The sequence below is a fragment of the Schistocerca americana genome, chromosome 2 (genome assembly GCF_021461395.2).
Source record: "Schistocerca americana isolate TAMUIC-IGC-003095 chromosome 2, iqSchAmer2.1, whole genome shotgun sequence".
NCBI lineage: Eukaryota > Metazoa > Arthropoda > Insecta > Orthoptera > Acrididae > Schistocerca > Schistocerca americana.
The window spans coordinates 991,525,869-991,597,957 of NC_060120.1; the positions used below are offsets into that span (position 1 = coordinate 991,525,869).

Below are 72,089 nucleotides of genomic sequence, written 5' to 3' on the forward strand. Positions count from 1 at the left end.
GAGGGCTACAATCTCACCTCTACTTGCACCGCTTCATCACTGTCAAAGTGAGGTCCTCGAAGGTCTTTTTTAGTTCTGGAAACAGATGAAAATCGGATAGGGCCAAGTCGGGACTGTGTGAAGAATGATCGTTGACAGTGAATCCAAACCGTCGGATTGTTGCACACGTCGCAGCGCTCATGTGTGGTAGGGCGTTGCCACGCTGAAGGAAAGGGTACTCCTTGTGTGGATGAAGTATTCGAATTCGAAACTCGATTACAACAAGCTGTTTGTCACGCACCGTTGTAGTTATGTTACGCACCCCCAGGTTATGCGCTACAATTAATAGCCCTCTAGCGGTAGAGGGGTGCAAAAATGTAGACATGTAGAATGAAGATGCAGAAAGTTAATAACGTTTGTTTTATTAAAAGTATCTTAATAGTTTTCACATTAAAAAATCGGAGGCGTTACTTTTCAGTACGCCATCGCACACTCGCGAAACGACAGACGAAACATGCGAAAGGTATTGTTTAAAAAGGAGACACAAATTTTTCATTCTACAGGTCTCTTAAGGACCACAGTAGATATAAAACAATACATTACAGGACTGTTCACTTATGACTTTCTTATAATTTACAGACGTTTACTAAAGAATAATGTTTCCACTGAAGAACAAGAAAGAGATAGTAAACAGCAGAAGACATGCTGAACTGCGTTTATCTACATTTTAACGTGAAGTGTTTTTTACTGCGCTAGGAAACAAGTAAATTAATGCGTAAAATAGGAAACGTATGGAATGAAATACCCACATTATTTAGCGTACCAGATAAGCCAACATAACTGTAACCGAAGAGCAAATTTCCAGACAGATGCGATAATAATACAACAAGTATATTAAACAACAAGTATAAACAACAAGTACATTAAACAAATATTCGTGAAATATAAAGCTGAGTAAAGTTTAACAATGCCAAATCTTTAGAATTCGTGTAAAATTGTTGCACGTCAAAGAAAGCGAGAATGATATTAATAGTTAGCAAAAGAAATATTTGATTTTTATGACTCAAAAACTAAGTATATACTCTCTTTTCTTAAGTCAGATAAGTTGCAGTTATATTCAATTTCTGGAGCATTTCTTCATGAACTTCATTTAATAGTATTAGTTCTTTTTACATTTATTTCACTATTCTTCAGGTCTCTTGATATTTTGTTAATATTTGAAGCGAAAAAGTATAACTGCTTCGTAAAGTAAGTAGAGAAATGGAAACGGAAATGCCGTGTGGCTAGGGCCTCCCGACGGGTAAACCGGTCGCCTGGTGCGAGTCTTTCGACTTGGCGCCACTTCGGCGACTTGCGTGTCGATGGGGATGATATGATGATGATAAGAACAACACAACGCCCAGCCCTGAGCGGAGAAAATCCCCGACCCAGCCAGGAATCTAAAACAGGCCGTTAGGTATGACAGTCCGTCGCGCTGATCACTCGGTTACCAGGGCCGGACAGTAGAGAAACAATAACGTTAATCCTATGGCATAGATGACGCTAACTGATGAGTGGCCCTCTTGCCACTAGTGGCGCTAGTGTGCTTCCAACTGTCAGACGGTAACAACTTTCACAGCAATGAGCGTCGCGGCTGCAGATGTTAGACTGTCGTTCAGACCTTATTTTGTAAAATTTCACTCTCAGCTCTCTTGTAGAAATGTGGTCTGAGAGATTACAGCTGAAGTAAATAATGTACTTATTCAGCAAAAGGGAACATAACAATACCGTGCAAAGTTCGATAGCCGTACTTCTTACAGTGGGAGCTACAAGGGTTCTGAAATTCTTATACTGATTTCTAAGTACATTTACGCCTTAACTGTACTTGACAAATACACTAAAAATTACTTTCACACTAATTACGATTCTGATTATTACGTACACTAATAGTAGCCGAGGACTTGGTGTGAGATTTTGTGTTCTGGTGCTTGCAGAGATAAAAACAAATAATTTGCTAATAAAAGTAAATATAAAAGAAAAGTGAAATATCTTTTTAATCATTATTTTGCAAATTATGTGATAATCAAGACAGAATGATTGAAAATTCTATTAGTAGCGCAAAGGCGATCAATGGTAACTGCGAACAGGCTTGCTAATTTATAGGATGTATCTAACTCATCGGTAAGTCTTTCTGTACTAGCTTCTCTGTTAATTTATTATGTTTATGTAATATATGTAGCCCTCATATGTCTGTACCAATTTAACAATACTTTCAACATCAGAGCTACTAATAAATTTTAATATGATTACGCAATACAAGTAGCGATGGATAATATTTTTTTAAAAAACTAACGGTGCAGATAGCAATAAATTTTAAACTGTACTTCTAGTTATCCGTATCGGTCTTTCAGACCTTCCTCAGACCACGGCTTCAGAAGACGTGTGGAGCCATTACATGGGGCCGCTGCTAGTACCGACTATTACATATCATGAAATGCGCAATGTAATAATGAAAAAGAAAGCCAAGATAACTACAAAACTACAGCCTTTCCAGTAATTTTCATGTAGCAACTCTCTATTTGTGTCGTTGAATTCATCCTTGCAGAGGAAATTTGTGCAAAGCAAATGGAGCTGCACACGGTAACCTACAATATCCAGTAACTGGAAACGAGCATCGACGTCTTCGTCACCACAGACAAGTGCCTTGAATTTCCACTACGGCAAACATTTATCTTATGAGCTGAAAATTACCTTGTAAAATTAAATAATAGTTCTGCTAGAGGCAGATCATTCACTTTCTTCGTTATATACAGTATAACTGAATCTAGTTCTCTCGTTAATGAGGATCTTAAGGGAACACATGTGATGATTTAAACAAAAATCAGAGCATTGGAAAATAACTTCGTCGCAAATTATGTGAAACTGCGTAAGCATTTATATAATACGGAGAAAGAGAATACAAAGCCTCATGTCTTAGAAGTAAGTGCCTTTCAACATACAACTTTATTTTACGTTACTATATATTTACAAAAACCATAAAAACAACCATTTATTCATATCAAAATACATAGTATTATTTAATAAATGGAAATGCAATGGTATAAACTACTAGCACACCCAGAAGAATGAATCGAAAACTGATATCGTATACCAACAAAGTCGTGAAACCGAACAAGAAAGCTAACATAGCTCACTCGAAGTGAATTCAAAAGTTCAATTCAGAAATATCTCGCCGGAATAATTCTGGAAACAAGACGTAACGGCTAGTTACGAAACGTTAGCTAACATTAGAAAACGTCCATCTCACCATAGTACTGGACGATATCGCTTCAATATGCACATTTCAGTTTCACAAAGGTCTACACAAAATACTTCGGCACGTGCAATAAACGGGAAGCAGACCATGTTCACGGCAACATCCGAAAATTAATTGCGTCCCTTTGTCCCACATACCATGTGTGGCCTCAGCAGGGTATTTCTGTGCCAGGCCCGTCCACAGTTCTTGGATTCGGCTTCTCAGGTGAACGGCCCCCATCAAGCAGCAGAAGATCAAATAAAACATGAACACTTGAAAGTACAGTGTGTTTCAGGAGGATTCATCCTGTTTCACAAGACTATCTTCTACGACAATGAAGACAGAAACTTGGGGTGAATTGTAACTTACTCATAGAAGCCCATTTTTTTTATTTTTAAGAGAAGCATCTGATAGTGTATTTCCAATGAACGTACATAGACGAATGGATTACGTTTTACAATAAGGAAATTTTACTTTACCTTTCAGAAATGTTCAATGGGATCCTTGCCGGATGTACGACAACAATCCAGACGATAGTCAAACTCGTCCCAGACTTTTTCTAACGTGTCTCGAGTTACTGCGCTCGCAACGTCGCTTTAAGGCGTCGCAACTCATCAAAAACTCTTGGCAGGGAAGAGACAGAGACGGAGTCTTCCACAAACCCACGCAAAGATTTCACACACCGTGAAATCCGGCGACCTTGGGATCGATAGTGCAACGAAATGGTTCAAATGGGTCTGAGCACTATGGGACTTAACATCTGAGGTCGTCAGTCCCCTAGAACTTAGAACTACTTAAACCTAACTAACCTAAGGACATCACACACATCCATACCCGAGGCAGGATTCGAACCTGCGACAGTAGCGGTTGCGCGATTCCAGACTGAAGCGCCTAGAACCGCTCGGCCACTCCGGCCGGCTCGTGCAACGAGATACCTCTTGCTCCTAATCTGTCGATGAAGCAGCATTGTTAAGAAATTCACTTATATACAGGTGCCAGCTAGGTGGTGCTACATTCTTTTGAAAAATCAAATATTCGCAGTTGTGAAATGAACAAGCGAACGAATGTCGGAGTGAGAAAATTGATGGCGTATGTGGCTACCTTATCGGTAATATGGGCTTGTAAAATCTAATCAGTCTTTTAGTAATTGTGTTATTCAGGGTGAACCATAATTTCAGCGACAGAATTTCTGAGGACGATCAGGAATATTTTCAGAGTATTTTGGAACGAGATATTCGTCTCCTTACTGAGCTATTGCACCTCCTTTTTCTTCCTATCCTCATTTATCTCTCCATCTGCATTTTCACTGAAAAAATCTGCACAATCGAAAAATTGTCGGTAGTATGCGCTGTATATTGTTCTATTCCCTCACAGTAGCTGCTGTTGACAACAATTAACGTTCACTTTACTCATTGTCCTCCAGCTTGGATTTAGTGTAGGGCGGTTATGATTAATCTATCGCTACTTGAGAGGGCCTTCGTGAAAAACGTATGATCGTAGGACAATGAAACATTTTTTAAATACACTGCTGGCCACAGTAAATGCAACACCAAGAAAGACAAGAGGTAGCACAACAAAATTTATTTTGTAGATAACATGTTGACCAAGTATCAAATGATTATGTTTACAGACGTCTGTGACATGTGGTTCCTGCCAGAATCAGTAGCCAGAGTAGCCGCCATTGTTGGAGATCACCGCTGCCACACGTCTCGGCATTGAGTCAAAGAGACGTTGGATGTGTTCCTGGGGTACAGCAGCCCAAGCAGCTTCCACACGTTGCCAAAGATCATCTGGTGTGGCAGCTGGGGATGTAATCTGGGTCACTCGTTGAGCAATCATGGACCACATGTTTTCTATCGGCGAAAGATCCGGAGAGCGAGCCGGCCAGGGAAGCAATTCAATCTAGTTATTGACGAAGAACCTTTGGACAATGCGTGCCACGTGTGGTCGCGCATTATCCTGTTGAACTATGGCTGTGGCCGAGCCCTGAAGGTAAGGAAGGACAACTGGCTCCAGCACCTCGGATATGTAGCGCCGGCTATTTAAAGTACCGGCAATGCGTACTAGAGGCGTGCGAGAGTAATATCCAATACCGCCTCATACCATAATACCCGGTGCAAGACCAGTGTGGCGGTGCATAATGCAGCTGTCCAGCATCCTCTCTCCACGGTGTCTCCACACTCGAGTCCGACCATCGTGGTGCTGCAGACAGAAGCGTGCCTCGTCAGTAAAGACAACGTCATTCCATTCTGCCGTCCACATCCGTCTGTCATCACACCATTGGCGACAGAGACGTCTGTGGTTCTGCGTCAATGGTAGACGAAGCAATGGACGCCTTGCGGACAGACCACTCTGCTGTAAACGGCGTCGAATGGTACGCGCGGACACTGGATGATGCGTTACAGACGCAATGTGCTGTGCTATGTTTCGGGATGTCACTGAGCGATCAGTCACTGCCATGCGCACAATTTGCCTATCATCACTTGCAGTGGTGCACCGAGGTGAATGCGATCGACCACGTCGGTCCGTCGTACCCTCATGCATCCAACGGTCACATATCCGCATTACAGTTGTTTGGTTTCGTCCAACACGACTAGCGATTTCTCTGTATGATAATCCACAATCTCGGTAAGCCACAATCCTTCCTCTGTCGAACTCGGATACTTGATCAAAAGATGTTCGCTGTTGTCTACGAGGCATAACTGATCGTCTTGTGAAACAACCACAAGGTAAACACACGTGCCGAACGTACACTCGTCGAAATCGCCAAGCCTTAAATGGCGCTATGAGGTGGCGCCACAGGCGCGCGTGATGTGCGTCTGCGCTGAAATTCTAATCAGCTGCATATCTCATCGCTGCAAACTCATGGTGTAAATTTCACTTGATTCGGATGCTTCCTTCAGGGTGTTGCATTTACGGTGGCCAGCAGTGTATATGTAAAGGCATGCGGAAGAGTGATGACGAATAAACCACTGAAAAAAAACGCATTTTAATTTCCACATGAAGGAGTAACACCTGCTAATTGCGCCCCATGTTTACTTTCGAGGTTAAAAACGTTGGTCAGTGTGGCGACCATCAACATTCACAACAGCCTGGCCCCTCACTAGTGATTCTGTGCTGCTGCCCGACACAACGGTGGACTATGGAATGTTCAGTTGTCGTGGCACAGTTGATGCACTGCTTGCGGTCGCACATCGCATCCAGCATTTCCAACCATGACAACAGTAGCTCCTTCAACTATTCGTGGCACAATCGGCTGCGGCCTCTCTGAGGAGCAATTCCCAAATCACCAGTTAATAAACCAAATAATGTTCTTCAAACCTGGTGCGGTATGAAATGAAACGAGCGTTTGGCGTCAGTGGCTGGGAGGCCCCTTGCGGGGCAGTCCGGCTGCCTTGGTGCAGGTCTTATTACATTCGATGCCACAGTGGGCGACCTGCGCGCCGGATGGGGATGAAATGATGATGAAGACAGCACAACACCCAGTCCATGAGCGGAGAAAATCCCCGACACAGCCGGGAATCTAACCCGGGCCTGTAGGACGGCAATCCGTCACGCTGACCACTCACTTATCGGGACGGATACCTGGTGCGGTAAGAGGACGGCTTCGTACTGCTTCAACGCGTCGATACTCGGGAAGAGCAGCAGCAATATTGCTGTTGATATGATAGAACAGCTTCACGAGTAAAACCGTGCTCGCCTTGTCGAGACCCATGTTGACTGCCTGCAAATGTGATGCACACTGCTTTTGATTCAAACCTACGGCGACGCACCAATACTGGCACCTAACGGCAGTCATGACATCAACGCTACTAACTACATGAATATTGCAGCGCACAATCTGAACATCATTCCTACAAAGTTGCTTGAATTTTCTCATTATGAGAGTGTTGCAGGGCAATCTGTTTTAATTTTTAAAAACCATTCAAAAGCCAAGATCGCAAAAAATATTTTTTATTCAAGGCAAGCGGTTCCAACAATCTTCGGTGTCATCTTCAGATCTTAAACATCTTTTTGCAGTAAAATATCTTCATTTTTCGCTGAACCTCATGTACGAGATGTCAAGTGGATAAAACTCAGCACATTATAAACTTTTGTCATCGCTAAAATATTTAAAAGCACACAGCATCTTGTCCAAAAGGCCATGTCCATATACATATTGCTCACAGATGCTTGTTACATGATACAAATACGGTACACAACAGCACATATGTTTACACATGCTGGACACATACTAAGCAGTGCGAATCCACTTTAAGTGCCATATGATGTCTTCGGTTTTATCCACTTCATCTTGTGCATGAGGTTCAGATTAAAATAAGCATGTTTTACTGCTAAAATATATTTCAGACCTGACCATGACAGCAAAGACTGTTGAAGCCGGTTGTCTCGAATAAGAGATATTTTGTGCGATCTTGGCTTTTAAATGATTTTTAACCTATAAAGTTTGGTCTCATATGGTAAATAGTTTTCCATCTACAGTGACTCAAGTAGTGAAAGGTTAGTTACAACCATCCACTACTTCTCGGTTCTGCCTAGATAATTTATCTTTTTTACCCCCCCCCCCCCCCCCCTCCCCCATGAACCATGGACCTTGCCGTTGGTGGCGACGCTTGCATGCCTCAACGATACAGATAGCCGTACCGTAGGTGCAACCGCAACGGAGGGGTATCCGTTGAGAGGCCAGACAAACGTGTGGTTCCTGAAGAGGGGCAGCAGCCTTTTCAGTAGTTGCAGGGGCAACAGTCTGGATGATCGACTGATCTGGCCTTGTAACACTAACCAAAACGGCCTTGCTGTGCTGGTACTGCGAACGGTTGAAAGCAAGGGGAAACTACAGCCGTAATTTTTCCAGAGTGCATGCAGCTTTACGGTATGATTAAATGATGATGGCGTCCTCTTGGGTAAAATATTCAGGAGGTAAATTAGTCCCCCATTCGGATCTCCGGGCGGGGACTACTCAAGAGGACATCGTTATCAGGAGAAAGAAAACAGGCATTCTACGGATCGGAGCGTGGAATGTCAGATCCCTTAATCGGACAGGTAGGTTAGACAATTTAAAAAGGGAAATGGATAGGTTAATGTCAGATATAGTGAGAATTAGTGAAGTTCGGTGGCAGGAGTAACAAGACTTTTAGTCAGGTGCATACAGGGTTATAAATAGGGGTAATGCTGGAGTTGGAATAATAATGAATAAAAAAATAGGAGTGCGGGTAAGTTACTACAAACACATAGTGAACGCATTATTGTGGCCAAGATAGACACGAAGTCCACACCTACTACAGTAGTACAAGTTTATATGCCAACTAGCTCTGCAGACGATGAGGAAGTTGATGAAATGTATGATGAGATAAAAGAAATTATACAGGTAGTGAAGGGATATGAAAATTTAATAGTCATGGGTGACTGGAATTCGACAGTAGGAAAAGGAAGAGAAGGAAAGTTAGGAGGTGAATATGGATTGGGGCTAAGGAATGAAAGAGGAAGCCGCCTGGTAGAATTTTGCTCAGAGCATAACTTAATCATAGCTAACACTTGGTTCAAGAATCATAAAAGAAGGTTGCATACATGGAAGAAGCCTCGAGATACTGACAGGTTTCAGATAGATTATATAATGGTAAGACAGAGATTTAGGAACCAGGTTTTAAATTGTAAGACATTTCCAGGGGCAGGTGCGGACTCTGACCACAATCTATTGGTTATGAACTGTAGATTAAAACTGAAGAAACTGCAAAAAGGTGGGAATTTAAGGAGATGAGATCTCGATAAACTGACTAAACCAGAGGTTGTACAGAGTTTCAGGGAGAGCATAAGTGAACAATGACAGGAATGGGGGAAAGAAATACAGTAGAAGAAGAATAGGTAGCTTTGGGGAATGAAGTAGTGAAGTCAGCAGAAGACCATGTAGTTAAAAAGACTAGGGCTAGTAGAAATTCTTGGGTAACAGAAGAGATACTGAATTTAATGGATGAAAGGAGAAAATACAAAAATGCAGCAAGTGAAGCAGGCAAAAAGGAATACAAACGTCTCAAAAATGAGATCGACAGGAAGTGCAAAATGGCTAAGCAGGGATAGCTGGAGGACAAATGTAAGGATGTAGAGGCTTATCTCATGAGGGACAAGATAGATACTGCCTACAGGAAAATGAAAGAGACCTTTGGAGAAAAGAGAAGCACTTGTATGAGTATGAGCTCAGATGGAAACCCAGTTCTAAGCAAAGAAGGGAAAGCAGAAAGGTGGAAGGAGTATATAGAGTGTCTATACAGGGGCCATATTCTTGAGGACTATATTATGGAAATGGAATAGGAGATAGATGAAGATGAAATGGGAGATATGATACTGCGTGAAGTGTTTGACAGAGCACTGACAGACCTAAGTCGATACAAGGCACCGGGAGTAGACAACATTCCATTAGAACTACTGACAGCCTTGGGAGAGCCAGTCCTGACAAACCTCTACCATCTGGTGAGCAAGATGTATGAGACAGAGGAAATACCCTCAGACTTCAAGGAGAATATAATAATTCCTATCCTAAAGAAAGCTGGTGTTGACAGATGTGAAAATTACCGAACTATCAGTTTAATAAGTCACAGCTGCAAGATACTAACGCGAATTCTTTACAGACGAATGGAAAACCTGGTAGAAGCCGACCTCGGGGAAGATCACTTTGGATTCCGTAGAAATGTTGGAACACGTGAGGCAATACTGACCCTACGACTTATCTTAGAAGAAAGATTAAGGAAAGGCAAATCTACGTTTCTAGCATTTGTGTACTTAGAGAAAGGTTTTGACAATGTTGACTGGAATACTCTCTTTCAAATTCTGAAGGTCGCAGGGGTAAAATACAGGGACCGAAAGACTATTTACAATCTATACAGAAACCAGATGGCAGTTATAAGAGTCGTGGGACATGAAAGAGAAGCAGTGGTTGGGAAGGGAGTGAGACAGGGTGTAGCCTCTCCCCGATGCTATTCAATCTGTATATAGAGCAAGCAGTAAAGGAAACGAAAGAAAAGATCGGAGTAGGTATTAAAATCCATGAGGTTCGCCGATGACATTGTAATTCTGTCAGAGACAGCGAAGGACTTGGAAGAGCAGTTGAACGGAATGGACAGTGTCCTGAAAGGAGGACATAAGATGAACATCAACAAAAGCAAAAGGAGGATAATGGAATGTAGTCGATTTAAGTCGGGTGATGCTGAGGGAATTAGATTAGGAACTGAGACACTTTAAGTAGTAAAGGAGTTTTGCTATTTGGGGAGCAAAATAACTGATGATGTTCGAAGTAGAGGGGATATAAAATGTAGACTGGCAATGGCAAGGAAAGCGTTTCTGAAGAAGAGAAATTTGTTAACATCGAGTATTGATTTAAGTGTCAGGAAGTCGTTTCTGGAAGTGTTTGTATGGAGTGTAGCCATGTATGGAAGTGAAACATGGACGATAAATAGTTTAGACAAGAAGAGAATAGAAGCTTTCGAAATGTGGTGCTACAGAAGAATGCTGAAGATTAGATGGGTAGATCACATAACTAATGAGGAGGTATTGAATAGAATTGGGGAGAAGAGGAGGTTGTGGCACAACTTAACTAGAAGAAGGGATCGGTTGGCAGGACATGTTTTGAGGCATCAAGGGATCACCAATTTAGTACTGGACGGCAGCGTGGAGGGTAAAAATCGTAGAGGGATACCAAGAGATGAATACACTAAGCAGATTCAGAAGGATGTAGGTTGCAGTAGGTACTGGGAGATGAAGAGGCTTGCACACGATAGAGTAGCATGGAGAGCTGCATCAAACCAGTCTCAGGACTGAAGACCACAGCAACAACATCTTTTTTAAAAAAAAGATCTGTTAGTTGTACTCTGTGATATACGCTGGTGTGTAGAAGTTTACTGAGGAAGAGTTGCCCGATATGCACCTCGTGTAAGGGTCTTCAAATGGTTCAAATGGTTCTGAGCACTATGTGACTTAACATCTGAGGTCATCAGTCCCCTAGACTTAGAACCACTTAAACCTAACTAACCTAAGGACATCACACACATCCATGCCCGAGGCAGGATTCGAACCTGCGACCGTAGCAGCAGCGCGGTTGCAGACTGAAGCGCCTGGAACCGCACGGCCTATTGGAGTAACAGTGAAAAAAAATCGAAATTACATTGTTACTCTGTAACGAGCCATCGGAGTCCACTGGTATCTTATACCAATATGCTCAATTTTGACGATGGCGCTCAGATTCACCTCGTATAAATGTATACGAACTTCCAGCGTGCTGGAGTAGCTTGGGCAGCAACTTCTGTTAATCAGAAGAACGAAAGAACAGAGCAAGTCGCAAATTTTTACTTTTTATTCATTCGATGACTAGTTTCGGGCCGAGAATGGATAACTCAGTTATCTGTATGTACTGTAAATGTTCACTGAACATTTTTGACACCTTCGGAAATGCCATTTTCGACATTGTTATGACGACTTGAAAATGGTTGTCGGCCCGAAACTAGTCATAGAATGAATAAACATTAGAAATTTACAACTTGGACTGGTCCTACGTATAAATGTATTTCACTGTATCATTATTACTTTCACATGAGAGTAAAAGGCTTTTGTAACAGCGCGAGTCTAGGCGTTCTTCGCTTTGCGGAAGTTCGTTGACCACGTAATTAATGCAAAGGATGCTGCTTTCACACGGCTTGCCTGTCACGGAACTGAATCCAGTAGCGAAGATGCACCCGCTAATTGCACTGTGGCAACGTTGAGGTAGGGAAGGAAGGAGAATTTAGAAGGGGGGGGGGGGGAGAGGGAGGGGAAAGGCGAACCACCTCACAGCGTATAAAAAGACTCCCCGCCGCACACTAGAGCATCAGTCATTGCTCGCTCACAGCAGACCATCGCAGCAGCAGCAATGAGGATCCTGGTAAGTCGAGCAGCACCACTTCTAAGTCGCTAAGGGGCAAGCTATGCAATGTGGAGCATTGTTGTATTTTGCTGGAATGCTCTGGGGTTTACAGACAGGTGGCAGTGCTGAGATAACGCGCTGTTTCGGCGAGTATCATACTGATTATAATCAGTTCGCCAGAAGGCAATGTAGCACGATACTGTTTGAAACGTCGCAGAATCTCATTTCCGCTATCTGGCTGAAAATGCAAGAGCCTTCCATCAGCAGTGCACACCGGGAAAGTTGATATTCACACATGTCGTACTTCACAGACTCACAGCGTATGTTAATTGGCGCAAATTCGAAATTCTTTTTCGCTATATTGCTCCTCGAACAGTATCCAGCACTTTACTAAATTTACTGGTTATTAAATCTTTCGTAGCACATAGCATTTCTTGAGCTAAGGCTGACCAGCAAAAGAATGTTATCTTCGTTTCTTACCTCACATACACTCACTAAGCGTTTTATCAATACAAGGTTGACTGTTGTTTTTCAAATTTCATTTGTGAAGTTCCTCAGTGGTGTTGTTTCACCAGACAGCGATGTAACGAGTAAATTCCGTTCGCAATGAGCTACTGGTCTAATGCTAAGGTTAAACAATTACTGAAGACAGCAATTTTTTTTTTGCATGTACATGTTATGTGTACTAATTCCACAGTTATACAGGACGCGAACTGTACGATGCTCTAGCGATACTCTAACATTTTGCTACGGTTACATGACAACACAAAAGCCTGTCTCCTCACAAGAGGGCATCGCCTACGAACAATTTTGCTGTCTTTCGGTGTTATAGGTCTATCACACGAAACATTAAATCTTCCACAACTACAGTACGAAGAGACGTGGTGTAGATCTTAAGACACTGGATCCGCATTAAGAAATTCGTACTGTAGGTTCCTTGTTATTTCCCTTGATTCTCTTCCTTCAGTTGCTAATATACAAGAGAGAAATATGACACCAAAAGAGCTAACCTGTATTACAGCTACCGTAATGAGAATGGTCTATCGTCTGTAATTAAGGATAGCTCTGCTACAGTGAATGTTGTACCACATTTAACGTGTCTTTACTGTACCTATGTCCCATGAAAAATGATTCAAAATGGTTCAAATGGCTCTGAGCACTATGGGACTTAACATCTGAGGTCATCAGTCCCCTAGAACTTAGAACTACTTGAACCTAACTAACCTAAGGAGATCACACACATCCATGCCCGAGGCAGGATTCGAACCTGCGACCGTAGCAGTCGCGCAGTTCCGGACTGAAGCGCCTAGAACCGCTCGGCCACCACGGCCGGCAAAAATGATTCAATTCGTCAACATAAATTACTGTTGCTCTTATAATTTAAATAGAGTCTCTGCTGTCTATATTTCCCACGGGTAAGTTAATGACACTGGCCTTTCTTCAGAGGCTGATCAGTGATTAAGATTGGAGAGAATCACTGGTGTATTTGAGTGAGGATTGTTGTTTTTAGTATCTGCTGAACGGCAATCACTCTGTAGACAAGGTGCAAACCAGCTTATAATCTAAATACCAGTGACGACCTTCATTTGACCATAACTAATATCATAAGGAATGTATCTCAGTCTCTATACCATCAAAACTGTGACTCGCAGACAACAAGAACCATACATATTCACTTGCAGGTGGCAGTAGGTAGTAGGCTGCCTAGAAATTTAAAATGAAGAATTCTTCTCGGGTTATTAGCCGATTGGTGGCGCCGTCTCGTCGCAACTTTTCATTGAGTTTTGCACCCATTATCTTCTGCGAAACGTTGCGACAAGCCGACACCACCACTCGCCTGATAACCCGAGAAGAATTCATCTGTGGAATACGTCAAGAAAGACTGCAGTCGCATAAATTTAAAAGTAATTTGCCATATTAGAACAGATCATGATGAAAATTCCTAGTATCCTGTATGCAATGTATGACGACGCTATACCAGAATTTAAACTTCGTACTCTGACATATTTATTACCTATGACGGCAGCATATTATATATTCATATTTGCTCTCACTACCTCCTCAACAGGTGTGTGTGTACCTGTGCGGTCTAGCCCTCGCTGTCCTCGCTGAGGAGGAGCAGAAGGTGAAGACAGAGAAGAGAGGACTCTCTGGCTCCCTTGGTGGATACGGTGGAGGCTTCGGTGGAGGCTACGGAGGCGGCTACGGTGGAGGCTACGGAGGCGGCTACGGTGGTGGCTATGGAGGTGGCTACGGAGGCGGATATGGAGGCGGCTTCGCTGGTGGACTAGGAGGCGGTCTTGGCGGCGGCATTGGAGCTGGCATCGGTGGTGGGGCCCCTCAGGTCACTGTCAACAGCGTGCCCGTCCCTGTCCCAGTACCTGTGGAGAGGACCATCCCAGTGCCCGTGAGGGTCCCAGTCACAGTCCCTGTGGAGCGTCCTGTTCCCGTCCAGGTGCCACAGCCGTACCCTGTCCCTGTAGACAACCCTGTGCCCGTCCCTGTCAAGGTCCCCACCCCTGTGTCCGTCCCAGTACCTCAGCCCTACGTCGTTAAGCGTCCAGTGCCCTACGTCGTCAGCGCTGGCCACGGTGGTCTCGGCGGAGGACTCGGCGGTGGTCTCGGAGGAGGCCTCGCAGGAAAATTCGGTGGAGGCTACGGCGGCGGCTTCGGCGGAGGATACGGCGGAGCTGTCGGTGGCTTTGGAGGACTTGGGGGGTACGGAAAATACGGCCACTGAAATCTGATGCTGAACCCAAGAACTTGACCAGTATGCACCACCAGAATCCGTACCATCTGGATGTAAAATCTTTTAAAAATAAAATACTTGGAATAAAACTTTTCTGTCTTATCATACTTGGTGGCCCACACCTACAAAATCACACATTTTTCATAAATATGGTTATTCTACAGCCTGATAATTATTATGTCTGCAACTGCGAGACCGCTATGGTCGCAGGTTCGAATCCTGCCTCAGGGATGGATGTGTGAGATATTCTTAGATTAGTTAGGTTTAAGTAGTTCTAAGTTATAGGGGAATGATGACCTCAGAAGTTAAGTCCCATAGTGCTCAGAGCCATTTCAACCATTTGATAACTATTGTCAACCCTTCTAGGTGAGTAAAATAGAATTTATTTTCCTGTAAGTATTATTTATTTTGTCTCTGACTGTATTATAAAGACGTCTCCTCTAAGAATATTGAAGTTATTCCAAAGTGTTGATAATTCTTCAACAAGCGGAGATGAATATTAAATTTTCTACATAAGCCAGGCACCACAAGGCAACTGGAATATCTGGAGAAATTACTACATGTTAAATGTTTGATACTACAAGCTGGGCTGTATTCTTCTTCAAAGAAACTTTATTTTTACTCTTTACGACTCTTTTCATCTTTTGCGTGGCTGATTCAAGCATCTAGTTAACAACATTAATCTCTGTAATATTTTCTATTTTGTTTAAATGTCACATGTAATTACATGGTTATTATTAATCTGTCACTACTTATTCTTCAAACATTTATTAATGAACTCACTGCTAATCTTTTTAATTCCTAAACATCAGTCTTTTCTTTTATATGCTAGACTCTTTAGCGAAAATAATGTTCAACATCCTAATATACTTTCTGGCTGTGGTACTGTGATACATTAATCTATTATGTTCTCATTTCCACTGTGACGACAAATACAAGATCTTCTCCATGACCTATCGTAGCATATCGTAGCATATTTAATCGGAATCAGTATATGTGAACCACACAAAAAGCTTGTAATCTGAGGATTTAGAAGTCAGCGTCTTTGATGCATGATCATTTTTCGTACATCCAAGTAAGTTCTAGCGATATACAATTACAGTAACAATGCAAAGCAGGCATACAGTACTAACACATCGATAGACTTTCCTGCTGTTTCATTCATTTCTGTGTATCACATAACGCAAATAAGTGGACCCAATCTCCTCCTGTATGAAATAGAAAGCGACTGCAAAGGAGAAATTCTACAATTTGAGTTTAATAACATGTATCTTGTTACTAGCATCCTTCCCCAATTGTTGAAGCCTATTGAAACTGTCTTTTGTACTGTGCTACACAGTGGTATGCACAGTTACTAAAGATCTGCTACAGTATAAACACCGTTGCTCTAATTTTAAACAGAATTTGTTCTGTGATAATCTTCTTGTGGTTGCTGAAAAATCTTCAAGTCTACTTGACACAAGATTTCGCTGGTTTTCTTGGTCATCATCTTTAGGTTAAAGGTTGCTGTTCAATGAGATTCAGCAACAGCAGCGTTTCACCTAAATATAACATTTGGGAATATCATCGAAATATTGTCAAATAGACTTGAACATAAGGCTGAAAGACTTGAGAACAGAATCACAATTTATTCTACAAAGTTTACGAAGCGAAGCTCACATTCTTCCAATGAAACAAAGAAATACTTATTTTACAGGTGGCAAGGGCCTTATCGCCCATATGCCTGTTGTACGAGCCTCTTTCATTTCTGTTCATCGAGCGTACTTTTTGTCTCTTCGGTGTTTATGTCACCCTAGTTGTGTCCTTCGGATGTTTTCTCATTACATAATCCTGGGTTTCCCCTTCCTCTCGTTCTATCTATTATCCTGCCGAATGCTATTTTAGGCAGTCGATTTTCTGTCATTCTTGCTATATGGCCTGCCCAGTTTAACCTTCTCTTCTGTAGAACTTCGGCAATGTTACGGTGTTTGTGCAGCTTTCTTATTTCTTATCCTCTATTCCACGTTGTTCCCGCTGTATACCGATTCAGAAAACTTTTTTCTTATTTTTGTTTCGAATATTAACTGTTTCCTTCGTCTTTCTTCCTAAACACTTTCTTTCTAAATACTTCACATCTATGTAATGTTAACAGTATAGTAGTCGACTGATAAAAGTTGGTTTTGAAGATAGTGCAAAGTAATCTTTACTTTAAGATTTTGATAAAACGAAAAAGTGTTTTGTTCGATGTTGTTAGAAGGGCATCTGCTTCTATGTCACTCTATTATTATCACTAAAAATATTCCCTATATACTTGAAGTAGTCGACTGTCTGGAAAGTGAATACCTTTACAGCCAAAGACACATCACTGCGGATTTTCTTCCTTTTGGCCAGATATTCTGTCTTTTCTTCATTACCAAGTAATTTTGTTTTCTCGGTGACTTTGTAATAATTTGGCATTATTCTGATTAATTCTGTTTTGCAAATACTTATTAACGCTCACCATCCACGTTTGAGTCCCTTGTGGAACAGTTTTCCTAAATTCTCTGTCGATCTTCACTAAGACGAGCCTAAATGAAATTGTTGACACTACGTCCTCTTGTTGCAATCTAGTGACCACCTTGAAATTTTCAGTTTCCCGGACTTGTGTCTTTATACGACATAAAGTTTCGGTTATAGACATTTTAACTAATCTGATTAGCTTTGATGGTATTTCAGATTACCTCGTAATATTTAGGAGAGTCTGTCGGTGTATGCTAGCATAGGCCTTTGTAAATGTATAAAAAATATGTGGACACATGCACTGAATCCACACACCTTCTCAGTTACCTGTCTTAGAGTGAATAAATGACCTATTGCGGATCTATTTCTGCGGCAGTCACTAATTAGTTCTTCACTTATGGGGATAGTCTGTTTAACAGGCACATAGATAGGATTTTGTAACAGACATCTAGTAAAGCAATTCCTCTGAAGTTATCGCAGGTAAGGGGAACAATTCTTTTTAAATATGTGTGTATAACTGCGATTTTCTAGTTCGCCGGTATGGCTCTTCTCTTACGATTTGTTTCCATTCTTCAATTCATTAGTGTATATCTAGTCTTCACTACAAGCCCTGTTATTGTTTAATTTCTTTATTGCTTGCAGTACTTCATTTACTGATGGGGCGATGACTTGTTAATTAACTGCACCAAGTTATTCAAATTTAAGGGAAGACTGTGCATCGGTGCAGTTGACTAGTCGTTAAAAGTAAGTCTTCCACCTTTCTGTGTATGTCATTCTTGTTGGTCATTATTTTCCCATGCTGATCGTTTATAAAATAGCCTTTTTTAGTAAATCTATCAAAAGATTTCTTTCTATATTTTGCAACATCTGCCTTGCCTAGTGAAGCTTGAAATCATCCTCTACTTCGGTTATAATTCTGTTGTGGTACTTCCTTTTCTCTTGTATTTGAGTCCATTGTATTTCCTGGTGGATTTCATAGTATCTTTCCTTCAGTGCCATAATGTTTCTTTCTTGAATCAAGGTTTCCTCGCACTTCTTTTCTGCAGCACGTGTACTTGGCACTTTATATTAAACCAGATTTTGTTAGATTCTATTCTTCTTCCTATAACTGTGGAAATTACTTCTTTAATACTGTTCTTCAGATGTCTCCATCTGCTTTCGACATCTTGTTGTTCCCTTTTGGCAAAGTTCACCTTATGTAAGGTTACTTTCCTTACTTTTGCCAAGTTTTCTTTTGCATTTTCTTCAGTCATATTTCTTATTTTGTATCTAGTATTTTGCATTCTTTAGTTCCCTTTTGGGTTTTATTTTCATTTCTGGTATGATTATCGTATAGTCTGTATCACAGTCTGCAGCCCTAAAGGTTCTAACATTTTAAACTGTTTCGGAATCTTTTTTGGATAGCTACATGGTCAATACGATATGGCGGCGTCCATGTCCCTAAATCAACGTGTTTTTGTTGAAATTTTGTGAGATCATTACACAACAATAAAATACAATTAACAGTAATTACTGTTAAAAGAAAAACTAAGAACAGAACCTACGCAGCGTAGTGGGGTTCGTGCTTTCAACATCTTTTGCCTGCATGGCAGGCGCAACAGCGATTGGCCTACGATACGCAGCGGACAAACTCCAGTCGGCAGCGACGCTTTGCATACATAGAAAACCACCTAGAATTAAATCCTTTTCAAACTAAAATTTAAAATATTAAATAACAGTGCAGAAAAACACAGTATCTATCTAATTTTAAACACTTTTGTAACTATAAGCTAGTGCAGAAAGTCGTTAACATGTACCTTAGCCTAGAGTCTACCTCGTATCACTGCACCCAAACATTTGGAGTCTATCTCTTCACCAATCATCAGAAAGATTGTCATCGCGAACTGAATTGCATGTAACAAGCTGGATGTTCTGTGTTTGATTGCTTCTAAGAACACTCTTTTAAATGTGAATCAAAAGTTGTTTCTCGGAAAATCGTGGTTTGATGCATTATTCAGTTCCCGATTTGAATAATTATTGCCATGTTTGTGTATGCACCAGACTGTCCTATGATGCATTGTTTCATGAATACTATTCTTTTTACATTTTTTCAGTAGTATGAAGGTACGGAAAACGCGCAAAGGACCAAGGGATTCCCTAGATTAAAGGTTTTTCCCTATACTAAGCACTTCTCACGGTGCGCTCTGTACGAATGTTATTTTAGTAACGTAGCTTAGATTTCTGCTGCTCTGTTGCCTCTATACAGCATAGCAGTCCTACAGAAATGTATTTTGTAGCTTGGCGACATAAACTTTTTTTCTGAATGCGCAGTACTGTCACAACTTGAACACTGGTTTCAAAGAAAGCATTCGATAGCTGATATGATTATAAAATAATTCAAAATAGATCATTGAAATATTCTGAAAGAGAAATTCAAACGTATAAAGACAGATGTACGTATGTATGCGTGCGTGCGTGCGTGCGCGCGCGCGCCCGTGTATGTGTGTGTGTGTGTGTGTGTGTGTGTGTGTGTGTGTGTGCGCAGCACTTACGTATGTTCCACATCTCCTCCTAATTCACTGGATCATTTTGCACCAAACTTGGTATACATATCCCTTAGTGTCAGGCAATAATCACTGGGTAAGAACCACCTACCTATCACAGTTCAGGGGATATGACGTCATAAGGAATGAGATGCCCGAAAAACTGCTGCATCGTGCATGATGTTTAAATTTATTACTTCCGTGCTACTAACTCTACCCACAAAAAATTTCGCACACAGAATCCACAAACTCCGCTAAATGCACTTGAAAAATTATATCGTAGTACCAAACATAGCTCACGAGATACAAGACTGAAATGCATGAATAAATGCCGAAACACGCATTGTTTTAATCATGGAGGTAAAAAAAAGAAGGGAGTTGCCGTTACACCACATAATTAAAGCCCAACTCTGGCATATTACGTAGCCCAAAACATTAGGTTCACCACCGTGATCTTTCTCCGTGATGTCATTCAGACGCGCCCGTGCCCAGTTTCGACCGTGCTGCGTGCTTTGAATGTATGGAGACGCAGTTGTTTCATCAAAAATGCCGGGTTGTGTTATTTACGAGTATACTAAACGATCCGCTCGTAAATTAAAGTTTATAGGAATCACATTTCATTCGTAACTGGAGCCGTTCAAGCAATATCTTCTTTCGTACACATGGCTGCACTCTTTACCTTTATTCCTGTAATTGGACTTCAGATTTACTTTACTGTACTCAGTGTCCTTTCCCTCTCTTCTTCCCTGTGTTTCTCATTGCCTACCATATCGCAAAAGCTCTGACATCCGAGCCACCCTGTATCAACGGTTTCGTACCCGCACGCACACGACTGCGTAACCGCTCTGGTTGCTGGGACAGCATCTCATGCCCTAAATTCCTCCCGCCGATCATTATTCATTGTTCACATTGCCTCCCGCTCTAAAAAATATTCTGGCTAGAACAGCCGGAGACAGCGATCGTGTGTGTGTAAGTTTTATGTACACGACTCTGTGAAAGTGCATATGCGCTTTACTTCCTTCTGAAGAAGGCTTTGGCTGAAAACTTATGTGAACACTCTTTTCGTCGTGCCTGCCTGCTGCTCGGCGTGTGAGTAACAGTCTATCCGTTTCACAGTATAGTTATTTGCTCATGAAGTTTGTTGCAAACAATCGACTACATTTCAACAGGTACATTGATGTACATAATTACAATGTCAGAAGAAAATATGACATTCATTAGGCCACATTAAGATTTTCTGTAGCGCAAACAAGATTTCACAACGGTGATATCAAAAGTTTTAATCACTTACCCATTGATATACAATGCGTAACAGACAGGAAAGTTAAATTTGAAGCTAAACTGAAAACGTTTCTGTTTGTCAACTCCTTTTATTCCGCTGAAGGTTATTTGTTACTGTAATTTGTAAATGGTGATGGGTAGGAATTATTAAAGTCCATCTGTCTTTAATTAGAAAACGAGAAAGCTAATAAATGATCAGCATGGAGGCATGCATAGAAAAAAAAAGAAATTGATGTCAGTATACAATGAGCAGTTCCAACTCATTACGATTTATCTTGTAAATGACGTTCGCCTCCGTAGCGTAGCGGTAGCGTTACTACCTACCATGCAGGAGGCCCGGTTTCGATTACCGACAGGGAACTGGGTGTTGTGTGTCCATCATCATTGACTCGCAAGTCGGCGAAGTGGCGTCAACTAAAAAGGACTCCCAATACGGCGGCCGATCTCTCCCGAATTGGGCCTCCCGGCCAACAATACCATACGATCATTTCCATTTTTGTGTAAATGATACATGGAACATGAAACTAACTACTCGTGTATCATAAAACATGGTACCCGCTTATATACTTCGAAACCACAAAATGAAATTCAGAATTAAAATCAATCAGATGATCAAAGTAGATACACAATAAATTTTTCCGAAAACCTGACAGAGTTACTAACGATAAATATTATGGGGAAAAAAGCAAATAGCCTACTGTTGGAAAGGTAACTCTACACCTTACACAGGTTAGGCTATCATTACTAGAAAAATTACTTACATAGATATTAAAGCAAAATATCCATTTTACGGGGTCTTAAGCTTTAGAGACCATTCCCCTCGTCATGTCCGTAGCATTCCACAATGCTGGAAGATATTTAGAAATTATATCTTTTTTTTTCCTTGTAAATTGCTGTTAGTGGCCACACGCTGAACTACTCGTTACGGTAACGTTTCAAGTTGAGAAGATATGCAAACTATAGTGAGACTAATGCACTGATAATATAATAAAACAAGAATATTCAGCATGGAGATATAACTCTATACAGTTCTGTTTCTTTGACATTTCAATAATCGACACTCTCCCGTCATGCGCAAGATACGGTGGCATCCCTTGCTTCTTTCCTTATTGTACACATTAATAGGCTAACAAAGCACAAGTTGGAAAATTTCTAGCAAACGCGAACATAAAAATGTTGTGCATACGAGTTGAAAAGCTGAAAATGTAACGAACAAGGAGCAGTCTCAGTAAGCACACAGGCATTGGTTTCAGACTTCCAGCTTCATTTGCTATTGACACAAACAGAGTAAAAGTGGAATTAAATGGATTACGAATGCGTGTTTTTCGAAATATATGAACAAAATACAAGTTAACGAGGCCAAGTGCGTCGTATTACTAGAGCAAACACGCTTTCAAGATCAGAAAAACGATCGAAATATTCTCCCTGACGCTGTGTTATTCATGTAAGCACAGAAACAATGAGCAAAAAGCAACCGTAGTGTGGTGATGTTTTGGGCCACTTAGAATGGCGACAGGCTCCGCCCACTGCGTCTTCAAAACAAGGTACAGCATAAGTCTATACTGCCATCTCCGTTTGTTTTTTTTTTTACACCCTTGATTTTAATACATTTATTTTCACTACTAAGACTCTCCTACAGTCGAGTCAACTTTGGGAAATCTCTGACTCCTGGCGGCGCTTTTGACAGTTTTCAACTGCGGAATGCAAACGGCTATAGGCGAAAACAATAGCCTTCTATAAAGCTATGAAAAGGCGTTTCCGTAAGGACGCTCACAAACTCCCATTATAGACACGTGAAGCAGTTGCTACCAGCTGCTGGACATGGAACTAGAAATACTGCTTCTAATAAATTTCTGAGTTAAATAAACATTACATAGAATTTTATTTTGCATACTATGTTTCTGTATTTCAATATTTGTGCGTTATGTATATTTCATGTATGACTGTTTCATAATTTCAAAGGTCTTATCTCGAATACAGGGAAACGAACTTTTTTCGCTATTACACTAACAAACACAGTTCTTTTCATTTTTCGTTTCTAATAGTAAATTGGTAAAATGAACACCCAGGCAACGCCGGATTTGTAAGCTAATGGAAAATAAAACTGCGCTTTATGTGTAGTTTTTTCGATACGGTGTACCATAGTAAATGTGTTATCCGATGTTTCGTAAATGTTTGTAAATGTATGCTAATGGGTATTCCTGGGAGTTACTGCCAGCCCTCATCAGCCTTGTTCTCTGAGAACTATTGATCCGAGACTCGCCCTTAAATACTGGTGTAGATGTCGATCTGCACCTCCATTGTCGAGCTAATGTCCAGTGAAAGTTTTATTGGATCTAAAATGTGGATTTTGGTTAATACATTATCGAGGTAAACCAACGACAGTCCGAGTGGATATACAGCACCTAAGCTGTTACACAAGTGGCGAAACCATCCTAGATAATTGTGTAAACAGCAAATACTTTGAAACTTCCTGGCAGATTAAAACTGTGTGCCCGACGGAGACTCGAACTCGGGACCTTTGCCTTTCGCGGGCAAGTGCTCTACCAACTGAGCTACCGAAGCACGACTCACGCCCAGTACTCACAGCTTCACTTCTGCCAGTACCTCGTCTCCTATCTTCCAAACTTTACAGAAGCCCTCCCGCGAACCTCGCAGAACTAGCACTCCTGAAAGAAAGGATATTGAGGAGACATGGCTCAGCCACAGCCTGGGGGATGTTTCCAGAATGAGATTTTCACTCTGCAGCGGAGTGTGCGCTGATATGAAACTTCCTGGCAGATTAAAACTGTGTGCCCGACCGAGACTCGAACTCGGGACCTTTGCCTTTCGCGGGCTAGTGCTCTACCAACTTAGCTACCGAAGCACGACTCACGCCCGGTACTCACAGCTTTACTTCTGCCAGTACCTCGTCTCCTACCTTCCAAACTTTACAGAAGCTCTCCTGCTCAGTGGGTAGAGCACTTGCCCGCGAAAGGCAAAGGTCCCGAGTTCGAGTTTCGGTCGGGCACACAGTTTTAAGCTGCCAGAAGTTTCATATCAGCGCACACTCCGCTGCAGAGTGGAAATCTCATTCAGCAAATACTTTAATGTACAATCGGGTTACTTTCTGGTGCATATGCTTCCTGAAGCACGAAATGGGAGAGTACAGCTTGCTAAGTATAACTGGAGGAGGTCAGGAAACCGCCAGGGCAGCTTTGAGCGAGGAATTAAAAGGGGGGGGGGGGGAGAACTGCAAAAATGCAGCTGCTAACACAGAAGGGTAGAAACATAACGCGATCAAACGGCTTCTTGAAGCAGACAAAACCCAGATTTCACCAGGTGACAGAGTAGAGGCCCAAGTAGTTGAAATGCAGCGAAAAAGCTGCTGTCTTAGCATACGGGGAGAATACCTGGGATAGGAGAATACGAGGGGCAGTAAATTCTGCTCCTAGGCGGAACACATTGGTGTGCTTATCAGCTGCATTTAGCGCCAGAACGGTTTAATATTAAGACTTAGAGCACGACTCTTCAAGTGGTAGTGGACATCCAGCCACTGAGTAGCGACTTTTGGAAAGGCAATTGTGTGGGGATAGTTGATAGGATGCGGATATTGTCACAAAACTGCTGCACCGAGAACGCGTAAAGGAATACAATGATTCTGGGCAGGGGGTTTGAGAATACTACACGTATGAAAAGAAAACGGATTTATACCAGTATTTTCAATGAGCAACATTTATGGCAATACATTACCAAACTAGGGACTTCTTAGCACGTCAGTTCAACTTCAGATAAAATTTATATCGCCATTTATATTTCATATATCGATATGTGACGGATGTTGTAACACAACAGGAAGTTCCCAGTTTTAATAGCAGAAAATGATTCAACCTCTGTTATCAACTGTTATTATCAAAACATTTAACATGAATATATGTCCTCAAGAAACGTTCAATAAACTAAGTCTTATGAATAATCTAAAAACGGAAATCAGACTAACGTAGTGTTGACTTGTCGAAAGTTCAGGAAACTACGAGTTCTTATCACGTATTGTTGTCCACAGCCGCTAACTGCATCAGATTGTTTTTTTAAGTGGATTAAGTTAACTCATGAAAAGCGTTGCAGTGTTTGCAGCAGAGGGACATTGAAAAGAGTCCTATGTTTTACGTGTTGGGATTTTCATGTGAAAATGTGAAACTACATGTGAAATTTTTTGTGGAATGTAAATAAACCATACTTTATGAGAAAATATCTGTGAACTCCATGCTGAGTCATTTAGCACCCTGGAACTCAAATATGACATTACCCACAGTTCCAACGTCTTTGGATATTGTCGCCATCTTAGAAAACTAATTGAAATTTCTGCAGTTGGTGATGTTACCTTCCTTGCACGTGAATATACATTGCCTACTAAACTGTGAACGTTTTATGCACTGTCAACGTGAACTACAAACATTAATTTTCTAATTGCTAAATGCTAAAAGGAGGGAAAGGCGTCACAATTGGGCAGTGCGATGTTTGTATGGAGCCTGTAACCTCAACGCCGACGGGGTGGCCGAACGGTTCTAGGCGCTACAGTTCGAATCCTGCCTCGGTCATGGGTGTGTGTGATGTCCTTAGGTTAGTTAGGTTTAAGTACTTCTAGGGGACTGATGACCTCAGAAGTTAAGTCCCATAGTGCTCAGAGCCATTTGAACCATTCGTAACCTCAACGAGCGAGACGGGTTGTGAGGCTGGGAGAAGCTATTGAAGCCTAGATCCAGAGAAGAACTGTAGCTGGTAGGGTAGAAGACAGGGCGAACATTGGGGTCAGGAAGAGAGAGATCACGTTAAAATGGTCTTTGCAAGGGATATCAGGCCAGAGTAGGTGGAGGTGGCAGCTGGACAATGTTTGAAAGAGTTGTGGGGACAAATGAGCTATAACCTACGCATTTATGGTCTGTTATAAGCATCTTAATAGGCAACTGGAATTGATGCGTAAAGTAGGGTCGCTGCCGGCGGTCTTCAAGCCGACACATTGGTTCAAATGTCTCTGAGCACTATGGGACCTAACATCTGAGGTCATCAGTGCCCTAGAACTTAGAACTACTTAGACCTAACTAACCTAAGGACATCACACACATCCATGCCCGAGGCAGGATTCGAACCTGCGGCCGTAGCAGTCACGCGGTTCCAGACTGAAGCCCCTAGAACCGCTCGGCCACCGCGGCCGGCTCGCCAAATTGTGACGCACAGTAACTACACCTTTGGAGCTCAGGTGCTATGGGGAGAAGTGGCTACATTGTTTTGAGGTGCTCGGAAACACCCTATCGATTGTTGAGGGACAAAGGACAAATCTTCCTTCGACTGAGGTCGATAGATTGAAGCTGTCTAAAAGGTGATGTAGTACCCGGATGGTAGCACTTTGCAGATACATGTACCTACTTCATAAGTCAATCTGACAGGCGGCCGCACCTTCAGCCTCGGAGTTGAGCTGTATTCTGGTGTTGGCGCAGGTGTCGACTGAAGCTGCAACAGTAGTCAAAATTGCTTACAGTCGTGCATACACGTTTGATGATTCAAAAGACAATCCTGGCGGCGTCACTGAGTTGCCAGCATCTTTACTGGCAATCATCCAGTATGTGTGTGTGGCAAATCCAGACCATCGTGACCAGCGTGTGTAGGACGACGGTGCTGGTAGGGTGGGGATGAGGCAGATACGAGAAGGGGCAGTAGTGTGCGGAAGTAGCGTCCATGCAACATTTCCATTGTAGTCTATCTAGTTCCACCAACGTGCACCTCTGTAAGAAATGAGGAACGTGCTGAACACTCCGTTGGCGGAAGTTGTGTCATAGCGCCCAGGTTCACCATTGGACCCGCGACGAACATGTGCCTCGAGAGATGGCCGAAGTGGCCGAGCGGTTCTAGGCGCTACAGTCTGGAACCGCGCAACCGCTACGGTCGCAGGTTCGAATCCTGCCTCGGGCATGGATGTGTGGGATGTCCTTAGGTTAGTTAGGTTTAGGTAGTTCTAAGTTCTAGTGGACTGATGACCTCGGTAGTTAAGTCCCATAGTGCTCAGAGCCATTTGAACTATTTGTGCCTCGAGAAGGTGTTTAATCCCTTCCTGTTTGCAAATGGTTATTGAAATGTGGGCATTGTCTTTCACAAAACATTTGCGAAGGTCTGCGAGAATGAACACTTGGGGAAAAACTACACTACTGGCCATTGAAATTGCTACACCAAGAAGAAATGCAGATGATAAACGAGTATTCATTGGACATATATATTATACTAGAACTGATATGTGATTGGATTTTTCACGCAATTTCGGTGCATAGATCCTGAGAAATCAGTACCCAGATCAACCACCTCTGGCCGTAATAATGGCCTTGATACGCATGGGCATTGAGTCAAACAGAGCTTGGATGGCGTGAACAGGTACAGCTGCCCATGCAGCTTCAACACAATACCACAGTTCATCAAGAGTAGTGACTGTGGTATTGTGACGAGCCAGTTGCTCGGACACCATTGACCAGACGTTTTCAGTTGGTGAGAGATTTGGAGACTGTGCTGGCCAGGGCAGCAGTCGAACATTTTCTGTATCCGGAAAGGCCCGGACAGGAACTGCAACATGCGGTCGTGCATTATCCTGCTGAAATGTATGGTTTCGCAGGGATCGAATGAAGGGTAGAGTCACGGGTCGTAACACATCTGAAATGTAACGTCCACTGTTCAAAGTGCCGTCAATGCGAACAAGAGGTGACCGATACGTGTAACCAATGGCACCCCATACCACCACGCCGAGTGATACGCCAGTATGGCGATGACGAATACACGCTTCCAATGTGCGTTCACCGCGATGTCGCCAAACACGGATGCGACCATCATGATGCTGTAAACAGAACCTGGATTCATCCGAAAAAAATGACGTTTTGCCATTCGTGCACCCAGGTTCGTCGTTGAGTACATCATCGCAAGCTCTCCTGTCTGTGATGCAGCGCCAAGGGTAACCGCAACCATGGTCTCCGAGCTGATAGACCATGCTGCTGCAAACGTCGTCGAACTGTTCGTGCAGATGGTTGTTGTCTTGCAAACGTCCCAATCTGTTGACTCAGGGATCGAGACGTGGCTGCACGACCGTTACAGCCATGCGGATATGATGCCTGTCATCTCGACTGCTAGTGATACGTGGCCCTTGGGATCCAGCATGGCGTTCCGTATTACCCTCCTGAACCCACCGATTACATATTCTGCTAACACTCATTGGATTTCGATCAACTCGAGCAGCAATGTCGCGATACGATAAACCGCAATCGCGATAGGCTACAATCCGACCTTTATCGAGGTCTGATACGCGATGGTACGCATTTCTCCTCCTTACACGAGGCATCACAACAACGTTTCACCGAGCAACGCCTATCAACTACTATTTGTGTATGAGAAATCGGTTGGCAACTTTCCTCATGTCAGCACGTTGTAAGTGTCGCCACCGGAGCCCGCTTGTGTGAATGCTCTGAAAAGCTAATCATTTGCATGTTACAGCATCTTCTTAGTTTCTTGGTGTAGCAATTTTAATGGGCAGTAGTGTATGATCGTTGCATCGGAGGCAGGAGATCTGGTCCTACGAGGGCTATTCACAAAGTACATTACGTTTTCGTTTGTGTCCGTTAGGGGCGGGGCTAGCGCGGCCCTCTTGGCGTCATGGCATTGCGCCGCTCAGTCGGCATCCTGCCGTGCTAGTGAGAGGTTCGTGCTGTACTCTGTTGAGTTACTGTGACAGTTTGAAATATCAGCGTTAATTGAAAATGCCGCGAAGTGTGAAGTGCGTGCTATAATAAGGTTTCTGACTGCAAAAAACTGTACACCGATAGAAATCTATCGGCAGCTTTGTGAAGTGCATGGGGACGACATAACCACTGAAGGTAGAGTGCGTCAATGGGTTATAAAATTTAAAAATGGCCGAACTAACGTTCACGACGAAGAGAGAAGTGGAAGACCCAGCATAGTGACTGCCGAACTTGTCGAAAAAGTCGATGCCGCGGTCCGTGAAAACCGTAATTTCACAATAACGGAACTCTCTATGAGTTTTCCACAAATTTCACGAAGTTTGTTGCACGAAATCATTACCGAAAAGCTTTGTTACCATAAGTTTTGTGCAAGATGGATACCAAAAATCTTGACAGAGATTCACAAAAACCAGCGAATGGCTGCAGCGTTAACATTTTTGGACGCTTACGAGAAAGATGGCGACTCATTACTCGATCGCATCGTTACTGGTGGCGAAACATGGGTTAAGCATGTGAATTGCGAGACAAAATTGCAGTCAATGCAGTGGGACACACAAATTCACCCCAAAAACCCAAGAAATGCATGCAGACAATGTCGGCAAGGAAGGTGATGGCGACTGTCTTTTGAGACAGAAAAAGTGTAATTTTTGTGGATTTCCTGGAAAGAGGCACTACAATAAACTCTCAAAGGTATTGCCAAACTCTGCACAACCTCAGAAGTGCAATAAAAAACAAGCTCAGGGGAAAGTTGGGCTCAAAGATCTTGCTGATTCACGACAACGCCCGGGCCCACACGGTAAATGCCACTCATGAAGTTCTCGAATCTTTTAAGTGGGAGTTGTTTCCTCATCCGCCGTAAAGTCCCGACCTGGCACCGAGCGACTTCCACTTATTCCCAGCAATGAAGAAGTGGTTGGCTATGCAGCGTTTTGATGACGACGCACAGCTTCAAGAAGAGGTAACCACGTGGTTGAAGGCGCAGGCGGCCGAATTTTACGACGAAGGAATTTCCAAGCTCGTCCATCGCTATGATAAGTGCCTTAATTTAAATGGCAACTACGTAGAAAAGTAGTATTTAAGTGTATCTAATAAAAAATTCCAAATACTTTATTTATTTTTAATTCGAAAACGTAATGTACTTTGTGGATAGCCCTCGTATATCCATCAAGAAAACGTGTTGGTTTGTACTTACGGTGATTTTTCCGTTGATTTCTCGCTTACATCGTGCTTTCAGACGGCATTCTATGATGTAAGCGAGAAATCAGCAGAAAAATCACCGTAAGTACAAACCAACCTATTCTTAAACAATTGTTTTTCGATCTAAAAAGCATATCAAAATGTAAATAAACTTAATTACAGACGACTGATGATGCATTACCCAATAAAGCGAAACGCGTCTGGTGAAAAAATCACACACTTTTTTAGTTGCAACGACATATCAAAAATACCCTCCTGAATTATAAAGCAACTACGGACACTATGACCACACAAATGAAGAATTTAATGTCGCCTTGTCAAGCATCTCGTTCTGACCCCGTCTGTGACCAGGAATAACCAATCCGTCTCTAGTTATAAGACAATATTTATTACGCTTCTCAGTACTTCTAGCTACATTCGCTACTGAAACTGGGACGGATTTGGTATTGAACCTAATAGCTAGTCGAGTGAGAAAAACCTTGTTCGAACGAACGTTTCACGTAAACCCACTATTCAAGTTTTATGTACCATTTACTTGTGTACACAGTCTTGTAATACTTCACAAAGGGCAACATTTTCATCCTGGACTGCCGTTAAGTGTTTTTATTCAGCACGATCGCGATTTTGGCCTATTGTGGCACTTTCAAATGATAGCGTGCTATGAAGTGCATCAATGTGCAGCTTCTTTTAAGAGGTCACTGTTCTCATGTCAAGCATGTTTAAATGTGTCACGTATATTTGGATACAAATAGCAAATTTAAACATGCCATATATATAGAAATGACGATGAGACCTATCTTATTATACAAATGGCATATGTAAACACGGTTGACACGAAGACGGTGTCTTCCCTAAAATATTAATGCATTAACGCACTTCATAGTGAGTCTCACTTGAAAATGACGCTAGACTGAATCGTGATCGTGTTGAATAAACACATTTAATAACTGTTCACGATGAAAATATTGTCCTACCTTTCGTTCACTCACCATTTCACAAACAAGTAACTCTACAGGATGGTTATAATTAAAGTGCTGCTACTCAGAGAGGACCAGTGTGGGCTGTACTTATTGTGTGACAGCCAAACTTAGTAGATATTATAATGCGTTAATTCGGAACCGATTTACGCTGGAAAAAATTGGTCTATTTTTAACCAGCACGTGCAAATCTAGCACTGTGAATGCAGGAAAGCAATGTATAAATGTTTACTTATGTAACAGATTAGAAATGGGACGTAGGCAGGAAATGTCAGACAAGTGAGAAAGGCATAATTCTGATTTTATTATTAAGTGCGTCTTGCACATTTCGTTCCGTATGAGCACCGGAGACGCTGACGACATCCTTAGAGCGCCAATTTTCCCCTGTTTGCCAAAATTTGAACTAATTTTTTCCAGCGGAAATTGGTTCCTGATTAACACATTAGCATATCTAACATGTTTCGTTGCCGTACGATAGTTACAGCCCGCCCTGGACCTCCGTGAGTAACTGCATGCCATGCTAGTGTAGTTCCTCCTACCCTGCAGCGCTGAATCATATCTCTCTTGCAGCCCGACCACTGCACACTCAGTTGCAAGAAAATGTTTACTCGCCACAGGGCCTAACGGCCACCTATTAACTTACATCTCGATCAAATATTCTCTCATTCACGTTCTGCACTTTGAAGCAGCAGCTCGAACTTATGATATAAAACAGTTCGTCTCAGGATAATGTTTTTGGAAAAGTAGATGCTTAGCAGTGCACGTACGTAAGCAATCGGTTCCTGTTATTGCCGGCTGCGCGTATTGACATCGCGAGCGTAAATCGTAAACACATAGGCAACTGCGGCCTGAGTGGCTGCGTCATTGTAATACACCGAGCGACGACAGTACGCGAGTAACCTGTGCAGATGTTATTGCAACTCTGTTAACTGTTACGATGGAAAGGAGATTTACTATAGCTGAACAATGGGATAAGAATTTAATTTACGGCGAGGCATAAGGTGTTGAGAGGGCAGCTGTACAAATTTATCGAGAACGCTTCCAACAACGACGACTTCCTGCACGAAAGACATTTGCTGCTGTGCACCAAAGGTTTGTGTCATTGTAATTCAAATGGCTCTGAGCACTATGGGACTCAACTGCTGTGGTCATCAGTCCCCAAGAACTTAGAACTACTTAAACCTAACTAACCTAAGGACATCACACACATCCATGCCCGAGGCAGGATTCGAACCTGCGACCGTAGCAGTCGCACGGTTCCTGACTGCGCGCCTAGAACCACGAGACCACCGCGGCCGGCGTCATTATAATTCTCTACTTGTATGCGATTATTATGCATTTACATCTTAATTAAGTACAGTAGTTATCTGCACCTTTGTAAATTTTTGTCCGTATGCGAAACGTATCTTCTGTTCTGATATGCTTTCCGTTTTTGTTACATCATGACAGAATACAACTGACGAGTACGTATTTAATTTCCTTAGATTGAGAGATACTGGCTCTTTACTGCCCCGCGCAGAAGGCAGAGGCCCACAACGCGCCAATCGTACATTGGAAGCTGAGGAAAGAATTGTGGACCACATCCACGAGGATTCTTCTCAGAGTACTAGAACCATCGCCCGCCACGTGGGTATATCGCACACTGCCGTTCATCGCACTTCGCAAGAGGAGCATCTGCGGCCTTACCACATTCAACGCGTACAAGCATTGGAAGAACAAGATTTCCCTCCACGACGTGAATTCTCAGAGTGGTTTTTGTTACACAGTGCGCAGCATGATTTTTTCGGTACCACTTGATTATCACACCACGTCGTTGTACGCGTCTAATGATTTCAATCCTCTGGTCGGCTCGTTGCCTTTCTCTGGCCGCCTCATCATTGTAGGCAATAAGCTCGGTACGCCGTGTACTGAGAATTGCGTATACTATCTATCCTACGAACATTTTTTTTTTTTGTCATCAGTCTACTGATTGGTTTGACGCGGCCCGCCACGAATTCCTTTCCTGTGCTAACCTCTTCATCTCAGAGCAGCACTTGCAACCTACGTCTCAATTATTTGCTTGATGTATTCCAATCTCTGTCTTCCTCTCCAGTTTTTGCCCTCGACAGCTCCCTCTAGTACCATGGAAGTCATTCCCTCACGTCTTAGCAGATGTCCTATCATCCTGACCCTTCTCCTTAGCCGGCCGGAGTGGCCAAGCTAGGCGCTACAGTTTGGAACCGCGCGACTGCTACGGTCGCAGGTACGAATCCTGCCTCGGGCATGGATGGGTGTGATGTCCTTAGGTTAGTTAGGTTTAAGTAGTTCTAAGTTCTAGGGGACTGATGACCTTAGAAGTTAAGTCCCATAGTGCTCAGAGCCGTTTGAACCTTCTCCTTATCAGTGTTTTTCACATATTCCTTTCCTCTCCGATTCTGCGTAGAACCTCCTCCTTCCTTACCTTATCAGTCCACCTAATTTTCAACATTCGTCTGTAGCACCACATCTCAAATGCTTCGATTCTCTTCTGTTCCGGTTTTCCCACAGTCCATGTTTCACTACCATACAATTCTGTACTCCACACGTACATCCTCAGAAATTTTTCCTCAAATTAAGGCCGGTATTTGATATTAGTAGACTTCACTTGGCCAGAAATGCCTTTTTTGCCATAGCGAGTCTGCTTTTGATGTCCTCCTTGCTCCGTCCGTCATTGGTTATTTTACTGCCTAGGTAGCAGAATTCCTTAACTTCATTGACTTCGTGACCATCAATCCTGATGTTAAGTTTCTCGCTGTTCTCATTTCTACTACTTCTCATTACCTTCGTCTATCTCAGATTTACTCTCAAACCATACTGTGTACTCATTAGACTGTTCATTCCGTTCAGCAGATCATTTAATTCTTCTTCATTTTCACTCAGGATAGCAATGTCATCAGCGAATCGTATCATTAATATCCTTTCACCTTGTATTTTAATTCCACTCCTGAATCTTTCTTTTATTTCCATCATTGCTTCCTCGATGTACAGATTGAAGAGTAGGGGCGAAAGGCTACAGCCTTGTCTTACACCCTTCTTAATACGAGCACTTCGTTCTTGATCGTCCACTCTTATTATTCCCTCTTGGTTGTTGTACATATTGTATATGACCCGTCTCTCCCTATAGCTTACCCCTACTTTTTTCAGAATCTCGAACAGCTTGCACCATTTTATATTGTCGAACGCTTTTTCCAGGTCGACAAATCCTATGAAAGTGTCTTGAGTTTTCTTTAGCCTTGCTTCCATTATTAGCCGTAACGTCAGAATTGCCTCTCTCGTCCCTTTACTTTTCCTAAAGCCAAACTGATCGTCAAATAGCGCATTCTCAATTTTCTTTTCCATTCTTCTGTATATTATTCATGTAAGCAGCTTCGATGCATGAGCTGTTAAGCTGATTGTGCGATAATTCTCGCACTTGTCAGCTCTTCCGGTCTTTTGAATTGTGTGGATGATGCTTTTCCGAAAGTCAGATGGTATATCGCCAGACTCATATATTCTACACACCAACGTTAATAGTCGTTTTGTTGCCACTTCCCCCAGTGATTTTAGAAATTCTGATGGAATGTTATCTATCCCTTCAGCCTTATTTGACCGTAAGTTCTCCAAAGCTCTTTTAAATTCCGATTCTAATACTGGATCCCATATCTCTTCTAAATCGACTCCTGTTTCTTCTTCTATCACATCAGACAAATCTTCAACCTCATGGAGACTTTCAATGTATTTTTTCCGCCTATCTGCTCTCTCCTCTGCATTTAACAGTGGAATTCCCGTTGCACTCTTAATGTTACCACCGTTGCTTTTAATGTCACCAAAGGTTGTTTTGACTTTCCTGTATGCTGAGTCTGTCCTTCCGACAATCATACCTTTTTCGATGTCTTCACATTTTTCCTGCAGCCATTTCGTCTTAGCTTCCCTGCACTTCCTATTTATTTCATTCCTCAGCGACTTGTATTTCTGTATTCCTGATTTTCCCGGAACATGTTTGTACTTCCTTCTTTCATCAATCAACTGAAGAATTTTTTTCTGTTACCCATGGTTTCTTGGCAGCTACCTTCTTTGTACCTATGTTTTCCTTCCCAACTTCTGTGATGGCCCTTTTTAGAGATGTCCATTCCTCTTCAACTGTACTCCTGCTGCGCTATTCCTTATTGCTATATCTACAACGTTAGAGAACTTCAAACGTATCTCGTCATTCCTTAGTACTTCCGTATCCCACTTCTTTGCGTATTGATTCTTCCTGACTAATGTCTTGAACTTCAGCCTACTCTTCATCACTACTATATTGTGATCTGAGTCCATATCTGCTCCTGGGTACGCCTTACAATCCAGTATCTGATTTCGGAATCTCTGTCTGACCATGATGTAATCTAATTGAAATCTTCCCGTATCTCCCGACCTTTTCCAAGTATACCTCCCCGTCTTGTGATTGTTGAACAAGGTATTCGCTATTACTAGCTAAAACTTGTTACAGAACTCAATTAGTCTTTCTCCTCTTTCATTCCTTGTGCCAAGCCCATATTCTCCTGTAACCTTTTCTTCTACTCCTTCCCCTACAACTGCATTCCAGTCGCCCATGACTATTAGATTTTCGTCCCCCTTTATATACTGCATTACCCTTTCAATATCCTCATACACTTTCTCTATCTGTTCATCTTCAGCTTGCGATGTCGGCATGTGTACCTGAACTATCATTGTTGGTGTTGGTCTGCTGTCGATTCTGATTAGAACAACCCGGTCACTGAACTGTTCACAGTAACACACCCTCTGCCCTACCTTCCTATTCATAACGAATCCTACACCTGTTATACCATTTTCTGCTGCTGTTGATATTACCCGATACTCATCTGACCAGAAATCCTTGTCTTCCTTCCACTTCACTTCACTGACCCCTACTATGTCTATATTGAGCCTTTGCATTTCCCTTTTCAGATTTTCTAGTTTCCCTACCACGTTCAAGCTTCTGACATTCCACGCCCCGACTCGTAGAACGTTATCCTTTCGTTGATTATTCAATCTTTTTCTCATGGTAACCTCCCCCTTGGCAGCCCCCTCCCAGAGATCCGAATGGGGGACTATTCCGGAATCTTTTGCCGATGGAGGGATCATCATGACACTTCTTCAAATACAGGCCACATGTCCTGTTCAAAAAAAATGGCTCTGAGCACTATGGGACTCAACTGCTGAGGTCATTAGTCCCCTAGAACTTAGAACTAGTTAAACCTAACTAACCTAAGGACATCACAAACATCCATGCCCGAGGCAGGATTCGAACCTGCGACCGTAGCGGCCTCGCGGTTCCAGACTGCAGCGCCTTTAACCGCACGGCCACTTCGGCCGGCCCACATGTCCTGTGGATACACGTTACGTGTCTTTAATGCAGTGATTTCCATTGCCTTCTGCATCCTCATGTTGTTGATCATTGCTGATTCTTCCGCCTTTAGGGGCAATTTCCCACCCCTAGGACAAGAGAGTGCCCTGAACCTCTATCCACTCCTCCGCCCTCTTTGGCGAGGCCGTTGGCAGAATGAGGTTTTAATAATACAAAAATATAGTACATGATACAAGAAAATGTCATTAGACTTTTTTTTATCAAGCACACCGAGATGTACCATCTGTATAATTTTGGCGCCTTATACCGTTTACACCATATATATATATATATATATATATATATATATATATATATATATATATATAGAGAGAGAGAGAGAGAGAGAGAGAGAGAGAGAGAGAGAGAGAGAGAGAGTGAGAGAGAGAGAGAGATTTGTTGTCAGGAAATACTTGAAGAGACCTTCACTGATTTACTTCAAATTTTTACCCAGTACTCTAAAATTGTCAACAAATGTCTCAAAAAATTTTTGACCAGTTTCTTATAAATTTTTGCACAATACTATAACAAAAATGCACGATACTATAACAATCAGGCGGACATACTGTCATATATGTATGTACATAAAGGGGAAACGTCGTTAGCGAAAGTTCTTCTTCGAAAGACTACAAATTTTTACATGATACTGTAATAATAATTCACTTGGATGTAAGCTAAATATTTGTTTAAGAAACCATGAACTGTTTTTCTGTTAAAATCATCTGCGAGTAAAACTGAACAGTAGGTGAGAAAAACTGAATCCATCTTTTACACTTTAATCCGAACACTTCTTATTGATTCTTCTGGATTCTTACGCATATTGCATTTTACTATTTTTTTCCTATAGTTTACATCTATGTTTCTTTGAATTTCGAATATTTTGCACACTTTAACGCAGACAACCCGCTTTTTCTGTGGACACAAACCTATGAACGCATCTTGATTTCTCATAAGTCTTATATCCATCATCGAGCACAACGACAACAGTGCGTTTAATGGAGCCAAAATGTGTGAAACATTTGGCATGAAAGGGAGCTGTTGATACGGTTTAGTAGAATAACATTCGCCTACTGTCAATGACAGACTGAGCACTGATAGCCTTAAGATCCCTACAAGCTCTGAGAGATCCATCCAGTTTTGTGAATTAATGTAAGAGGTGCTACCCACGGGCTGGACTGGATTTTGGTTGTAGATGTTCATATAGTTATCATTGTCCCCATCAGAGGGAGTGACAATACTTTCCTTATTAACACTAAACAACACATAAATAATTGTACCACCCATTACTATTTCCTCACTGAAGAGTGCTGAACACTTGGCAATGGATCCAGTGCTACAAGCACCGTAAGTGCTCTGTCGCTAGACGCAAGCTACGCAACGATTGGAAATATGACGAATCATAACTCTTTCGCAGTTAGACAGAAGTTAGGAAACAGAGTGACGTATACAACGCTGAGGAACATATTGAGACGATCGTACCAGTTATTACTTCTACAAGTGATTCCCATCGTAGACAGCTACACGTGAATACATTTTACCCAGTGGAAGATTTAAACTATCAGCATCTCCTGTTGACTCTTGAAGCTGCCAAGAAATAATTTGTAAGGCACAGTGAATAAAAAATAGTAGTGAAAGAAATAAAGATCTACAACTGCTAAACCAAGACTACCTAATATGCTACTGAACCTCTACCATGTTCTAGGCGCTTCAGTCTGGAACCGCGCGACCGCTACGGTCGCAGGTTCGACTCCTGCCTCGGGCGTGGATGTGTGTGATGTCCTTAGGTTAGTTAGGTTTAAGTAGCTCTAAGTTCTAGGGGACTGATGACTTGAGATGTTAAGTCCCACAGTGCTCAGAGCCATTTGAACCATTTGAGCCAACCTCTACCATGTGCTGCGCGGTTGTAATTAAATTGGGGGCGTTGAGAGTGGTGCAGTGCGGGCCCTATACATCGCAGGACGCTGAAATATCGGAGGTGCATTCGCAGAGTATGCTGAAAAACATTATAGCTCTGCTGTCCACCATCAGGCGAAAATTTCGCTCTGTAAGCTGTTTGGGTGCTGGCAGGTGACATATGTCGCCCCTCTTGCAAGAAAATAATGGTGTGGACACAGTTTCTTTCTTGAAAAACTGGAATCGGATGTTGCACGAGGAGGATCTTATAACATGTAGATGTCACTGTATACCTAACAGGACCGTGAGGCTTCATATCTTAGAAACAGAAGAAGGGAAAAAAGGACTGATAATGAAGGAGCTTGTGAAACCACACCACACAGTCATATAAGCTGAGTGCAGTGGATGTCCATGCACAACATATAGTGGAATAGAGCCACCAATGCGATATTTCTAAACATTCATGGCACCGTGCATAGTGTAATGTACCTTGTACGTCCAAAGAATCTACCCCGGCCACATTTCATCCATTTCTGTGTGTGCACAAAAAAAGAAGGACCAAGTCACGGTGTTGTAGGCTGTCTTGTGGCTTCATTTGGTGCACATTCAGAATCTTCTATGGGTACCAGTGTAAAATGCGCCCCAAAATCTTTTGCACTGTTGACCAGGAGAGAGACGGTACCCTTGACACAGCTCGAGGACTGGCTCCAAAATTCGAGGCATGTGTTGTACAGAGGGTAACAGCAACGACTGCCATACAAATGAGCCGCCTCCCTGTCCTTGCTGCACCGCCTAACTAACCTGTTTTTCAGAATTCTTCATCATATTGTCTAGCCAATTTATTGACATGGGGCATCTTCACAACTGTTTCTGTCGGCGATATTCCGGGAGTGCAACGCTGCTACTTTTTTTTTTAATTCAGCATATTCCACAAGCGCACCAATTAATGAATATCCCTTCAATGTATACAGCTGGCACTGCATCAAACAGAACGAGGTCAGTTTAATCGTAAGCACTCGGTGTTAGTAGCACAGTAATAACAAGCGTTGGTCTACTTTGTGCTGCTTTCAATCAATCCAGATTAACATCGTTTTCAGCGTAACGTTTCCATACAGGAATAAGTCGGCACGTTGTTGTGACCTTCAGTCCGACGACTGGTTTGATACAGCACTCACCTATCTAGCGCAGCTGCGTTCATCTCTACATAACTATTGCAATCTACATCCAATTGAACGTGGTTGCAGAAAACAAGTTTTCGTCCTCCTCCACAATCCAGTCAAACCTCCCTTTCCAGTTTCCTCCGTTACCAAATAAAGTACTTCTTGATGCCTCAGAATGCATCTTATAAACGAAACCACATTTATTTAGTATACATTTGTTTCCACCCCAGTTCGATGAAGTACTTCGACATTTTTCTGTGGAACTACATTTCAAAAATTTCTGTTCTTTTCTTGTGTGAACTGCTTGTCGTCCGTGTTTCGCCTCTGTACAAAGCCATGCTCCAAATAGTTTTTCAAAGTAGTTACTAAACTTTAAATTTATCTTCGAAGTTAAAAATTTCTCATTTTCCATAAACGCTTATTTTGCTATGCCACTCTACATTTCGCATTCTCTTTACTCCAGCCATTGTCAATTACGAGTATGTACGACCTTTAATGTTTCATTTCCTTATAGAATACCTTTACTACATAAAACTGTTAGCTCTTCGTGTAAAAATATAAGTTAGTTTCTCAAAAAGTATAAGAAAAATATTGAAGAAGTGGCAATGTTCGCAGAACTACACTGAAGAACCAAAGAAACTCGTACGTCTGCCTAATGTCGTGTAGGACCCCCGCGAGCACCCAGAAGTGCCGTAACACTACCTGGCATGGACTCGACTTATGTCTAAAGTGTTGCTGGAGGGAACTGACGGGGTGGAGAGCACTTCTGAATAGAACGTTGCAAAGCACCCCAGATATGCCCAATAATGTTCGTGTCTAGGGAGTTTGGTGGGCAACGGAAGTATTTAAACTCAGAAGAGTGTTTCTGTAGCCACGCTGTAGCAATTCTGGACGTGTCGTATTGTCCTGCTGGAATAGCTCAAGTCCATCGGAATGCACAGTGGACATGAACGGATGCAGGTGATCAGACAGGATCCTTACGTACGTGTCACCCGTCAGAGTCGTATCTAGACGTATCAGGGGTGCCATATCACTCTAACTGCACACGCCCCACACCATTAAAGAGCCTCCACCAGCTTGAACAGTAGCCTGCTGACATGCAGGGTCCATGGATTTATGACGGTGTCTCCAGACCCGTAAACGTCCATGCGCTCGATACAATTTGAAACGAGACTCGTCCGACCAGGCAACATGTTTCCAGTCTTCAACAGTCCAATGTCGGTGTTGATGGGCCCAGACAAGGTGTCAGGCTTTGTGCCGTGCAGTCATCAATGGTACACGAGTGGGCCTTCGGTTCCGAAAGCCCGTATCGATGATGTTTCGTTGAATGGTTCGCACGCTGACACTTGTTGATGGCCGAGCATTGAAATCTGCAGCAATTTGCGGAAGGGCTACACTTCTGTCACGTTGAACGATTCTCTTCAGCCGTCGTTGGTCTCGTTCTTGCACAGTCTTTTTCCGCCCGCAGCGATGTCGGAGATTTGATGTTTTACAGGATTCCTCATATTCACGGTACATTTGTGAAATGGTCGTACGGGGAAATCCCCATTTCATCGCTACCACGGAGCTGCTGTGTTTAATCGCTCGTGCGCCGACTATAACAGCGTGTTCAAACTCACATAAATCTTGATAACCTGCCATTGTAGCAGCAGTAACCGATCTAACAGCTGCGCCAGACACTTGTTGTCTTGAATAGGCGTTGCCGACCGCAGTGTCGTATTCTGCCTGTTTACATATCTCTGTATTTGAATACCCATGCCTATACCAGTTTCTTCGGCGCTTCAGTGCCATTCAGTCCACATTATTTCCGCAAGTTGATTATACCACTGTCTATTAGCATTTTATAACAACAAAAGAAGGGAAGAATTATTTTTCACAGTATGTATAGTTTCAAATAGCTGTCACCACAGTCTTCTGCATTTATATATATAAAAAAAAACACCTTGGCATAATTTCTTCATCTACATCTATATTCCGCGAGCCAGCCTACGGCGTATGGTGGAAGGTACCTCAGGTAGCGCTGTTAACCGTCCCCCCATCCAACCCCTTCCATTTCTGTTCCAGTCGTGAATGGTTTGCGGGCAGAACGATTACCGGTGAGCCTCCGTGTGGGCTCGAATCTCTCTAATTTTACCTTCGTAATAGTTTCGCCATAATACGTGGGAGGAAGCAGTGTATTGGATGACTCTCCACGTAATGCATGATCCCGGAACTTCAGCAGTAAACCATATTACGATACAGGACGCCTCTCTTGCATCATCTGCCACGGGAGTTGGCTGACCATCTCCATGACGCTTTCGCTCATGTTAAACGAACCTGTAAATAAACTCGCTGCTCTTCTTTGTATCTTCTCTGTTTGCTCTATCAGTCCTATGTGGTACGAATCCCTGGATGACTAGCAGTATTAAAATATTGGTCGAACGAGGTTTTTGTAAACGACCTCCTTTGTGGGTGAAATACACTTCCTGATGGTTCTTGTTGTGGGTTGGCAGGAGAGCCAACACCGGGTTATGAGAGGAAGCCGAAAGGCACGCGTTTTAGCTCACGCAGGCTGGCGTGAGGTCTGGCAGGTCAAGGAAATTAGAATTTAGAAAAACGGACGTAGCTGGTGGAATACTTAACTTTAATCCATTCACGATGAGCGTCGCTCTTGACTGTACATTATTCACAATATCAATAGTAACTGAACATGGCACGTTGCTAGGTCGTAGCAAATGACGTAGCTGAAGGCTATGCTAACTATCGTCTCGGCAAATGAGAGCGTATTTTGTCAGTGAACCATCGCTAGCAAAGTCGGTTGTACAACTGGACGAGTGCTAGGAAGTCTCTCTAGACCTGCCGTGTGGCGGCGCTCGGTCTGCAATCACTGATAGTGGCGACACGCGGGTCCGACGTATACTAACGGACCGCGGCCGATTTAAAGGCTACCACCTAGCAAGTGTGGTGTCTTGCGGTGACACCACAGTTCTTCCAACGAGTCTTGCCTCTGCTAAACCTGCCGTTCGTTATTATCATTTATCGCGTCAACCCAAAGCGATATTTATAGAATGTCATGGGGAAAGTTATCTACGTCCGAATTCGGATGTAAGTTGAGAATAATTTACCGAGAAAAACAACTGTTCGTCTTATTATACAGTATCCTGAGAGCACATGGTTTTGTATAAATGGTAGCATGACCAGAATACCTGCTGTTACCTTCGGCTGTGACTAGCGCAGCGTACGTCAGAAATTAGCATTCCTAATATCGAATTAACACCGTATGTGGTCTAGTACACAGCGACCAACATACCTGTTGCTATAATCACACTGACAAACAGGCTTGAGGACGGGCGACCAATAGCAGACATGAGCCAAGACAGATGCAAATACAAACCGAGGCTGGCCTCTAGTCAAAAGTCACTCACAGCAACTGTGCGACTTTCTCTCTCTCTCTTTCTCTCTCTCTCTCTCTTTACCCGTAAACAGCTCACCTGTCTTCATTAGTGTATTACAGAGATTTCCCTTAGCAAGTACTTGCACCTAACATTGAAAGTCTTTGGCTGTAGCGCTAGTCTCCTGCTTGACAATCCGCTACCTTTTGTCGTTGATCCCAGCCGACCCTTGTTCCTCCACGTAGGCACCACTGCAAACATCATTGCTGCCACAGACTTTCAGTGAGTGGCGTGCTGCTTCGCCAGTTACATAGGAAATCGGGATGTTATCTTCCTTTTGCAGTTAACGTAAGTAACACGAAAAACAAACAATAGTAATTATACTTTATTACGAGTACAGGTTAATAATATCACATACAATTTTATTAGAAAGTGATGTGTACCATTTATCAGTATAATTCGTGGATAATGCGCATTTTTTCATAACCCAATTGTGTAGTTCCACCGACTTCGAAATAAAATAAGAAGATGGAAGAAGGATGCCAGAAGCATTAACTCACTGTCTCATTACAATTCTGTGCTTGAGCCGCCGTTACAGCAAGTTTACAGGACACAGACATTATTACATGGGGACGCTGGTGGAACACCGCCACTGGGCTCTTGAGAGGCCTACTTCAGTGGTTAAGATCACATTATTGTGTTTAAAACCGAAGAAAGCGTAACATCCCAACCGCTTAAGACTCACAAGAAAGCCCTTGATTGCGAGCTCACAATAGGCTAGTGACGTTTACGGCATTCGATTCCTCACATGTTGTCTACCATGCAGCCAAAATAATGGCTCCTAATGGGAGCAGGGAGCGGTTGAAGATATCCTTTGATGAGCATATCATGAGGGTACGGGGCGTAGTTGAACTGTTTAGTTGACGAGTAACTGACAACAGTACTACTGTGTTAGTGGTGTTGATACAAAGCAGAGCAATGGCAACGATAAACAAAGCAAACATCGCATGATATATGCAAAATTATCCCATCGTTCAGTAATGAATCTGTTTTCAACTCCGACCAATCAGGATTTGAAAGGGAAATGCATATGAGAGGAACCTTGGGAATTAGAGTTACCAAGAAAGTTGTATAAATATTAACTGACATTAATGCCTTAACGCATTCGAATCCAATTATGCCGACTGTTAATCAGGATGGTAAATTGGCTGGGAAGTTAGTTATTGTTCTGCGAGAATCTGGAGGTGCTCTGTCCCCTACGATTCTTTCGAGTGCACGTGGTTTCTCCAGGGCAGTAGGGGATGTTTACGTCGCAGCAAGCAAGAGAGGGAAAATTGGCGTAAGAGAGCTACAACTATAGTATGAGCACTGCTTTTGGCCAATAGCTGGTTAAAATTATTTGCTTTTGCTTGAGTCCTTGACTGCGTATAAAAATCAGATTCCTTTATAGCAAATTATACTCCCTGAAAAGTGTGTCACATTGCAGGTCATACCACCTGGAGCCAATGGACAAATTCAGCTTCTGGATGTTCGTTTCTTTCTATGCCTATGGAACATATTATCGTATTAGCTGCAGCTACGTACGTATTAAAGGACAGCCAGTTTCACGAATTCTCCACGACGGACTGTTTCGCATCCGGTCACATGCTATCACACTTCATCAGTTTGCATCACCTTGTTGCACAAGTATGATTCTGTACGCATTCTTTAAGCCTCTACATCTAACTGAACGTCCTGCAGGGTTCGTAACTCCAAATGAGTTCGCCTTCTATCTTGATGGTGCGAACCTTTGTGATCACTGTGGCGACATTTTCAGTCGGTGTTCTTGGTGCAAGTGCGTGGTGATTTGTTTTGAGCATTTCTTGAATGTCGACTATGTCCATTTTATGAAATGTAATACATACGTCGCAAAGAAAGATGATCTCTGCACTTCCTGTCATTATCATTAACACACTTCCAAATGAGACTCACAAAATATTGAACACAGGACCCCACACTCAACGAATTTCTTGTCAGTTCAACTGTGTCCCTCTACAGAGAAGAATTTTGCGGGGAAAGAAAAGCTGTCTGTGTGTGTCTCTCGTCGTCCCTCTGAGGCTGTGGTAGGCAGGACTACGTTCTCGTTACCTACGGGATGCCATCTTTACACAAGGGTGTGACGTCTGCACGACACTGTGCCATGGTGTCCTCCCAAACATTGTCTGTGTAGTGCCAGGAACACTATACACTGAAACGCCAAATAAACTGGTATAGGCATGCGTATTCAAAAACTGAGATGTGTAAAAAGACAGAAAACAGCGCTGCTGTCGGCAACGCCTATATAAGACAGTAAGTGTCTGGCGCACTTGTAAGATCGGTCACTGCTGCTATAATGACAGGTTATCAAGATTTAAGTGAGTTTGGACGTGGTGCTATAGTACAGTGCAAGAGCGATGGGACACAGCATCCCAGAGGTAGAGATGAAGTGGAGACTCTCCCGTGTGACCATTTCACGAGTGTACCATGAATATTAGGAATCCGACATCGCTGCGGCCGGAAAAATATCATCCAAGGACGGGACCAACGACGACTGAAGAGACGTTCAACGTGACGGGAGTGCAACCCTTCATCACACTGCTGCAGATTTCAATGCTGGGTCATCTACGAGTGTCAGCGTGAGAACCATTCAACCAAGCATCATCGATATGGGCTTTCGAAGCCGAAGGCCCATGCGTATACCCTTGATGATTGCACGACAGAATGCTCGCCTCGCCTGGACCTATCAACACTGACATTGGACTGTTGATGACTGGAAACATGTTACCTGGGCGGACGAGTCTCGTTTCAAATTGTATCGAGCGGATGAACGTGTACCGGTATGGAGACAACCTCATGAATCCATGTACCCTGCATGCCAACAAGGGACAGTTAAAGCTAGTGGAGGCTGTATAATTGTGTGGGATGTGTGCAGCTGGAATGATACGGGAGCCTGATACGTCTAGATACGACTCTGACAGGTGACACGTAAGCATCCTGTCTGATCACCTGCATCCATTCATTTCCATTGTGCATATCGACGTACTTGGGCAATTCCACCAGGACAATGCTACACTCCACAAGGACAGAATTGCAACAGGGTGCCTCCAGGAACACTCTTCTGAGTTTAAACACTTCCGTTGGCCACCAAATTCCCCAGCCATCATTGGGCATGTCTGGGATGCCTTGGAATGTGCTGTTCAGAAGAGATCTCCACCCCCTCGTTCTCTTACGGATTTATGGACAGCCATTCATGGTGTTAGTCCTCTCTGGACTACTTCAGACATTTGTCAAGTCCACGCCACGTCGTGTTGCAGCACTTCTGCGTGCTTTCAGGGGCCCTACACGATAGGCAGGTTTTCCAGTTTCTTTGGCTCTTATTATGACCAACTCCTTAATAGCTTGTTTGTCGTTCTTTGGGACGAAATACATCACTGATTTTGAGAATCAGGTATCAGACAAATCATTAGTATGTTTGTGGGCCATGTGGCATTCACAGGTCATATAATTCGAGTAAATAACGGTCCACTGATTTGCGTACGCGGTGATGGTGCTCGACAGACACCCAGATGGGTTCCATAGGATTTCCATCAGGCGAATTTGGTCGCCGAGATATCAACGTGAGTTCACTCTAATGCTCCTCAAACCCACTGTAGCACCATTCTGGTTCCTAGAGAAGGACAGTTATACTGCTGAAGATGACATCACCACCAGGAAAGATATCAAGAACGAAAAGACGCAGGTGTTTCACAGCCATCAGTGTGTCTTCGGTTACCACCACAGGCCCTATGCAATCGCAGAAGAATGTCTCCCACAACATTTTTCAGCTTCCACCATCCTGCTTCTGGGCGCGCTGCACGTTAGAGCCGCCGTTCATCTCGATGCCTGCGTTTGAGGAGACCACCATCGACCTAGTGTAACAAAAATGTGATTCATCGGAGGAGCCGACAAGTTTACATTGATCGATGCTGGAATCCCGATTGTCTCGTGCCCACTGCAATCGTAATTGACGATGTCGTTGGGTCAACATGTGATCACATGGGGGATGGTCTGTGCAGAACGGCTGAACGTCCTCTCGACGACGACATTAGTGGAGACAAAGTACACACCCTGACCGGGTAAGGATAAGGATAAGGATGGATACTGGATGTGATCTTTTCAAAATAACTAGAAATCGCTTTAAGCTCTCCACGTAAACTACAGAAAGTTTAGATATGGTGAACTGAACGAATACTTGAGCCTCGCTTCCTTCGTTACAAATGCTGTGACTTAGCAACTACGTTACCTCATTCTGTACTGTAACAGGGGCTTTGTACTTAGTGTCTATTCATCAAACTGAACAGTTGGTGTATCTTGGACTCTTGGACGCTAATAGAAACGCACTGCTATTGGTGCCACTGGCATTGTGTCTCCGTATCACGTTTTAAGTCTGTTGGGATACTACGGTAACAGATTTAGATATTACCAAAAGTGAGTTTCCCATCCCCCTGAAAAGTCGCTTGACTGCTGAGGACAACTTACGAAATACGTATAGCAGTCAGAGGGAAGGTCTTACCGGAGACAGGTTGCTATTCCATCCCTTCAGATCCTTATGAAGAGAACAGAATGTATTTACATTGTCTAGATGACTGAAGAGTGCGTGGTCATTGTAGTGTTCTGTTTGTGTTCCCTTGGCCGAATATACAATGAAATGATGATATACAGTGCTTCTGACAGGCTTCTGTCTGGTTTGATGCGGTTCTCTACGGTTTCCTCCCATGCTGACCTCTTCATGTAAGAGCTGCACTTGCACCCAAAGTCCTCAATTGTTTGTTCGAAATATCCGAATCTCTGTCTTGTATATTTTTTAGCTAGCCTCCAGTATTCTGGAAGTTATTTCTTGAAAATACATGTTCCTCTCGTCATAGATTCTGTGAAGTACCTTCTGGTTTCTAATACTAGCAGTCCACCTAATTTTCTGTTACATCACATCTCAATCGCTTCGATTTTCTTTTACGGTTTTCTCACTGTCACCACCACAAAAACCATATACCCCAAACGTACATTATCAGAAATTTCTTCCTCAGATATAGGTCAATGTTTTATACCAGCAGACTTCTCCTGGCCAGAATTCCTGTTTGACTGTGCCCATTCCCATACATTTTTATTCCTTGCTTCATCCATCATGTGTTATTGTGCTTCCATACAAAAGAATTCCTTCGCCTCGGCTACATCATGGTTCTCAATTAAATTTATCGCTATTCCCGTTGCCGCTGATCTTCATTACTTTTGTCTTTCTTCGACTGACTCTCAGTCTGCGCTCTACATTGTCCATTCCATTCAACTAGTTCTGTAGTTCTTCCTCATATTTTTACAAATGTACATATTTCACAAATGAGCATATGTACATATTGTATGTTACCAGTCTTTCTCCCTATCTTGAGCTGCTTTCCTCAGAATTTTGAATATTTTATACCATTTTGTATTCACAGATGCACTCACTAATAATCTCGTGATAATATTCATGCGAAGGCATATTCATTTATTAACCATTTGTTCGTTTTATGATTGTTTAATGAAAACAATATATTATGATAAACAAATTCTAAAGCAAACGCTGTGCTGTATCAGTGTTCTTAATTTTTAACGGCCTGCTATTATCTGATTTTACACAGTTCTGTAAACTTTAATTCATCTTCTTTCTTACGTCGTCCCGTAGATACAACAGCATTACCTCCACTGGAATAACTCGTATGTTGTAGTCATTTAACTCGTAGTTTTGCCGCTCTGAGTGGCCGCGCGGCTAGAGGCACCATGTCACAGACTGCGTGGCCCCTCCCTCTTGCATGGATGTGTGTGATGTCCTTAGCGTAAGTTAGTTTAAGTAGTGTGTAAGTCTACGGACCGAAGACCTCAGCAGTTTGGTCCCTTAGGGATTCACACACATTTCAACAAAACAATGGTTCAAATGGCTCTCAGCATTATGGGACTTAACTTCTGAGGTCATCAGTCCCCTAGGACTTAGAACTACTTAAACCTAACTAACCTAAGGACATCACACAAATCCATGCCCGAGGCAGGATTCGAACCTGCGATCGTAGCGGTCACGCGGTTCCAGACTGTAGCGCCTAGAACAGCTCGGCCACTCTGGCCGGCTTATTTGAACATTTGAACCCACACGTAGTTCATTTGAAAACAGACTTTTGCCACGATTCTAATTTTATTGTGCTATCAATATAATTGTGATCCATGAACCAACAGCAGCTTTCTTATGTTATGTATGATCTCGCATGTTTTTCTTTTCCTCCTCCTATTTTGACTATAAATCCTAATTTTTCAGTAATGTATTAAGTAATAATCCACTGAATAGTCTCGATCTAAGACTACGTAAACTCACAGATAAGTTTGTCCTTAGTTTCTTGTTTGCTTTCCCTTCTGTTGTGGAAGACGTAGTCTACCAATGTTTTAGTTCGATTCCACCATTAGAGAGAAGCGCATGCACAATTAAAATGATCCAAAGTCGGCACTGTTTCGAGCTGCTTAATTTTTATCTAGTTGGAATTCATTAAGACTGAAGAAATTAGATATGGAAAGGACTGGACTTGTAAAAGGACGAAAATGTTATTTAATAATAACTAAACATCCCATACTCAAACGTTGTTGTGCCGAGTCTTCGTGCACAATAAAAATAAAGAATGGTATATACAATACTATTATTACAATTTTGCATGTGGCGCTATTCCCACTTAAATTTGTGTACCCAGCACCTTTCTTTATTCTGTGATCCAAATTATTTTTGTTAGATCTGCGCCACATTTAACTGCCTTCCGTCTCTGGAACAAAATACATCACTGAATCTGCTTATCAAGAATCTGATAGTTTGTTGGTAGGTTGCCAAGGTTGGTGGCCTTAGATGTTCATCTACAGCTCACGTAATTCGTGCAAAAAATGGTCCGTTGTTTTGCGCACGCAGTGACGACTCCCGATAGCGACCCAGGTGGGTTCCATACATTAGGTGAATTCGGTCCCAAGACATCAACGCGAGTTCACTATAATGCTCCTCAAACCGCAGTAACGCGGTTCTGGCCTCGAAATACGGACAGTTATACTGCTGAAAGTTGCCATCGCAGTAGGGGAAGACATCAAGCATGAAGGGATGCAGGTGATTCTCAGTTGTCAGTGTTCTTCGATTACTATTACCGGCCTCATCCAAAAACAGGAGAATGTCACCCATACCACAATGCTGCTCTCACTACCCTGCGTCCATGGCGCGCTGCACGTTTCGAACCGCCGTTCGCCTCGATGACAGCGTTTGTGGAGACTACCGTCGGCCCAGTGCAGCAAAAATGTCATTCAACCGAAGAGCCGACACGTTTCCGTCGATCGATGGGTGAATCTCGATGGTCTCGTTCCCACTGCAGTCGTAAGTGACGATGTCGTTGGGTCAACATGTTAACACGTAGGTGTGGTCTGCTGAGCAGCTCCATGTTCAACAGTGTACCACAACGAAAGGTGTGGTCCGAAACTTTGTACGTGTACCAGCATTGTGCTCTTTTGGCAGAGATGTCACAGATCACCATCTATCCTATTTTGCAGAGCAGACAAGCTTCCGAACCCCACGTTCTGTCAAGAGTCGCGGACGTCCAATCATTTAGCGCCTAGTGGTAGTTTCACCGTTCCGTACGGCAGTAGCACATGAACATTCGACCAGCTTTGCCATTACGAGATACTCCTTCACAGACTCTGCGTAGTAATAATCTACAATTTGTCAGAATCCGTATCTCAATGGATATCCTCATTTTCAGCCCATATTTTCGCTAGAGTGATCTCCCGTCCGCGTCTGCTCCGTGAGCCGTGGCGAGCTGGCGCCAGTTTTATTTTGTTCATGTATCGTTGAGATCGATTGTGGTTGAGGTAAGCTATCTTTGCTTTTCGCGTGTCTTATCTTGCGGCTTCGCAGGCAAAGCGAGTTGGTTGTTAGCCTTCGACGGGAACCCTCGAGATCTCGTGTCATTCGCCGTTGATACGAGAGTCAACGGCTGCCGAACGAGTGTGATGACCGTTACACGTTGTGGCGTGAAATTGCTTGGACGTTTTGCCGACATGGGCAGCTTGGAGATACAAGTTCTGTGACTTCGCTGGGAACAAAATTTGAAGGGAAGCGGTGAATCTGTGGAAACCGCTCCCTCGTATTGTGTACCTGATATGGAGTAATTCGTCGTAATTGTTTGTTCACCGATGCACTCAGAGATTTTGAACTTTATTATTATGGGAGACTTTCTTGGCCTAGTTAAATAGTGGCCGTTATTTGAAAATTTACTCAGAAGTTTTTTTGTGTCTCTTGCAATCAAATGATTTTATGTTGCCCTTTTTAAAGTCTGCACTCTATTAATACTGTCGTCTATTTGTAAGTGAGCCAAAGGCTCTGCCCAGAGTTTCTATGTTTCAGAGTTATTGGAATGTCGTTGTGATTCGGGCTGAAACTTTTAATTGTGCCAGTGCCTTGGCGGGGAGTGAAATATCATCCGATATCTAGGCCTGGCAGTGTTTAAGAACCTGGCCACTACCAGAGTTGATCACATATGCCCTTCCAAAGTTTAGTATTTTTCTTCCTTCCGTTAAGGCGGGTTAAGCTGGTAGATATATTTTTTGTATGTAACCTGTTTGTATATGAACTTGTTGTCTTCAATATTACTGACTGGCAACTGGCTAATCTTTAAACTGCATATCATCCGCTGAGTTCCTTGTGCAGCTTTTTCTAGTAATTTTTTTATTAACACGTCTGAGTACGTAAACATTTATTTTCTTAAGCTCAGTGTCTCTGTTGCAGTTACTTTTTAATTAAATGATTCCATCATGTTTGTAATGGCATCTTACTTTGGCATTAGTGCTGAAGCGTTATTAAGTCACCCTTTACCTGTAATTGTCTCATTATATCGATTTTGAGGGTAGTGCTACATGGGAGTTTGAAGTTCTCAAGTTTGTCAGTAACCCCCTTTTCTTAATTTGGAATTGTTAGAGTACTGAGTTCGTTGTGTTTCTAATTGTATTTGCGAAGTTTTATCTAGTGACTCCTTCACAATTTGTAATTCTCAAATAATTTTTTTAAAGGCGTAATGCCAATAAAATGACTTAATTATAAAGTGTGACTACCAACCATGATTCCATCCCGCTTCCTCTTTTACGGTATTTAAGATATACTGTGCAAGTGTTGTACGACTAAGGAAATACGTATCACTCCGCTTACATATTTTTGTTACCGCGTCACGCGACCCTAACGCCACCAGAAGGCATCCAACGTCGCAGTGGACAGAGACCACAATGTCTTGGCTTATCAGTGTGTACTTCATGCTAGTAGGAACGTATCTTTGGCTTTCTTAGCGCAAGAAGTCCAGAACTTCCTGCAGAGCAGTAGCCTTTCCCCTTATTCATCATTCTCCGACATCTTCGTCTAACAAACAAATCAGAGTAACGAAGTTGGAACTATCGCTGATAGTTATCTGTCATAATTAGCGCAAAACCTGTAGAGGATCGCACTAATTTTCACCGAGTAATTCTCAACCCGTTACCGACAGCTTACAACGTCCCATCACACCGCACAGCTTCCGTATCAGCGAAGGTTGTTACGCTGTTGTGCAGTTTCTGTGAAACAGGACGCCGTAATTGTGCTGTGGTGAACGTGGGGCAGGCGGACGTTAGCTTGCTAGAGGTATAAAAGCTCACCACCGCCTCGCAACAGCATCAGTCATTGCTCGCTCTCAGAAGAACACACAAGCAGCAATGAGGATCCTGGTGAGTACTGACGGTACATTCTTGCGATAATATACCAACCTCTTTCAGGTAAGATGATAACAGATACCGTACAAACTGCTTGTACGAACCGTAATGCACTTCTGTCACTAGATATGAGCTCCAAGATAATAGGACTACCAGAGGACATCGAGAAAATACAATGAAGGGCCATATGAAGGTTTATAGGATGGAACCTGGATAAAGTCATTTTTGGCATTAGACAGCGTCTCCTGTAAAACTATAGAATAAATACAAAGCCAAGACAGATCGTGACAAAAATGCTGAAAAATCTGAGCTATCAGGCATTCGAAGCAAAAGGGCCTGATGGCCAACGAAAACACAATTACATGAAAACTTCCTCCGTCAGACACCTAGAAATAAAAATATAGATTAAAATTCAACATAAATTTAACGTCGAGATTATTAGAACGTTTTTCTTGTTAAAATTAGATCAGTAGAGGAAGATTTCGACCACAGGTTGTTCTGTCAGCCATCCCAGTAGTTGATCTAATTTATGTTGACCACTTCCTTTTGGGCTAATCTGACTTGTTTCGTCAATAATACAGGTCCTCGAATTTAATGAATCATCTCGCGTGATGAATGCGAATGCTTCAGATACCAGTCCCCTATCATATCGCTGCAGTTCAGCTTAGACTAATAAAAACTATAGACGAGAAAATTGCCTGCCAGTCATCCGAGAGGCATTCATGAAACGCAAAGAAATGATGGAGACGTGTCGCAACAAAACTACCATTTTCTACAGATCTTAAACATAATTACGATGTAAGGAGCCAGAGGTAGTCATCTGCTCGAGAGGTGAAAATCATATACTATTCTTTAACATCATTGATATATGGTGCTAAAATATTGAACATGAATTGCACACATTTTCAGTTACATTTCGTTCGTCAGCCAGACAGTGAAGTAGTATTTCAGTATATCATTCATGGCTTCACTTTCAACATTTTGTGAAATACATGCTCTAATTTTCCTGCTTGAAGGTCGGATAAAAGGTTTTGTAATGATATCTCTACCCATAACACCTACGGCGCGCTGATTTATTGGTAAATAACTTCAAGTTTCACTAGCGTCACAACCCCTCACTTTCTGTCGTAGTTTCTCTTACAAATTTTCTATCAGAAAACCGTGAAACTTATTAAGCACATATTCATTATTTTAACAAGATTTTGTTTCCAATGTGTCTTTCAGGAACGTCCATCATTGATCCTAACATCACATGATGGATATTATGCTTGAATATATATATATTAATGCTTGAATATATCTACTGTGGACCGAACCACTGAGGGCTACGGTGAGACGAAGCCTCTTCGTCGTTTCTAGCTCCCCAGCTCAATACACAATACACAAACTGCAAATAGATCAAAAAGTCCTATGTAAAGTTGGCAGTCTTACCGGTATTTATATAAGAAAAGGCGACTGGAGAGGTATCTTGCTGTATGATATTCGTGCATTTTTGTGTAGTTTAATAGTAGAGCAGTTACGACCATTTTAAACTGAAATTTGTACTTTTCATAGTATCAGTTCAGATGTCTTATGAACAACAAAAGAATGATGTAACACAGACATTTCTCTATCAAAATTGTTGAGAAATGTGCAAAAGTTGAAATTAACGGTAGCTAATGTTGCAGTTTAGTTTCGCTCAGCTGTGCGATATTTGCTTGGCGTCGGAACTCATAATTCCGTGACGACAGGATTCCAGGCTATTTATACCAAAAACTACAGGTTATATGAGACTGAGCACTATAAAACTGTGGTCAGAGTACACGCTCGTTTCAAGTAGCCCCGGTCTTACGGTTGTTGTACGAAAATGTATTTATAAAATAGCAAAGAGTAACGAGAGTGATCTTTACATCAAATTATTTGTAAATTATAAATCGCACGAGTGAAAATAATGTCAGTTAATTTTTTCCCTTCGGACAGAATCTTGTATAATGTTATTATGTAGGTTTTCATTGTCATTTGAATTAAAACTTCTGGGCTGGAGACTGTGGTCGAAATATAAAACTATTCCTCAAAGTTTCATCTGCGTCTGTGAGAGACGTCTTCGGAGGTTTTAACCGAAGGAAATCTGATATATTGATGTATTCCACGGCAGTACACGTTTATTTGGATATATCACACACCAGCAAGGATAGTAAAGAATCAAAAATGTAATACTTAGGAAATCTCGCAGTAAAGAATTAATTCTGTAAAACTTACATTGAAATAGCGTAACCTTTCTTCAAAATTCGCGTACATATAGCTGGAAGTAGGTTCCATTAGATACTTTGTATACTTAGGGGCACTTTACACGTATTTTTCAGTGACGTAATCTCAAGAAATTGTTCTTGCCAGGTTGCAAAATGTCGTAATATTTACAAATTTTCACAATTTTATTGAAAATTTAACTGCATACACAATAACTCTTTGAGTTAGAACTGATTTTCTGCAATAGAAACAAGTTCGACATGTAAATCAGTCAACAAATATCAATAAAAGTAGCTTCTACAGCTAAATGAGAACGTATCGGTAGTGTTTAAGCATGTAATATTACAAATTTGTATCCACAATCCTAGCATCATAATGGTTCAGTTACAAATATCTGAATCTCAACAGGTGTGCGTGTATCTGTGCGGTGTGGCCCTGTCCGTCCTAGCCGAGGAGGAGCAGCCAGTGAAAGAGAAGCGAGGACTCTCCGGTTCACTGGGTGGTTATGGTGGCGGCTACGGTCTGGGAGGTGGCTACAGTGGTGGCTATGGAGGCGGCTACGGTGGCGGCTATGGAGGCGGCTACGGAGGTGGATACGCTGGTGGACTCGGAGGCGGCCTTGCAGGCGGCATCGGGTCCGGCATTGGAGGGGGACAACCACAGATCACTGTCAACAGAATACCTGTCCGGGTCCCAGTCCCTGTGGAGAGGATCGTTCGAGTGCCTGTGAAGGTCCCATTCACAGTAACTGTGGACCGGCCTGTCCCTGTGCAGGTGCCACAGCCGTACCCTGTCCCTGTAGACAACCCTGTGCCCGTCCCTGTCAAGGTCCCCACCCCAGTGTCTGTCCCAGTTCCTCAGCCCTACGTCGTTAAGCGTCCAGTGCCCTACGTCGTCAGCGCTGGTCACGGCGGTATCGGAGGAGGCCTTGGCGGTGGTCTTGGAGGAGGTTACAGTGGTGGCCTTGCTGGAGGATACGGTGGAGTTGCCGGTGGCTTTGGAGGACTTGGGGGCTACGGAAAGTATGGCCACTGAATTCTGGAGCCAAACCCAACAACTTGACCCATACATGCCACCAGTATCCATAGTAATGGAATGTAAAAGCTTTAAAAATAAATTTTTCAGAGTAAAATCTTTTCACTTTTGCTTGTCCCACCATGCAGTAAGTGCATTTTGACACACTCACCTTTCACGGAAATGAAGGACAGTAAGTTATGTAATCATTCTGCCTCTATTCACTCTGTTAAACAAGTTTTATCTTCCAATGTATGACACTGACGTTTGTCGTCCAAGAAAGTTATGTATTTTTAAGGTTTTTGTTGCTGCACGTTATACATGTTTAGCATATATTTATTCTGTGTGGCTGACACATAAAATCAGTCGAGTATACTGATATATAACGTAAACTTCCTCGTCTTGTGGAGGGAAGACCTAAAGTAATTTTGTGTTCTTATACATTTTTTACACCTTTTCTTCTTATTTTCGCTTTCATGTCTTTAATTTCCCGCTTTGTTGACGAGTATATTTACTATATTTGACAGCAGAGACTACTTTTGTTGTGGGTTGGCAGGAGAGCCAACACCGAGTTATGAGAGGAAGCCGAAAGGCACGCGTTTTAGCTCACGCAGGCTGGCGTGAGGTCTGGAACAGGACAAGGAAATTAGACTTTAGAAAAAACGGACGTAGCTGGTGGAATACTTAATTTTAATCCATAACTGGTGAACGTCGCTCTTGACTGTACATTATTCACAATATCAATAGTAACTGAACATGCCGCCTTGCTAGCAAATGACGTAGCTGAAGGCTATGCTAACTATCGTCTCGGCAAATGAGAGTGCATTTTGTCAGTGAACTATCGGTAGCAAAGTCGGTTGTACAACTGGGCGAGTGCTAGGAAGTCTCTCTAGACCTGCCGTGTGGCGGCGCTCGGTCTGCAATCACTGATAGTGGCGACACGCGGGTCCGACGTATACTAACGGACCGCGGCCGATTTAAAGGCTACCACCTAGCAAGTGTGGTGTCTGGCGGTGACACCACAACTTTATTACTTGTCGAGACGTATGTGTCATCATTAAGCATGTATGCCACTGATACTGACATCATAGTGACTAAAAGCAAGCACAATCACATTCACAGACACGCCCATGTAAGACACCAAGCCAAAACGCTATGACTACACACAGCTCACAACTGACTGGCATTGCTAACTGGGTTGGCTTTTAGTCAAAGTATTGAAAGTCAGTATCAGATTATCTTTAGTGCTTCAGAGGTCAGTACAACATTTACTCTGATCAGAACACATTTACAATCCACATTTGATGAGAGCCTTTAAGAAATACCACTACCGAATACCGAATCATAATAATGATATATGTATTTGGCTTTTCAGTACCAACAATATCATACACTTTCTGCGTAATTAGTGAGTACTTGGATAAACCTTTTACATTTCATTCAGTAAAAATTACATCAAAAATAATTAAGAATTAAAAAAAAAATACTCTCGAAATATAATATTCATAGCTGTGGGTTCCACGGGTCAACGAACTACGATCGGGTAGTGGTAAGGTGCCGAGCGCAAATAAAACGAAACATCAAACAGATTTATTTAACAAAAAATTTAAGGATACCCAGATATAGTGAACATACGTACCAGTAATGCAGCTAAAGTCAAATTTTTAGAGATAAAAGTTAACCGAGAACAAAAAATTTTCAAAATATCTAAATCTAGAAAACACCAGAAACACTAGTGCAGATATTATGCGGACAGTATATCGTGGCAGTCAGCCGCGACCGTTAGCAAAAGAGAAGTTTGACTGCCGGAGCGGAGAGGAGCGTTGTGGGAGAATAAGCACCGCCTCCTTCTCGAAGGGTTGCCACCCTACGCTCACTTTCTGTGCTTCCACGAAAGCAGATCTCACATAATGGTCGTAGAAACCGCCGATTCCTTTTATTGTTGTGAGAGTCGCATTCGATTCTCTTTACGCACGAAGATTAGCCTCTTCACTCATTTCAGACTAATAAAAAAAAGCAGTCCACAACACAAAGAAAACTGGACTAGACAAAGCATTTGGTAGTGGCTACAGTGCAATTGTTTCCTTCGGTTGGCGTTGGTAGTTCCTGCCCGACATCTACCGGCATCTTACGCAACCGTAATTCAAAACATCTCCCCACTCAAAACCACCACTGTGTAGTGTCCACAAAATAAAGACAAATGTCTATGGGCGGAAGGTAACTGAGAATAAAAGAAAAGAAAGTTTTAAAATACTTAAACTTGTATAATACAAGCACTAGTAGTAATGTTAGAGACTATCATTTCTAGCCAAATGGCCACGCCAAGGGGCCCGGGTTCGAGTCCCGGCTGAGGCTGGAGACTTTCTTCGCTCAGGAACTGGGTTTGTGTTGTCCTCATCATCATTTCATCCCCATCTCCGACGCGCAAGTCGCCCAATGTGGCGTCGAATGCAATAAGTACTTGCCCTCGGCCGCCGATCTTCCCCGAATGGGGGACTCCCGGCCCACAATGCCGTACGCTCAATTCCATTCTCACCACACAGGCTGCCCCAAACGTTTACAACAGCTTCCTTGTGCTCCAAGATTACACTAACTCGGTAGTACGAATGCCGTAATTGAACCCTGTTTCTGCATATACTCCACGATGGCAACATTTACATCTGATACCAGTGGCGAGTACATCTCTCTAAATCTGTAATTGTGTGCTTTACACAAACTTAAACTTGTACAAGATCTTGGAATAAAAGTTGCAGGTAAAATGGAAATGAGCGTACGGCATCGTTGGCCGGGAGGTCCCATGCGGGGAAGTTCGGTCGACAAGTGCAAGTCTTATTTCAGTCGACGCCACATTGGGCTACTTGCGCGCCAGTGATAAGGATGAAATGATGATGAGGACAACACAACACGCAGTCCCCGAGCGAAGAAAATCTCCATCCCAGCTGGGAATCGAACCCCGACCTGCGTGCAGGGGCGGCGAGCACGTTAGCACTCAGCTAAGCAGGAAGACCTTTTGCAGGTTAATGCAGCTGCAGTTAGGACACAGCGGCCACACAAAATAATCACGTTTTAATTCGGCAGTCGGGATTTTCTGTTTAAATATACTGTCTAACAACGAATAATCGCAGCAGGCACAAATGGCTCTGAGCACTATGGGACTTAACTTCTGAGGTCATCAGTCCCCTAGAACTGAGAACTACATAAACCTAACTAACCCAAGGACATCATACACATCCATGCCCGAGGCAGGATTCGAACCTGCGACCGTAGCGTTCGGGCGGTTCCAGACTGTAGCGCCTAGAACCGCTCGGCCAATACTGACATCTCTTTACACAAATAGCACAGTGCTATATTTAAACAAATACACATCATACGTTGAACAATTAACACAGCATGATATTTTAACAAATACACAAATATCTCAATTTAAACGAATAGCACAGTGCAATAAGTCATATGCTGTCTACGTTATACCCGCATTATTGGTGTCTGATGTCACTATAACGCTGCCCCTAGTAGCCCCTAGTAGAATTGTAAGTAACGTCGAAAACCCAGAGTACGTACACAGACACGACATCGTTAAATTTATACTCTAAACAAGTACCATCAAAAATAAAAATGTGATGTCACAGTATGTGAAAACAATGACTTCGCTATAAGAATGCACACACCACATTAGCAAATAATGGTGGGAAATAGGAGTATATACCCCCACAACACATCGCTATGCGTACGCTGTAAACAATTTCCCCACAACTGGTACTGAACCTATGAAGAAACGCACAACATTTTAAAAACAGAAAAAACCTGAGCATATATTCCTCACCATGCTCACTCACGACTTTCCAGATCGCTAGCTGAGGGCTGTCACCACCTTCTGCCCACAATAGTATCTCCAGCCACAAAGTAGGTGGCAGGCCGCAACAAGCATCTCGCACATATTACCGACGGTCACAGAATTCAATGTACGGATTATGTTATTGGAGAGACATACTGACAGGGAGAGAAGAGAGAGGCAGTCACCCATGGTCAACGTACCTCAGCTCACAGAAGACAACGCACCTTGAATTCCAGGAGCACACATATCCATTTCCTTATGAAACCCACGACGGTGGCATCAGTGGACCATGATAAAACACACGAACCTTACCTATACATACGCGAAGCAGGGCCCAGAGGAGAATACAGCCAGTCTTGAAGAAAAATACAATTTCTTTTGTTGCATTTATCTTTAATACCTGAGACTATTACTTGTAAACGTAAGCATTGTCCATAGCCTCTGGTGGGCCTATTTGCACCGACCGGCCACCGTGTCATCCTTCGCCAATGGCGTCATTGGATGCGGTATGGAGTGGTGTAGCGTCAGCACACCGCTCTTGCGGCCTTTATTACTTGTTGTGACGTGTAGTCTCTGCTACTCGGTCACGTAGTTCGTCAGCATCATGAGGCTGAGTGCTCCCGGTTCGATTTTTCCCAACAAGGAAAAATTCCTGGCGGCACTGGGGTTGAAGACCGGGTTCTCCGCATGACAGTCAGCTCCCTTAACCACTCAGCTATGGGGGCAGACAATAGTGCCAGTAATGACTTGAAATTAACAACAACCTAGATGTACTGCTATTATCACCAAAGTATCCTGTACGGCAACAAGCTTTTCTAAGTCAACTGCACTTAAAAAAACGTTCTGGTACTTTGGCGGTGTCAATTCTCTATAAAGTGTTTTCTGTTGATGACAGTCTTACTATACTAAAAATCGTGATGTAGTCACTAAATTGGCTTTTTGTTTACAATTACAGAGGTAATCAGTAGTTGCTGTATCACATGTCATTGTGCAAGGCTTGTTCTCACGTTGACTCCTACAATGTATAGCCAGTTCTTTTTGCTTACCAGAAAAAGAAACACACGAAAGGTGAGATAAATAATAATATTTGTATGGTCTTTCAATAATACCGTGATTCCTCATGTATTGTATTGTATTGTATTGAACTTGGGACCTAGAAACGACGGAGAAACTTCGTCCCCGCCATGCCCTCAGTGGTTCACAACCCCACAACAGGCTACAGCACTCCACTCACCACACCGCCGCCCCACACCGAAACAAAGGTTATTGTGCGGTTGGGCCCCCAGTGGACCCCCCGGGAACGTTTCACACCAGACGAGTGTAACGCCAAATGTTTGTGTGGGAGAGTAATTATGGTGTACTCGTGCGCGGAGACAGCGATTGCACAGCAATCGCCGACATGCGGTAACTGAGGCGGAATATGGGGAAACAGCTCGCATTCGCCAAGGCAGGTGGAAAACCGCCATAAAAACCATCCACAAACTGGCCGGCACCCCGGACCTCGACACTAATTCGCCGGGCGGATTTGTGTCTGGGATTGGCACGCCTTCCCGCCCAGAAAGCAGTGCGTTAGACTGCACGGCTAACCGCGCGGGCTTCCTTATGTAACTTATTTCTGTCTCGTATTTCACACACACCTGGAGTGGATGGCCTGTATTGAAACTCTTTACAGACACTTATCGGTGAGTTTGAAGATGATTCTTATCTGGGAGGCGCAAGAAAACCTGATGCACACGCATACAAGTTGAAGCCGCGAGGCGGGGCTCACCGATTCGGCTCAAATTGTGTGAACAGAAGCAGGCAGATGCCTCTTTAAATTTAATAGAATATCTCACCTAAGCAGGCCGGAACGCTCTCAAAGATTTTCGAATAGAGTGTAACAGATTTTTCAGTACTTTCTTTTAAAGGGCCACAGCGCAACAGTTACGCACACGCTGCTACCGTTATTTTATTTCTTCGTAATGTCATTGCTCATTGTTGTAATGCCCTGGTCTTCATTGTTCACAACACCCTCGTGTGTCATGAAGGCTTCCCATTTTTCGGAATTGATGAATGTAGTTTTGTCATTTGTAGTGCCACGTTGTATTATTTATTTCCTCCAAATCTGAAGGCTTTTTTCCGAGATTGGGAACTTCCACTTTGGATAAGAATCAGCAAAATCGACGCCGTTCGTCTTGTCATCCAAGGACACCAAAGTGCGAGAGAAATTTTCATTAGGAAGATAAGCACTGTCGTTCACGTCTGTACTTGAAGAAGGAACCTATCACAAATAAAATGAGGCTGCGTATAGTAAAAGTGTGGTTGAGCAAAGAGAGAGAGGGAGAGAGAGAGAGAGAAAGACATAGAGAGTGAGAGAGAGGGAGGGAGAGAGAGAGAGAGAGAGAGACAGAGAGAGAGAGAGAGAGACAGAGAGAAACAGAGAATGACAAAATCCGCATACTTATTCACAATGATTTTGTTCATCAGGTTCGATATGCTGTATAGCATAAACTCTTCATCATTTATTATGAACTAATGATTCATAATTTCAGTAACCTCCTCTGCAGCTGCTTGACACATACCTATTACTCATGGACCCACAGACCAGAGGAACTGTTGAAAACAATACCTTTTCCTTTCTAAATTGAAATAAATTGAAAATGTGTAATAAAAAGCAATAGTGAATTTTTTTTCTTAAATATTTATCAACAGTTATGGTTTTTATGTTGTCACCAATCACTTCACTGCTAGAAATTTCTTTTTGGTTTCCACTTTCCAATAAAATAAGAAGTTTTCACTGAAATTAATCATAGATGCGTGAGGAGACGCTCTTCATAACAGTAGAGACCATCACAAAATGTAAGAAAAGAAATATCGTAGGGACCGACTTAAGAGATTTGAAACAGCTGCCAGAGTCATGTGCTCTGAAAGCACGAAAGAGAACAAAGGAAAAAACAGAGTGGGGATATGACTACAACAGAACGTTACTACTGAAGAACAGTTTAAATCACAAACTGTCAGAAATGTATCATTTAAAACAATTCTTGTTTACATACATTATTTAATCAAGTTTAAGTAATCGTAACTAAATTGAATGTAATATTTTTACGTATATAAATTTAACTGTTTAAGTAAATTAAAATTTTATATTTTACTCCTTTTTGTTGCTCAAAAATACCTCTACCCTATTCAGAAATCTCTTTTCTCTTTTCCTACGGCTTACTCAAACGAAATATTCTAGGAACCTGAAAGGGGCTTCTGCCCACTTTTACTCACATAGTATGATCCAAAACGGCGAGCGTCGTCCCGCCCCCCGCCACGCCCCTTGTAAGTTCACACCTCCAATTACGTGGCCTTATTTACCAATTATTTTGAAAGAGCTTACTTTCTCATAATGTCTCGTAACCTTTTGCATTTCTGCGTCACCTGATAAATTAATTTGCAACCAAACACTCCAACGGTACTCTAGAGTGACTACTTTTTCTTTCGAAATGCATCCAGAAAATTAGTGTAATATTAGAAAGGAGTCTGACATATGGATGAAAGCAGCACCTAATAAACAATCGATCGCCTAATGTCATTTTATTAGTAGTTTCAGTTAGATTTATTAACCGAATTTTCAAAAAACGAGCGAGCATTATAGAGATGCTTCATAAACTCGGATAGAAATCCCTGGAGGGAAGATGAGCTTCTTTTCACGAAATACTATTGAAAGTATTTACAGAGACAAGAGAAATTAGGGCTTTTACAGTGCTTTTGGACGGCCGAATTTTCCCTCGCTGTATTCATGAGTGGAACAGAAAAGGAAACATCTAGTAGTGGTACAAGGTGTCCTCGGCTGTGCTTCATACGACTTTTTGAGTCTATTGCCCTTAAAAAGCAATTTTGAATTTTGTATCTGAATACATAATTTGGATGAATGTTATACCAATTTAATAAGGTCCAGGATTAAAAAAATATATGTTCCCTCAGCTGAAATACAGCCATTATGTATATAATGCATTACTGTCTGTTTTTAATATCACCTCTTAGTTTATAGGTACGCTATAAAAAGGATAGCTGATAACTTTTTCTTGCTCTCCATTGTCTGCGAGAGTAGATGTACTTCTACATAAGTCAAATTTCAGATGTCGTCATTACCACTCCAGTAGAAAAACTGCAGATCTGAATCCCTAATAGGAAATGAAAGCCTGTTTGATACACATTGTTGTCACAATACAGAATTTAGATACATGCTGCGTTACTTTAACAAGATCCTGGGCTGAAAGAAGTATGTTTCCCCAACATTAACACGGCGCATATGTAGAATATCTATGTCGTCTGTGTTGGAGTCTACACTAGGGGTGTCAGCGCGCGCCCTTTTCAGTGGAGTATCCTACAAGTTACGTTATGAGCAACTCTCAGACCCCTAGTTTTAGCAGACTAAGGCCATACTGGATCCCGTCAAGCATATGTTCCAGTACAGAACTACATTTTTTTCCCACGTGTACACCCACTCCTGATATTGTAACTAATTCCACTTATAATAGCCTGTACTCGACTAGTGCAATGGAAACTGATTCGTAACATACTTTTCAACCAAGAGTTAGTCTACATTATGGGTGTCAGACTCTTCTCTTACTAGAATTTGCTGTGTAGTGCTACTTACTACAGCTAACAAAATGTTCCATAAAAACTACATCATATACAACCCATCCTGATTTTGAAATGCAATTTGCTTACAATAAATACCGAGCAGAGCAGCAGATCATTGGAACTGGGTGCATTACAGATTTTCACATAGTTTACAGGCAAACAATTAAAACTGCTGGCAGAATGAGCATGGTTTACATCATTTTCGTGATACTCATTGTTTAGAAGGTGCACTTCTACATTAACAAACTTTTGTGTGTTCTTATTACTGCAGCATGACAGTAGTGCTACATATATATATATATATATATATATGTTTTGCACTCACAAGCAGTTAGCCCTCAGCCAGTTTCGTTTTGTAGCAACAGTGTATTTGTTGCACTGTGCTACTTGTTAAACATTAAAACCATAGGATGCTACCAGGTACTCGCTGACTGTTAGGACATATAACATGGTTAGATGGCTACTATTTTCAGCCATAGTGGCTATGTTTGTGAAGCGTGACTGTGTGGGATAATTATTTATTTCTAGTTTCTGCTACCAGTCACTTTTTTATTTTATGTTTAATCTAACATAATACAACGCGTTTCGAACATGTTCTGTTCATCTTCAGGCGTTTAAACATACATACATACATAAAGAGAAATGTTACTTAAAGTTAAAGACTCTTAAACTAGATTAATCTACATACTTGTAGAGAAATACACATTTGAAAAATCAAATTCGATAAAGATCAGCTATGAACTTATTAACAGTTTGAAAGAAATGTCAGTACCACCTCAAGCCAAGCTTCTGTCTCTATGTGTTCACATGTTGACTGCAGTGGGCACGGAACCATCGGGATTCGATCGTCGATCAATGGAAACCTTTTGGCTCGTTGGATGAATCACATTTTTGATAAATTAAGTCGATGGTCGTTTCCACAAACGCCGTCATCGAGGTGAGCGGCGGCTCGAAAGGTGCAGCGTGCTTCCGGACACAGGCTGTTGGGAGCAGTATTATGATATGGGAGACATTTTCATGCACTTGCATGGGGCATTTGTAGTTATCGAAAACACGCTGACAGCTGCGAATCACCTGCGTGCCTTCATTCTTGATGTTTTCCCCGACAACGATATCATCTTTCAGCAGTACAATTGTCCGCGTCTCAGAACCAGATCCATGTTATCAGGGTTTGAGGAGCATTATAGTGAACTAACGTTGAAGTCTCGGCGACCAAATTCACCTGATGTAAAGCCTATGGACCGATATGGGTCGCTATCGAGAGCCATCAGCGCGTACACAAATCAGCGGTCTGTTGTTTATGCGAAATACGTGAACTTTTAGTAGCTATTGAAACTTCTTTCTTTTTGTCTACTGAAAGAAGTGAGTGGGTGAAACTTTCAGTTTGTATTGAAACTTCTGAATGCAACTGAACCTACTGTCTCGTTACTTATTTTTATCATTACAACACTTACCTACAGAATTTTCCCTGACAAGGACGACTCAAACTTAACCGTTTCATTTATTACCCACAACATACACGCACAACGCAGTCTGACTGCTCTAAAATGACAACCTGACTTCAAATAATTAACACAAAAGAATGGCTCTAAATTGGAAGAAATCCTAAGAATAATTCATACTTTTTCATAAGTCACTTACCTCACAGAAAATCTTCATAACACGAACTACAGCAATTACAGCAAGCAGCAACTACAGCCAGCTGAATAAAAAAAATTCTAACTACTATAATCTCTAACTACTAGTAGGCATGTGGTTAGCAAAAGAAAGATTTTGTTGAAGGGCAAACAATGTATTTAGCAGATTTTACCTTAATCATGTGACATCCAGTTCTGAAAATTATACGAGGGTTGGAACTTAAATAGTGGCAACTATTTATTCACAACCGATAGAAAAGAGCTACATGTTTGCACCTGTTACTGTCCTTCAAAGCAGTCACCAGCGCTGTGTAGAACCCGTTGCCAGCGATGTGGAAGGCATAGTATGCCGTTAGCAGAGCCTGTTCTGTTGATGGTGCGAATGGAGCAGTCTAAAGTTATGGTGATTCTCGTGTATGACTATGATGGTGTTATCCTAACGCATTATTTTCCTCCATGCAGACTGTCAGTGCACAGTATTACTGTTCGGTTTTGGAGCATCACCTGCGACGAGCTTTGTGCAACCCACTCATCATTTTGCACGACAATGCTCGGGCGCATACAGCGCAAGCTGTGGCTACTCTGTTCGGTCGAGGGGACTGCGAAGTCCTGTACCATCCACCATACTCCCTAGACTTAAGTCCTTGTGACATTGATTTGATTCCGATGATGAAGGAACCACTTCGTTGCATTCGCTTCAGAACTGCTCCAGAGATTCGACAGGTAGTAGACCGCTGCATTGCACACCATCAACAGAACATAACGGTATACTACGCCTTCCACGTCGCTGGCGACGGATTCTACACAACGCTGGTGACTACTTTGAAGGGCAGTAACAGGTGTAAACATGTAACTCTTTTGTATCGGTTGTGAATAAATAGTTTCCACTATTTATGTGCCAACCCTTAGATAATCGTCTGTAATTCCACTCCCCGAACATTATCAAATACATCAATCATCATTTTACGAGGTGCATTCAAGTTCTAAGGCCTCCGATTTTTTTTCTAATTAACTACTCACCCGAAATCGATGAAACTGGCGTTACTTCTCGACGTAATTGACCTGCAGACGTACACATTTTTTACAACGCTGACGCCATGATTCCATGGCAGCGGCGAAGGCTTCTTTAGGAGTCTGTTTTGACCACTGGAAAATCGCTGAGGCAATAGCAGCATGGCTGGTGAATGTGCGGCCACGGAGAGTGTCTTTCATTGTTGGAAAAAGCCAAAAGTCACTAGGAGCCACGTCAGGTGAGACGGGAGCATGAGGAATCACTTCAAAGTTGTTATCACGAAGAAACTGTTGCGTAACGTTAGCTCGATGTGCGGGTGCATTGTCTTGGTGAAACAGCACACGCGCAGCCCTTTCCGGACGTTTTTGTTGCAGTGCAGGAAGGAATTTGTTCTTCAAAACATTTTCGTAGGATGCACCTGTTACCGTAGTGCCCTTTGGAACGCAATGGGTAAGGATTACGCTCTCGCTGTCCCAGAACATGGCCACCATCATTTTTTCAGCACTGGCGGTTACCCGAAATTTTTTTGGTGGCGGTGAATCTGCGTGCTTTCATTGAGCTGTCTGGCGCTTTGTTTCTGAATTGAAAAATGGCATCCACGTCTCATCCATTGTCACAACCGACGAAAGAAAAGTCCCATTCATGCTGTCATTGCGCGTCAACATTGCTTGGCAACATGCCACATGGGCAGCCATGTGGTCGTCCGTCAGCATTCGTGGCATCCACCTGGGTGACACTTTTCGCATTTTCAGGTCCTCATGCAGGATTGTGTGCACAGAACCCACAGAAATGCCAACTCTGGAGGCGATCTGTTCAACAGTCATTCGGCGATCCCCCAAAACAATTCTCTCCACTTTCTCGATCATGTCGTCAGACCGGCTTGTGCGAGCCCAAGGTTGTTTCGGTTTGTTGTCACACGATGTTCTGCCTTCATTAAACTGTTGCACCCACGAACGCACTTTCGACACATCCATAACTCCATCACCGCATGTCTCCTTCAACTGTCGATGAATTTCAATTGGTTTCACACCACGCAAATTCAGAAAACGAATGATTGCACGCTGTTCAAGTAAGGAAAACGTCGCCATTTTAAGTATTTAAAACAGTTCTCATTCTCGCCGCTGGCGGTAAAATTCCATCTGCCGTCCGGTGCTGCCATCTCTGGGACGTATTGACAATGAATGCGGCCTCATTTTAAAACAATGCGCATGTTTCTATCTCTTTCCAGTCCAGAGAAAAAAAAATCGGAGGCCTTAGAACTTGAATGCACCCCGTATGAACACCTACTAAATGAGAAGAGCAGCATCCAACACCTTACAAGAGAACAAAAATAATGTAAATAGAGATTTGTACGTAATTTCCTGTCTGCAGACGAGTACAAATATGTTATCTGGGTGGGAATCAAAGAACATTTCTATGGGCTCTATGGCACAAAGCCATCTGATGATACAAGATTTTACGTATGTGTATCACTCGAAGGTACTACTACTTTATCAGAACCAGTATCCGAAGAAGAATTAGGAGACATAATAATAAATCATGCCAAATTACAGGAGTCCAACAGCTGAAGGTACCCCCTACGAATTTTAAAAAACTTTCAGACCGATCATCAGGAAAGAGTTCATGGAGTTAGTGAGGGAAAAACAATACTGCGGCACTTATACTCCGAAAAAGGACCTGGAGTAATCACACTCGATTCCCCAAGAGAAAGAAACCACAATGGATAACAGGTTTCATACCGACAACGTTGTTATGTGCAGACTCGTGAGTCACATTTCCTGTCATAGTGACAAAATTTAAACTGACCTCTGAAGACTCCCTCAGGCCATAAGAAATGTATAGCATGCCAACCAAAAGCATCATAGGCGAAATTGTTCATTAAAACATACTGCATTCTTCTCATGCCAGTATGTCAAAAACATTAGCGCTACTGAACATCGATTTAGAGAAAGCAGTCGGGAAGGCTAGCCATCAGTACCTGTGTCGCTCGAATTCCGCGTAATAACCTATGTCACATTTACAAACCTACATTTACATGTACATAGCTACACTACAAGCAACAGAACGGTGCGTGGCAGAGGGCAGTCATTTTCTTTCCTGTTCCACTCGTAAATAGAGTGAAGGAAAAGCGATTGTCAACATGCCCCTGGATGTCCCCTTATTTCTTGTATCTTATCTTTGTGGTTCTTACGCGCAATGTATGTTGGCGGCAGCAGAATAGTTCGCCAGTCAGCTTCAAATGCCGGTTCTCTAAATATTCTCAATAGAGTTTCTCGAGGAGAACGTCGCCCTCCCTCCAGGGATTCCCATTTGAGTTCCTAAAGCACCTTCCTCACATTTAAGTGTTGCTCGAACCTACCGGTAACAAATCTAGCAGAGCGTCTCTCAGTTGCTTCAATGTCTTCCTTCAATCTGACCTGGCACGGATCCCAAACACTCGAACAGTACTCAAGAATAGGTCATACCAGCGTCCTATGTGCTATCTCCTCTACAGGTGAACCACTCTTTCCTAGAATTCTGAAAATAAACCGAGGTCGACCATTCGCATTCCTCACAAGATTGTTCCATCCTCATATCGGTTTGGAATGGTACGCCCAGATACACTACTGGCCATTAAAATTGCTACACCAAGAAGAAAAGCGGATGATAAATGGGCATTCATTGGACAAATATATTATACTAGAACTGACATGTGATTACATTTTCATGCAATTTGGGTGCATAGATCCTGAGAAATCAGTACCCAGAACAACCACCTCTGGCCATAATAAAGGCCTTGATACGCCTGCACATTGTGTCAAACAGAGCTTGGGTGGCGTGTACAGGTACAACTGCCCATGCAGCTTCAACACGATCCCACAGTTCATCAAGAGTAGTAACTGGCATATTGTGACGAGCCAGTTGCTCGACCACCATCGACCAGACGTTTTCAATTGGTGAGAGATCTGGAGAATGTGCTGGCCAGGGCAGCAGTCGAACATTTTCTGTATCCAGAAAGGCCCTTACAGGACCTGCAACATGGGGTTGCGCATTATCCTGTTGAAATGTAGCGTTTCGCAGAGATCGAATGAAGGGTAGAACCACGGGTCGTAACACATCTGAAACGTAACGTCCACTGTTCAAAGTGCCGTCACGTGTAACCAATGGCACCCCATACCATGATGCCGGTCGATGACGAATACACACTTCTACTGTGCGTTCCCCCCGATGTCGCTAAACACGGATGCGACTATCATGATGCTGTAAACAGAACCTGGATTCATCTGAAAAAATGACGTTTTGCCTTTCGTGCACCCAGGTTCGTCGTTGAGTACACCATCACAGGCGCTCCTGTCTGTGATGCAAAGTCAGGAGTAACGGCAGCCATGGTCTCCGAGCTGATAGTGCATGCTACTGCAAACGTCGTCGAACTGTTCGTGCAGATGGTTGTTGTCTTGCAAACGTCCCCATCTGTTGACTTAGAGATCGAGACGTGGCTGCACAATCCGTTACAGCCATGAGGATAAGATGCCTGTCATATCGACTGCTAGTGATACGAGGCCGCTGGTATCTAGCACGGCGTTCCGTATTACCCTCCTTAAACCTCCGATTCCATATTCTGCTAACAGTCATTGGCTCTCGACCAGCGCGAGCAGCAATGTCGCGATATGATAAACCGCAATCGCGATAGGCTACAATGCCAGGTACGCATTTCTCCTCCTTACACGAGGCATCACAACAACGTTTCACCAGGCAATGCCGGTCAACTGCTGTTTGTGTATGAGAAATCGGTTGGAAACTTTCCTCAAGTCAGCACGTTGTAGGTGTCGCCACTGGCGCCAACCTTGTGTGAATGGTCTCAAAAGCTAATCATTTGCATATCACAGCATCTTCTTCCTGTCGGTTAAATTTCGCGTCTGTAGCACGTCATCTTCGTGGTGTAGCAATTTTAATGGCAAATAGTGTATTTAAATGCCTTGACTGTGTCAAGCAGGACACTAGTAATACGGTATCTGAACATTACTCGTTCGATCTTCCTACATCCGCATTAGCTTTCATTTTTGCACATTTACGGCTAGCTGACATTCATCAAACAAACTGGAAATTTTGTATAAGTCGTCTTGTATCCTCCTACAGTCACTCAACATCGACACCTTACCGCACACCAGTGTATCATCAGCAAACAACAGCAGATATAAAAAACAGTGATCCTATCACTCTACTCTGGGGCACTCCTGACGATACCCTTATCTCTGGTGAACACTCGCCGTCGAGGACAACATAACGAGTTCTGTTATTTAAGAAGTGTTCGAGCGACTTACGTATCTGTAACCTTATTCCATATGCTCCTACCTTCGTAAACAGTCTGCAATGGAGCACCGTGTTAAGTGCTTCCCGGAAATCTAGAAATATGGAATCTGCCTGTTGCCCTTCATCTGTAGTTCGCAGATATTATGTGTGGAAAAGACAAGGTGAGTTTCGCACGAGCGATGCTTTCTAAAACCATGCTGGCTCGTGGACATACGAAGCTTCTCAGTTTCAAGAAAATATATTATATTCGAACTGAGAATTTGTTCAAGGATTCTGCAGCAAACAGGCATATTGCTCTGTAATTCTGCTGTTCCTTCATTTATCCTTTTTACGTACTGGAGTCACCTGCTCCTTCTTTCAGTCGCTTGGGATTTCGCACTGGGTGAGTTATTCACTATAAATGCAAGCTAAGTAAGGGGCCAATGCTGTAGAGTACTCTTTTTAACACCGAACTAGGTGATTACCTCCACCTTGGTTCATCCGGCACCTGGTAGCTTGTTTTCAAGATAGCAAAATTCCTTCACTTCGTCTACTTCATGGACCTCAATTTTTGGTGTTAAGTTTATTGATAATCCAATTTCTGCTACTCTTCCTGACTTCCGTGTTACTCCGGTCTACTCTCACTCCTCATAGCGTGTGCTCATAAATTGTTCGTTCCATTCAACAGTCCGACAACACTTCCTCATACTGTTACATGTATGTGTACTGTACATGCATACATTGTTCACTACTGTATCTTACACATTTTTGCAATAGTTTACTCCGCTTTTCGTCAGAATTTCTATCATTTT

The 72,089-nt window shown here is 42.6% G+C and overlaps 1 protein-coding gene across 1 annotated transcript; it reads left to right on the forward strand.

The window, feature by feature from the left end:
- Positions 1 to 12,104: 12,104 nt before the first annotated feature.
- On the forward strand, positions 12,105 to 56,020 carry LOC124594593 (glycine-rich cell wall structural protein-like). Its single transcript, XM_047132965.1, has 4 exons — positions 12,105 to 12,158; positions 14,209 to 14,872; positions 52,547 to 52,602; positions 55,305 to 56,020. The coding sequence occupies exons 1-4, from the start codon at positions 12,147 to 12,149 to the stop codon at positions 55,929 to 55,931; spliced, it is 1,359 nt and encodes a 452-aa protein (XP_046988921.1). The 5' UTR covers positions 12,105 to 12,146; the 3' UTR covers positions 55,932 to 56,020.
- Positions 56,021 to 72,089: the final 16,069 nt, after the last annotated feature.

What these genes read in the sequence shown, in the direction of transcription:
- LOC124594593 (XM_047132965.1), top strand. An exon ending in TGGGGGGTACGGAAAATACG is followed by an intron (nt 14,873 to 52,546) that starts GCCACTGAAATC and finishes TCTGTGAAACAG; the next exon opens with GACGCCGTAATTGTGCTGTG. An exon ending in CGGACGTTAGCTTGCTAGAG is followed by an intron (nt 52,603 to 55,304) that starts GTATAAAAGCTC and finishes GAATCTCAACAG; the next exon opens with GTGTGCGTGTATCTGTGCGG.